Source organism: Eulemur rufifrons, chromosome 3 (assembly GCF_041146395.1).
Source record: "Eulemur rufifrons isolate Redbay chromosome 3, OSU_ERuf_1, whole genome shotgun sequence".
Taxonomy (NCBI): domain Eukaryota; kingdom Metazoa; phylum Chordata; class Mammalia; order Primates; family Lemuridae; genus Eulemur; species Eulemur rufifrons.
The window spans coordinates 63,972,861-64,044,949 of NC_090985.1; the positions used below are offsets into that span (position 1 = coordinate 63,972,861).

At 40.0% G+C, this 72,089-nt stretch overlaps 1 protein-coding gene and 1 non-coding gene across 2 annotated transcripts; both read right to left on the bottom strand.

Moving 5' to 3' along the window:
- Window positions 1-13,942: 13,942 nt before the first annotated feature.
- PLEKHF2 (pleckstrin homology and FYVE domain containing 2) lies at window positions 13,943-36,677 on the bottom strand. The gene is made up of 2 exons (XM_069466201.1): window positions 36,453-36,677; window positions 13,943-16,554 (listed from the first exon to the last, which is right to left on the bottom strand). Exon 2 carries the CDS (start codon window positions 16,538-16,540, stop codon window positions 15,788-15,790), a length of 753 nt encoding a protein of 250 aa, XP_069322302.1. The 5' UTR covers window positions 16,541-16,554; window positions 36,453-36,677; the 3' UTR covers window positions 13,943-15,787.
- Window positions 36,678-69,755: 33,078 nt separating this feature from the next.
- On the bottom strand, window positions 69,756-69,861 carry LOC138382301 (small nucleolar RNA U13). Its single transcript, XR_011233388.1, has one exon. It is a non-coding gene; the product is annotated as a small nucleolar RNA U13 (small nucleolar RNA).
- Window positions 69,862-72,089: the final 2,228 nt, after the last annotated feature.

Consider the following 72,089-nt stretch of genomic DNA (forward strand, 5'->3'; position numbering starts at 1 on the left):
GTAACAGGAGAAAGACAACATATGGTGGGTTCCTTGGTCATTTGTGTTTCTTGCCTTCTTCCTGTGTTCAAAGCAAGTTCCGATTCAAACAAAAAGCATGGCCTCAAAAGCTTTCAGAGGCCTTGCTTACTCAGGCGTAGACATATCACACTTATTTTTTTTTTAGAAGAAAAACTTTAGACAAATTAATTTAGCAGGGTTTATTTGAGCAAAGAATGATTCATGAATTGGGCAGCACTCTTGTAGCTGAACTGAACTGGGCTCATTCGCCATTGCACAGCAGAGAGCCAGATGCGGAAGCACCAGGCTTTTGCAGTTAGAAGGGTTTATTGTCAGGCGGCCAAAACAAGGAGACAGGAGTCTGGCTCAACTCTGTCCCCCAGAGCTGGGGATTGGGGCAGATTGTATAGTCAGAGGGTATGAGGCCTTGTTCCTTGTGGTGGGGTGATGCCAGGAGACATGCTCTGAGTGGAGACTGCCATGGGGGATGCCAGGGCTTGAAGTGATTGGATCCCGGATCCTGACACATGGATCCGCTTCTTAATTCAGTCCCCACTCCTCGGTCCAAGCATTTAGGTTCCACCCATGGTTGCATACTTGGTTCATCTGGGCATGCCCCTACATGACCTTCAACTTGGGGGTCCACGGCAACTGAAAAACAACTCACAACTCTGTTACATGAAAGGTGAACCAGATTAGTCTGATGTGGTTACCCTCCCAAGTAGGAGAGGTTCAGAGAGCTCCACCCAGCAGTGTGGGCAGGCAGTATTTATAGACAGAAACAGGAAGTGGCCACTTGATTGGCTACAGCTCAGCATTGGCCTTATATGGACACGAGCTGATCGGCTGAAGTTCAGCAGCCATGATTGCCTGTGACTCTCAGCTATTTGTTACTAAAATGTACTCCTTAAATCAGGTTGCAATTTGTTTACATATTAAGTCATGTAGCAGTTTGCTATGTACAAAGGCAGCTTTAGGCCAAATTTAACACCTGTGCCTGCTTCAAGTCTCACTGAGCTCTCACAGATCAAGGGGCCACTGGATTTCTGTGTCCTCGGGGCATCATGAATGTTATATGCAAATGGGGTGGCAAGAAACAGGGTCAGACACGTACATTGCATGCCTCTCTCTCTCATGTACATGCTCGGCTGTCCCATTAGACTTCACTTACAAAGCAGAAGTTCAAAGAAAAAATTATTCAGAATTTTGAGACAGTGACAGCAGAGCATTAAGCCAAGCACAGGACCCTTCTGAGGCCCTTTGCAACTGCACGGTACACCCCTATGATGACAACCGTATCCCCTCGTCATTAACCCTGCCACAAAATCAACTAGACCCATACTCAGCAACTCTGAGTAACACTGTACTAAGAGATAGGAAGTGTGCTTGAGCTGGAGGCCTGCCATTATTCATTCATTCCAAGAGTGTTTACTGAGCACCTACTATGTGCCAGGCAGTGATTTAGGTGTTGGAGATAAAACAAACAAAAAGCCCCGGCCTCATAAAGCTTACTTTCTAGCAGGGGAGAGAGAGAGAGAGAATGTGTAAATAAAATAAATAGTATATTAGATGGTGATAAGTGCTAAGGAAGAAAAAATAAACCAGGAAAGGGGAAGGATTGGATTGAGGGGTGCAACTTTTGGAGTTAACGTATTAATGTTTTTACAGCCATTCACGACAACAGTTAGAAGTAGAGAAAATATCATAGGAGAAAGTTGATGAGGAAAATGGAAGATGCTGGTAGTTGGAGAATAGGAAGCTTTTCAGGAGAGGGCGACACAGTTTGCGATCATGCTGACACTCTTCCAGCCAAGCTGGTCTAGTTTGTGTAATGTAAAACGAGGTTTATTAAAAGAGTTTCAGTGAATGTAAGGGCTGAACAAATTATTAGTTCTTGTAGTCCCTAGAGTGTTCAGTAGCCCACATTTAAATCAGCTTTTCAGTTAAACCTTTCATATTCATGGTTAAATGAGCCAGTTGATTAAGCATCATAACTCAAGCCAAAAGTGGTGTGGGGTGGTTTTTTTTTTTTTTTTTTCCCAGTCCTGTAAATTAGAGGTCCAGTGTGCCCAGGTGAAAGAGACAGGGTAAGCTGTCTTCTGCCAGGCCTGTTTTATTCTGCCCAAACATAGACCAACACCAGACCTTCAAGAACATGATGCAGTTCAGTCTGCATTTTTAATCAATGGTAGAAACCATTCAAGTTACTCCCCAAGGGAATTACTTACTAATTTCTGTTCATTTTTAAAATGAGGTTATAATGCATTTCTTGACAAATATAATACTTGACAATAGACATGAAAATGGAAAAGTCAAGGAAAAAAATAAGATTTCCTCTTTACGTCTTGTTTTTATGATGATTTTCTCCCTCTTTTAGTAAATCAATAGACAAAGATTACCAGGAAGCTCTTAAAGTCCTTGTTCTTGAGTCCTTTTTACATCTTGGGTTCAAATTCCACTTCTATTAATTTTTAAAACATCTGGTTGTGTGGGTAACCTTGAAAACTAGAAATCGGCGTGGAATATGCTAACTATCCAGACGCAGGTCCACACACTGTATCCACCTTGTCGCTCTCTTTAATTTGGGCCAAGCTGAATTTGAAAGTTAACTGCTTAGCCAAGGTTTCCTGCCTGGTTCTCCAAGCTTGTGCTTGGAGCTGGCCAGAGGAGGGGGTGCTGGGGCAGCCGGGGGGTGGGAAATAATAACTAGGGGTCGGCTGCTGCACCCCACCCCCACCCCCACCCCACCAGACACGTTCACCCTGTGCTCTCATGCAGAAGGAAGAGGGCCGCTGGGGACGCCAGTTACTCATTTACCACTCCCACCCGGACCTCAGGCTGAATGGGCTCTGGCATGATTATTTGCTGGTGGATTCTGCCCACGTCCCGTCAGCGTAAACCCTGGCATCTCAGAAGCTGGGCCTGTCTCCCACCCCACTGTTGGGTTCTGGATGCATCTCTGCATTTCGAGAACTTCATGAAGTAGAAGAGACAAGAAAGGGATGGTCAGACAGGACACACTGGGTCTCACCAGCCCATCCAATGCCAAGGAGCGCCCACATCTTGAGGAGACAATGAAAGGTTAAGGCGCAGCTATGCCCCATTGACCCTTACGCTAACATGAGAGTATTGTGATTAAAAAAATAAAAAGCCAGTTGTCGGTTCATTGATTGTAACAAGCGTACCACTCTGGTGCGGGATGTTGATGGCAGGGGAGCTGTGTGTGTGTGCAGGTCAGCGGTGTAGGGGAACTTTCTGTACTTTCCACTCGATCTTGCTGGGAACCGTAAACTGCTCTAAAAAAGAAAATCTATTAAAGACTAAAAGAAATAAAAAGCTGCGAGGAAATCCCCCTATTCAAAATGTCTTCATAGCCCAACCCCAATTGTTCTGTGGGGATGAAATGGAATGAGATTAAAACAATAAAAATATTCTTTATCCTTAGCAATTTGCATGCAATTCAAAATGCAAATATCATATTTAAAAAACTGAATGTTTTAGTAGTTCCTATTAAACATTTGCTGTACCCTGAACCAAGCACTTTAATTATTTTATTGACTTGTTAAAAACAATTATGACGAAGGTACTATTATTATCATCCCTATTTTACAGAAGAGAAAACAGGTTTAAATAATTAAGAAAATTGTGCCAAATCACATAGCCAATAAATGACCGAGCTCGGAAATTAGCATAATTGAATACAGGAAAAATTGACCGAGACAAGTCACTAAATATTTTTTGCCCTAAAAAACCCTCCAAAATAAACATGTAAAAAGATTTTAATTAAAAAAAAAACAAACCTTACCCGGACCTTTAAAGGATAAACAAGCTATAGTTGACAAGCTTAGAGAAGGGAATATATAAACAATAAATAGAGGGACATAGAAAGTGAGCACCGTTTTCTAAGCAATACACAGTGGGAGTGGGAGGTTTAAGAGAATTCTGCAAAAAAAAAAATTGAAGCTAAATTTTGAGAAAGAAAGTAAGTGGCGGGAAAGAAGTACATAAGAGAAGAAAGAAGTCTGTTGATGAGGTGGGACACTCGCATTTGTATGACTTTCCTAATGGAATTAATTGGTTTCAACAAAACGATAGTCTATGGTGGCATTAGCCATGCAAATATGCTTTTAAATTACTTAAATTCAATTACTTGATTCAAATATAAAACCTCTAAGGAGTTTTTAGTTTTTATTTAGTATAGGTGCTGCTGCCTGCCCTGTGTAAGCCCAGAATGAGCTGGGATGAAGCATGACCCGACTGTCCCCTCCATTAACTGTGGTTCCCGGGCCTCTGGTGGGGACAGTGTCTCACGGCTCAGTGCCTAAAGTGATGTGTTTGGGGCACACCATGGCCCCTAAATGCAAGCCATGGACTTCCCTTGGTGCTTACCTGAACAAACAGTCACCTGTCTGATGCTGAAAGAAATCCTAGTCAAGTTTGTCTTCCTGAGACATTATGCTGGTCTTTTCCTAAAAGATTTTCAAGAGGATCCTTAACTTTGCTGCATTTTTGCCCTGTGTGCTATAGCACAATGTAGCTCCATGTGCAGATGGCATGGGAGGGGACTGTCCTTCCACTCCCCACCCAACTGCACCCGAACACCAGAAACATCCAGAACTGTGAGATGAGCCCTTAGCAGAAACCACCCCCATTGTCAACAATGAGTCCTCCTGCTTTCTATTCTCTTCCTTACAACACTCATCTTAAAGGACAAATCTTCATTTCTGCATTCCTTGTCAAATTACACCAGTGCCTTGACCATCCTGTTTGGCAAAGGCCTGCAAGTAACTCGGAAATCAGGAAATTTGGGTTCTGGTCCTGCCTCTGTCTCACTGCCTCCTCTTGACAGTGTGGATCAGACGACCTGAGGCCCCTCCAGCTACAGATTTTTATGACTGCGTTTGCATAATGCCCCACAGCAGGTGAACGCTGGAGTGAAAAAGAACTCAAATTCTGACCTTGGATCTTTTACCCAAGACGGACCAGTCCACACTCACATACAAGAACACACTTGCACACACACACACACACACACACACGCACAAACAGCCTCTATCCCACATGCCATAATACAGGCTAAGGAACTCTCATCACACAAATACAAAAGTATTATAAAAAACCAGTCTCTATTACTGTCCTGCACTCCCAAATACGAACCAGTGGCTCCTGCTAAAATAGAGTGACTAGATTTTTAAAATGGTAACAATGAAAGAGCAAATGTTCAGCCAGCAGGAGAATGACTGGATTGGCAGCCATTGGTGAAAAAATCTTATAAAACAATGTAATTCTGCTCCAACTTGGAGATAACAGTCATGAGAATATCTTAGGACAAACTAATGACAAAGAGGTCAGCAAATGATATGCCCTTTACCTGTGATTGGACTGAACTTCCCTGTCTATAGGGGTCTATTCCTGTTGTTATTATCACAAAATAACAAACAGAATAAAAAATAGGAATGGGTTAATATTATTATAAATTGTTGATTCAGTTTGGGTTGTGGAGAAACCCAGAATAAATTCAGAATGTTTAAACAACCAAAGGGTCAACAACTCTGAGAATGTCACATCTAACATCCACTGTGTGAATTCATTCATCCCTGGAGCTCTTCAGAGCCCCCAAGCCTAGCTTGGGTGTCTACTTAGACTTTTATTTCTGTTACCTTTTATTTCTCTAGTCTGTCCTCATGTTTATGAATTATTTATCCCTGGAATCTTTAATTAAAGAAGTCAAGGCATGAATAAACTTATAAATCTAGAGTAACAATGCCTCATTTAAGGATTGTCAGGTGGTGTGGTCACTGCAGCATCGTGACATGCATACGTTTGGTTTCTAAGCAATGTAGAATCTGAAACTACACTGCAGGAGACTTATTTACAGTTGACAATCATCATTTATAAGAAGGAAGTTACCAACTGATCACAGTCTTGGCCCCTTTGATCCAAAAACCAGCCATCATCCTCAGTAAAGAGTCAACTTTCGGTTCCTCAGTTCATAGGAAACATTGGAATAAACAGATTCAAATTACTCCCAAAGAAAATTAGTAGAAAGGCCTTTCCTCCTGAGAGGCAGTGGAAATCAATTATAGTCAGCTTAACGCTTAGTATTTATTCTCAGGCTTGCTTGGGAAAAACTGTGAATAACCCAAGTCAGAGAGTAGGAGAGAGGACAGGAGGAACGGAAGAGACATTCCGCACCTTTGCCAGACCACAGTCAGCCTGTCATTCCCAAAGCTCACAAGGAAAAACCTGCGGAGGCTTCTTGGGCAGATACGTAAAGATCAAGAAATGGCCCTTGCAAACGAGTCATTTGGGCAGCTCGGCGAAGGCGGAGCGCAGAGCAGTGAAGTGGTGCAGATGTCTTTTCAAAGGGAAATCCCTTGTCCTTCTGGCACTTGGAACACAAGGACGGGCAGGCCACCCCTCCTGTCACACCCGCAGAGCCGGCCTGTTAGGCAGGAACAGGTGGCCTGGCGTTCCTTGGCACTCACACTCGGTGAATTGAATATCAACAAGCACCAGTGCTTCACTGCAGCTTCCAGTGCCTGCTTTGAGAAGATAATGTGCATCTGCAGACTCAGAAGACATTAATCTTTCTCCTAAGGGAGCGTGCTCAAGTGGGTGCTTTGATCAAACTCAATTCAACAAGCAATTATTGAGCACCTACCATATGTCGGGCACTGTGTGAGGTGCTGAGGATAAATGGATGGACAAGGCAGCCCCCAGTCCTTACCGGGTCCCGAGCTAGCCCAGGAAGCAGGTAGGGATAAACCAGCTCCCCGCCCCCAGCGCACAAATGCAGCGCTGCTGGGAGGAGAGAGTGAGGCAGCGAAGGGAAGGCTCTCAGAAGTGGTCACATCAGAGCTAGGTATTCTCCAAACTTCCAGCTCCAGGAAGCAAACTCCAATCTTTCCTTTCAAAGTTCATTGTTCTAAGAACTGGCAAAGGCTTGTAAAGAGCTACATTCTTTCGATACACAACATCCTAATTAGTGGTTGTCCTCCAAAGTCAAACAAAGCAGCCGAGTAGCAGGCTTCAAAGCAACTCTTCTGGTGACAGACTGGGACACAAAATGACTTTAAATGAGAATAAGCCCTGGCTAAGCTACATTTTGGCTAGCATCTCAATTATCACCATTGTTGGCATGCCTAATATATTCACTCAAAAAACTCTTTTTCTCTTTGTCATCCCAGACCAAGCTAAATCTATCTTCAGTAGTCACCAAAGGGAAATATTAACAAATTCATTAATTAAAAGATTTATGTAAACTTGACCCTGAAAACCACCATTCCGTTTGAATTCAGTAAGTGAGCAAGTTCTTGAATCCAAGTCAAATATTTCCTAGCAGGGCTGAGCTTCACCTACGACTGGAGGCTGACTTTATTTTTAAGCCTGGTTTACTTAAACAAGTGTTCATCCTTCAGAATGGAATTGTAACAGTATAGTTGATTCTAGTTTAGGACAATGGACTTGATTTCTATCTCCAGCTTTAACTTTCATTCATTCTAGCATTTATGAGGCACCCACTATGTATATAGTACGGACTCAAAACTGAGCTCCCTCCACCACTTTCAGCCCCTGGTCCCCTCCTTCATTTTTTGTCACAGCACTTAGACTTCCTGCCGTTGTGTTAGATGATACACTTAACTAGAACATATGCTTCACGACAGCAGGGACTTCAGACTGTTTTGATCACTGCTATAATCCTGGAGCCTAGAACAGTGCCTGCCAAGAAGGTACTTGCTCGAGGACAGCACTTGCTCCTTCACGCAGGTGAATGAATGAGCCAGGCGCTGGGAGAGGCAGTCGACAGAAAGTTGTAGAATAGAGTGCCAGCGACGTCATTTCCATATGAAAGGAGTTGATGGGTCCCGTCTAGGCTGGGAAGGAGACTTGCCTTACAGCTGGTTCACGTGGCAAGCACAGTGTTTCTACTCAGATCACGATTTGGTGAGAATGGAGACTACGGGAGGGCTGTTTAATTCCTGTCCCCCACAAGATGGAACCCTCTCCCTCGGGAAAGTGAGATTGACTAGGGTAGACAGACATGTTAAACAGGCACATTGCGATAAACATGGTGGGTGCAAAACATACATAAAGTGTGTGCTAGGGAAGCCCCAGGAAATCAACAACTAAATGGGGAAGATGCACGAGGACCTTTGAGCTGGAGCTTACTGTAAGAGTAGAAACCTGCCAGTGTTACTGGTTTGCTCAAAAATCTTTGGTAGTTCCCTCGAACACACATAGAGACTTTCTTGACTTTAAATAGCCTCTTTAGCTTAGGCACAGGCACATGAACTCTGGAGCCAGATTCCCTGGGTTCATGCCCTGGTCCTGCCACTTGTCAGATGTGTGACCTATCTCCCTATCCCTATAGGTTAAGGATAATAATGTTATACCTACCTCAGAGGGTTGACATAAGAATCCATTTGCCTTAATAAATGCACTTAGAATGCAGCCTGACATACAGAGTGACACTAAGTGTTAGCTATTATTATTATTGCCATTGTTATTTACGGAAGAGCATGCCTAAGGATAAAAAGAAATTACCAACTATCACTTAAAGGCAGTTCTACTTTCCAACATAGGCCGTGGGGTCTACCAGGCCTCCAAATGAAGCACCTACACCAAAGGGAAGGCCAGTTTTAACACTGCAGGTAAATCTTGCCCCTAAAACACCAGCACAGCTTGTCGTGTAAAGGGAATCAAATTGAATCATTCTTCCATCCACAACGTGGCTTCACAGAAGCAGTGAAGGAGGAGGAGAAGCGAATGGACTCTTGGTCCTGTGCAAGGCTCAGTAAAAAATAATACTAAGGAGATTTTATTTACTCATTTATTCATTTATTTGTTTATGAAGTGTTTCCTGCAGATCCGACATGGCCTACCACCAACTCATAAACTGGAAGGGTTCCTGTTTTTCTTTCAAGAGTATTACTGTAGTATTGATTTTATACTCATTTAATTGAGAATATCCTATTTATGATATACTAAATCACACAAATAATTTAACTTTTAGAGTCCTACTCCACGTTGTCACAAATGACAAGATTTCCTCGTTTTTTAAGGTTGAATAGTATTGCACTATGTATACTATACCACATTTTATTTACCCATTTATTTGTTGATACACACTTAGGTTGATTCCATATCTTGGCTATTATGGATAATGCTACAATAAACATGGGAGTGTAGATATCTCTTTGATGTACCAATTTCATTTCCTTTAGCTATATATTAACACTCAGTAGTGGAATTGCTAGATGATTTGGTAGTTCTATTTTTAATTTTTTGAGGAACCCCTATACTATTTTCCATAATGGCTGTACTAATTTCCATTCCTATCAATAGTGTGCAAGGGTCCTATTTTCTCCACACCCTCACCAACACTTATGTTTCATCTTTTTGATAGGAGTCATTCTACCAGGTGTGAGGTGATATTTCATTGTGGTTTTATTAATAATGTGTATTTTCCTGATGATGAGTGATGTTGAGCATTTTTTCATATGTGAGGGCACTTCAAAAAGTTCATAGAAAAATGGAATTAAAAGATAAAAATAAAAAATATAAACTTTATTTCTCAGTGTAAGCTCCATCAAGTTCAAGACACTTTTGTAAGTGATGATACCAGCCATTCAGTCCATCCCTAAAGAACTGAGGGTCCTAAGAATTTAACCATGTCAATACACAATCTTTTTTACATTATTAACTGAAGAAAATGGGTGTGCTTTACAATTTTTTTTTTATCTTATTTCCTGTGGTCTTATCTGATATACAGTTTTTTAAGATTAGGATACAAAAAGAAGTCCGAAAGAGCCACATCAGGACAGTAAGGTGGATGCCTAATGATTTCCCATTGAAACTCTCACAAAATTGCCCTTGTTTGATGAGAGGAATGAGCAACATTGTCATGGTGGAGAAGGACACTCTGGTGAATCTTTCCCAGGCCTATTTCTGCTAAAGCTTTGGCTAACTTTCTCCAGACACTCTCATAATGAGCAGATGTTATTGGTCTTTGGCCCTCTAGAAAGTCAACGAGCAAAATGCCTTGAGCATCCCCCCCCAAAAACTGTTGCTATGACCTTTGCCCTTGACTGGTCTACTTCTGCTTTGACCAGACCACTTCCTTGCCTTGCCTTTGCGTTGATTGTGCTTTATCTTCAGGATTGTACTTGTAAAGTCATGTTTTATCTCCTACTATAATTCTTCAAAGAAATGCTTCAAATCTTCATCCCACTTGTTTAAAATTTCCATTGAAACCTCTGCTCTTATCTGCAACTGATCTGGGCACAACAATTTTGGCATCCATTGAGTGGAAAGTTCATTCGACTTTAATTTTTCAGTCATAATTGTGCAAGCTGAACCAGTTGAGATGTCTATGGTGTTGGCTATTGTTTCTGCTGATAATCATCACTCCTCTTCAATTAGGGCATAAACAAGGCTAATTTTTCCCTCTCAAATTGATATGGATAGTCTACTGCTGTGGGCTTCATCTTCCACATCATTTCATCCCTTCCTAAAACGAGCTGCCAATTTGTAAACTGCTGATATCTTTGGGTCATTGTCCCCATAAACTTTTCATGAAGGATCAATGATTAACCATTCTTTTACTCAAGCTGCACCATAAATATGATGTCTGTTCTTGTTTCAGTTGTAGGAGAATTCATGTCTTATCCTTAGTGCCTCATACTAGAGCCTGTTCACACATGTTATAACAAGTTAGTATGAGTTTATTTTGATGCAAAAAAAAAATTTCAAATCCACACATACTTTTTTCATCATAAGCATTTTCCATGAACTTTTTATTTTATTTATTTTTTTTTTTTTTGAGACAGAGTCTCACTCTGTTGCCCAGGCTAGAGTGAGTGCCGTGGCGTCAGCCTAGCTCACAGCAACCTCAAACTCCTGAGCTCAAGCGATCCTCCTGTCTCAGCCTCCCGAGTAGCTGGGACTACAGGCATGCGCCACCATGCCCGGCTAATTTTTTTTTTTTTTCTATATATATTTTTAGCTGTCCATATAATTTCTTTCTATTTTTAGTAGAGATGGGGTCTCGCTCTTGCTCAGGCTGGTCTCGAACTCCTGAGCTCAAACGATCCGCCCACCTCGGCCTCCCAGAGTGCTAGGATTACAGGCGTGAGCCACCGCGTCCGGCCTCCTTCTATTTTTAGTAGAGACGGGGTCTCACTCTTGCTCAGGCTGGTCTGGAACTCCTGACCTCGAGCGATCCACACGCCTCGGCCTCCCAGAGTGCTAGGATTACAGGCGTGAGCCACCACGCCCGGCCTCCATGAACTTTTTAAAGATCCTTTGTACCTGTTGGCCATTTTTATGTCTCCTTTTGAGAAATGTCAATTCAAGTTGAGTCATTCTTTCTGACAGCATTTGGACAGCAAAGCCAAATTATATTAAGGCAGCTCCCAGTAACCATAAGCCATGTCTTCAGCATTTGGAATAATGTTTCCGTTTTCTAAGTGTACATGCAGTACATCCAAAAATACAGTTTTACACTACTAAAAGAAAAGGCCAATGCAAACACATAGCTGTTTTACTTGATTAGAAATTTGCTAATGAATTATCTAATTCATTAGAAGTAGTTCTCAACTCTTAATTATGGAGGCAATATTAAGGATAAGTCCTGTGTGTCAACAGCCAAGAGTCCTCACCAGACTCAGAGTTAGAAGAAAACACAGAAGTAGTAAATCTACATGATCTTAGGTTAGGCAATGGTTTCTGAGATATGACACCAAAAGCACAAGCAACAAAATTAGAAATAAACTGGACTTCATCAAAATTAAACTTTTGTGCTTCAAACAATTCCATCCAGAAAGTGAAAAGACAACCCACAGAAAGGGACAAAGTATTTACAAATCATGTGTCTGATAAGGGTCTTATAACCAGAATATATAAAGAACTCTTACAACTCAATAAAAAGACAACCTAATTTTAAAATGGGCAAAGGATCTGAACAGAGTGACATTTCTCCAAAGAAGGTATACAATGACCAATAAGCACATGAAAAGATCCTCAACACATCATTAGTCACTATGAAAACACATATCAAAGCCACAAGATACTTCAAACACACTAGGCTGGCTATAATAAAAAAAAGACTGTAAGTGTTGGGGAAGATGTGGAGACACTGGAATGCCCCTTCAATGCTGGCAGGAAAGTAAATGGTACAGTCACTTTGGAAAACAGTTTGGCAGTTCCTCAGATGAAACATAGAGTTAACTTTTAACTCAGCAATTCCACTTCTAGGTATACACCCAAGAGAAATTCAAACCTATGTGCACACAAAAATTTGTGCCCATATGTCCATAGCAGCATTATTTGTAAGTCAAAAAGTGGAAACCACCCAGATGTCAACTGATGAATAAATAAAAATGTGGGACATCCATACGATAGAATGTTATTTGGCAATAAAAAAGACTATGTACTCATGCGTGCTATAAGATGGATGAACCTTGAAAACATACTAAGCGAAAGCAGTCACCAAAGACCACGTAACATATGACTTCTAAATATAGTAGTTGGTAAACTCAGGAATTGGCAACAGTAGAATTGCTTGGCTTAATAACTGTCTTAGTTTGTTTTCTGCTGCTATAAAAGAATACCAGAGACTGGGTAATTTATAAAGAAAGAGAAATATTGTTAAGTTATATGGTTTAACTTAACTTTGCTCTCAGGCCAGGTGCAGTGGCTCACACTTGTGATCCTAGCACTCTGGGAGGCCAAGGCAGGGGGATCGCTTGAGGTCAGGAGTTCGAGACCAGCCTGAGCAAGAGCGACACCCCATCTATACAAAAACCAGAAAGCTTAGCCAGGTGTGGTGGTGCACACCTGTAGTCCCAGCTACTCAAGAGACTGAGGCAGGAGGATGGCTTGAGCCCAAGAGTTTGAGGCTGCAGTGAGCTATGATCACGCCATGGCACTCTAGCCAGAGCAACAGAGCAAGACTCTGTCTCAAAAAAAAAAAAAAAAAAACCCTTTGCTTTCTCGTGCTGAAATCATACATGAAGTAAATGATTGTAAAAAAAATTCAATTACTGTAGATGTCAAGTACAAAGTAATTTTTAAGATATTACCTTGAAAAAGTCTGAAGCACCCAAAACCGATACTATAGAGCCTGACGTAACAGACGCCTAATAAATGTTAAAATAATTTAGCCTTTAAGGAAAGACTTTTAAAAAACTACCAATAAACACAATTTCATGTCTTTTCATCCTAGACTTCACTATTAAATTTTATTTACCTTGTAAAATGTATAGCAATCTAGTATATGTGGATATGTAGATAAATAATTGTTACTACACTGCTTTAAGTTACATGTATATGAGAACAAAATTAGCACATGTGAAAGGAGGTTTCAGATCAAGTACTGGGACCGCCCAAGAATAATAAGGTATACAATTTGATACGACCTATTTATAAGAATTTTGAAATCAAGGTGTTAAGGATAGAAAAGGTAACTTTATATTAACTATGGCCATTTTATGCACTTGACCCAAAAGCATGAATTTCCATATTAAGGCATATTCAATTGAATATTTTTCCTTTACATCTACAGAATTTTTCTTGCTTTACACCAATGGTTACCAATTTGGTTAATGTACTGGGTAGTCCAAGTAAATTTCATTCAAGAGAAATGATATGAAAAATGAGCACGAAATCACTTCAGGTTTATATAACCAAGATTTATATGAACTTTAAAAATTACAGAAAAAAATTCTGGAAGAACACACTTCTTGGGTTCTACTTGCATAGAAACATTGTGAAAAGGAGAGAATTTATGTTCACAGCTCTACCCTAGTGCCTAGAACAATGCCTGGCACATAGTAGGCACTCACAGCTGTGGAATGAGGCAAAATATGCATAATATCTTTATTATCTCAGCAAAGGCAAGAAAATCTTCAAATCACAATATACAGAGAACAGAAGGCAGGTTGTAAAATATTTTTATTGTAAAAACAGTCAATAGAAGTTGACATAGAGGTTGACAATGCAAACTTTATCTCAGAACATTTCCCCTTGGTTCCTAAATTTGCTAGCTTCCTATGTACCAGCAAGTCTCCATTAGCATTTCTCAGGTTTCATGGTCTTTTTCAGATATGTTGACTGATTATATGTATATATTGCTTAGAAACAAAGCCCATCTGATATTGAAAAAACAAACAACAAAACAATAAAACCCTAGTTCTGGTGTGCTTTTCTTTCACATTTCCTACAGGGAGATCTGTGTGTCTCAGATGCTTTCCAAAACTTAACAGTAAAATAAAATTAGAGCCTTAACCAAACAGTAAGATAACAAAGAATCCTCCATCACAAGTTATTGAATCAAACCTCTCATGACATTTGCAGTATATTCAAATTTAAATTTTTTTTTAATTTAGAATTTAAAACAAACTTTAGACTGCTGATTTTCCATATTTCAAAGACTGTAATTATTTGCAGCATAGAAATGGAGAGAGTAGTGCAAAATGCATCAAGTTTTATATGATACATATACTTTCAACCTAATGGCTGCCTCAAAAGCAAAGAATGAAAAATTACCAAGTCTCAAAACAAATCTAGACTGGCTTAAATTTCACAATTTAGAAATATCAATTGCTACCCTATTTCCACAGATTGCAAAATTATTTCAGAAACATTACACATACAACTGTTTTACAAAAATAGAAATATTGTTTGGGACTTTACAAAACTTTATAAAATATAACACTATATTTGTAAATCCAAGATAGTTTCACACTGAAATAGATAATCAGATATGAAGTCTAGTCAAACTTTGACTTACATATTATTTCTTCCAAATCTTCAAACCTAAGTAAATCTGTGCTCTACCATGTGATTTTTTTTAGAGATTGTTTATTTTCAAGGGTTTTATAAGATTTTCATTCTAGAAATGTTAAAGCAGATGAACTATATCTAAAAATAAGTCATACTAAAAGTAGAAGCTAATGCAATATGACAATTCTGTATTATTGATAAATTTCAAACCCAAATTCCTAAGAATGACAACCTATTATTAATTTAAAATATATATTTGACAATTATAATTTGAGACCTATAAAACATAAAAATATAATCACAACTATTTTATGGAAAAATACGTATTCATACAGAATGAAAATACCTCTAAATTTAGTTATTTGTAGCTATCAGATGAGAATTATTTCCTAATTATATCCATTCATAAACACTCATCACTTCAAAGAGCACCAGTGTATTTTTTAAACAAACCAAAAAGTGAGAAGGTAGGGGCTTATTTCATGTAACAGTGCTATTATGATAAGGCACCACTAGGTATATGAAAAAGCCAAACAAAGAATTTCCAAATCATGTATTTTTGTTACTGGTGTCTTAACCATTAGATAGGCTGGTTAGAAAAATGCTAATAACAGTACTAATTAACCACCTTATACACCATTTCTCATCATTCTGTGCTTTTAGTTTTTCCATATAACAGAAACGAAAACAACAATGTAGTACATGATTTGTTAAATAAACATCTTTCCCAACCTTCCAAGAAAACAATCTAGAAATAAGAAACAAAAAATTTATGTGATATATTTGTAAAAGTCTATCCCTGTAGAAGAGTGTGAGGAAGGGGAAAAGGCAGGGGAAACTACTTTCTATAGAACATATTGAGGCACATGTAGGTTACAAGTTTCTCAGGCAAATTCATGGCTACAGCAAAATTAAGAGAGAGCTCAGAACTTTACAATTCCCCCAAAGTTGATTTCTCAGATAGTTACACCCAATTAATTAAATATTTCAAAATGTGTTCTTAGTCACTGCTATCATCATCGTCATCATCATCATCAGATACATCATTTAAAGGAGACTTTAATGACTGACTGTAAGAGTCTGATCTAGTAGGCTGGCATGTGGCCATGTCCCCAGTAGAAAGCAGGTCATAGCAGAAGTCACAAATCCGCACAGGCTTAGAGGACTGGCTGGGAAGAAGAAATCTCTTTTCAGAGCAGGGCCCACAGACAACAAAACCACACTTGCGGCAATGATGACGACGATTAACAGGTGTGAATTTTGCTTTCTGACAACGCATACATACAGTTGCCTCAGAGTCAGGAACCCAGACAGCCGCATGTTCATTACTGGGTGTCTTCCCACTTTTGGAGAGTAAATCAGTAACACATTTATTTATGTGATTCATCCATTCTGATTTCTCAGTAGCAGTGGCAGCATAAACTGCAAATGATTTAGTTGGTGTCTTGATAAGCCATCCATTCCTTAAGTCTCCCTCATCTTTAATGGAATCAATAGTGACATTTTCCAGGGGAATAATATGTTGTTTGTTGTATTTTTTCTTCTGGATGACAATATTACCATATACAAGAATATCATTAAATAAGAAAAACTGCCTTGCTTTGGGCTTTTTTCTGCACAGCTTAGTCAATACTCCTTCTCCAATAAGAACCCGTCCCGGTATAGTTAAGGGTTGACCAGCTGCTCCAAAACAGTTTTCCACTATACTTATACGTCTAGTATTTGCTTCACTGTTTGCCAAGCGATCCACCATCTTTTCCTAATGGCCTTAAAAAAGAAAGAAAGAAAGAAATTAGCACATATAAATTACAAATTCCCAGAAATTAATAAATTATATTACCTAAATTTAATCTAAAATCATTGCTTTTACACAAAGGCAAAATGTTCGAAATTCTTTCCCTGTAAGATAATCACTAAGCACACCAAAAGGACTAACATTTCTTAATTTTTATAATCAAAAACAATTACTAACCATCTCCTATAGAGCATCACACTAGTTATACTGGTATTTATAAAAGTATCAACTTCCTACAGACATAAATAATGAAAAACAATTGAGCAAATATCCATCATCTCTGCAATATGATAAACCCAGTTCCATGAAATTTAATCTCAATGGGATTCTGAACAACCAAGGACGAAATATTATATAAACTAAAAAAAAAATGACTACCATTTTCCCAGCAAGCTATTACCACTGAGCCAATGCCTTAATTTTCTCACCTGGATTACTGGAACTGTTTCCCAACATGTTTCCTTGCCTTCAGTCTTGCCCCCTAAATCAATCTTTAGGCAGTGACCTCCAAAATGCTAATCTGACCCTGCCATTGCTCAAAATGATCCCCCTTAACCTATAAAATACAGGGTATCTTTAGCACGGTACTCAAGGCCCTTCATTACCTGGTTCTTTCTTATCTTCCCAGCCTCATCATAAGTCACTTTTCACCTCAAATGTATTCTAAGAATACCTTACTACTTGTAGTCCATTTCATTGTTGTTTCCTTTACTACTTACTACTCCAACTAACTCTTACTTATCCTTCAAGACTCAGTTTAGGTTATCATATCTCCTTTGGGAAGCCTTCCTTTAAATCCCTACACTAGATAAAACCTTCCTCTGTGCTCTCCATATTACATGTATATTCTAGCTTCACTTTTATGAAAGTACTGAAATATGTCTCTCCCACAGATAGCTGCGTAGCCTGAAAAGCAGAGAATACCTGATATTTTTGAAAGTGACAGTCTGACATAGCAAAGGTATTAAAAAATGTTAACAAGAACATTTTAACTATGTGCAAAAACCCCATATTAATCAAATCTAAACAATCATAGATTTAATCTCTGGATCTAATATTGACTTCATTCAAGTCCCAGAGTTGTGTCTTATTTCAAACCTACTGAACTAAAACTACTACACTACAACCAAGTCATGTACGTTAAAGAAGAACAAGGTTTGAGAAGAATATTTAAAATTTAAAGACTAACAGCATAATCTAAGTTCCAGCATTCAGCTCACAAACTAATGATACTATAACCCTTCTTGGTCTCCATTATAAAAGAGATATCATACAGTTCTGGTTATTCCTGAATTCTGTCTCTCTCCCAATCTTGTGGCCTTACAATATAAAGCACTCTTGTCCTCCACAAGGGTAGGCTCTGGCAGGCCAGAATGTTATATTGAAGAATTAATATGATAATGCATGGTTCCAAACTGTGAAGGTTTCTCTTTGTAATTACGACTAATCTGCCAGCCAATTAAAAGTCCACTATCCTATGCACAAGTACATCACAGAAGAGGAAATAAAAACAGCTCATAAATATGAAAAGAGGTCCAACTTTTTTTAATAATTAAACAACATTAAAACACTAAGATATTTTTCACTTAGATTAAGAAAAATTTAAAAATTTACTAAGATGCAGTACTCACAAAGATGTAGGGAAATAGGTGCCTTGTACACTACAGGAAGTATGTGAACCCACCAATCTAGGTATCTAAGCACAGAAATTTCATTCACATGCATAAAGGTATATACAAGGATAATCAACACACCACAGGAAAAAAAATTGGGAAAGCCCCAAATGTCCATCAAGATGAATTGGTCGACCAAGTTATGACACATTCTTAATCATAATTCTTGAGAATAAGATAGATCTAGAAAAAGCAATATGGGGAAAATGCTCAGGTGGGGAAAAGAGCTGAACATCAGGATCCCAGTTTTATTTCAAATACATACCATATTTCATCAAATCTAAGATGCTATAGATTTTAAGACATCTTTATTTTATGTTCAATTGAGAAAGAAAAAAGTGCTGCTCATTAAACCACAACATACCCTTGATTATAAGACATTCCAATTTCAGAGACTTTATATACTAAAAAACATTTATCTTTAGACTCAATGAAATATATTAGGTTGGTGCAAAAGTAATTGCAGTTTTAGCATTGTTGAAATTTGCCATTAGATATTGGAATACATTCTTAAATAAATGTGGTTATATTATACATCATTTTAATGCACATTTCTTGCTTTATTTATTTATTTTTTTTGCTAATGACATGTTACTTGCTGTTTATTTTATATTTATTTTAGACTATGGAAATGATGTTAGACAAAAAGCAAATTCAAGTGATTTTCTTATTCGAGTTGAAAATGAGTGGTAAAGCAGCAGCGACAACTCAACAACTCGCAACATCAACAATGTATTTGGCCCAAGAACTGCAAACGAACGTACACCGCGGTGGTGGTTCAAGAAGTTTTGCAAAGGAGACGGATGACAGCCTCGAAGATGAGGAGCGCAGTGGCCAGCCATCAGAAGATGACAACGACCAATACAGAGATGATCCCCTTACAACTACAGGAGAAGCTGCCAAAGAAGCCACCTTCCCAGCGTTGTTGTCCTTGACCATTCTACAGTCGTTTGGCATTTAAAGCAAATTGGAAAGGTGAAAAAGCTCAGTAAGTGGGTGCCTCAGGAGTTGACCAAAAACAAACAAAAAAAATGGTCATTTTGAAGTGTCGTCTTCTCTTCTTGTACGCAACAACAACAAACCATTTCTCCACTGGATTGCGACATGCAACGAAAAGTGGATTGTATATAACAACCAGCTATGTACGACCAGCTCAGTGGCTGGACCAAGAAGCAGCTCCAAATCACTTCCCAAAGCCAAACTTGCACCAAAAAAACGTCATGGTCACTGTTTGATGGTCTGCTGCCAGTCTGATCCACTATAGTTTTCTGAATCCTGGTGAAACCATTACATCCGAGAAGTCTGCTCAGCAAATCGAGGAGATGCACCGAAAACTGCAGCCAGCACTGGTCAACAGAAAGGGCCCAATTCTCCAAGACAACGCCTGACCACACATCGCACAATCAACGCTTTCAAAGTTGAACAAATTTGGCTATTAAGTTTTGCCTCATCTGCCATATTCACCTGACCTCTAGCCAACCGACTACCACTTCTTCAAGCATCTCAACAACTGTTTGCAGGGAAAATGCTTCCACAACCAGCAGGATGCAGAAAATGCTTTCCAAGAGTTTGTCGAATCCTAAAGCATGGATTTTTATGCTACAGGAATAAACAAATTCATTTCTCATTGGCAAAAATGTGTTGACTGTAATGGTTCCTATTTTGATTAATAAAGATGTGTTTTAGCCTAGTTATAATGATTTAAAATTCACAGTCTGAAACCACAATTACTTGTGTACCAACCTAATACTGTAAAAGCATTATTATAGACATTTGTAAATATGTAAGCACACATAGAAAATAAAATTAGAAAACTATATGACATACTATCCACAATAGTAATTTATCTCAGGAAAGTATGATTACAGATAATTTTTTCATACTTTAAATTACATTCAAACATTCAACAAGTACTTGTCAGGCACTTAGGATCTAGTGCAAGAAAAATAAGAAACAATACAAGCACGGTCCCTGCTCTTCAAGGTTTATGTTCTAATAGAGAAGGAGAAACAGAAAACAAAATCAAGAAGTAGTAATTAATGCTATGATTTTTTAAAAGTGATTTTAAAAAGATCAGCTAACTAGATGGTCAGGGAAGGCCTTTCTGAAGTAGTGTCATTTCAGCTGTTAAAAATTTATTAGCTAGGCAGACATATGGGGCGGGGACAGGGGAGAATATTCTAGGCAAAAAAAAAAAATAACTGCAGAGACCCTAAGGCAGGAAAATAGATTGGCACTTTTAAGGAACTAAAAGTATCTATCCCCATCTGAATGAACAACTGATTCTACTCGTTTGGACATAGTTATTAATCAGCTCATACACAATGCAAACAGGTTTCCTATTGTTGCTACCACTGGAATTATTAATAATACCACCATAAATTTGTACAGTGCTTTTTGCATTTATTATATCTTCTGATTTTAACTGTCTTAAACTCCTACAAAGTAACTAGAGAAGTTTTTATTATCTCCCAAAGAATCGTCTAATAATATTAGCTGAAATGTGAGCTGAAGAAGAAACTAAAGCAGAAAGTGAGAGATTCAACAATGATAGAAGCAAAACTTAACCTGGAATTAACTCTACTTACAGGGAGTCCAAGCGATGTGCTGAGCATTTGCATTTATTACTGTATTTCCTACTCCTAGCAACCTTATGCAATACGCACTATTAGCTCCATTTTATGGATGAGTAAACAGACAAAAAGGGGTTAAATAACTTGGCCAAGGCTGTCACAGCAGAACAGGACTCAAATTTGATTTCTCTCTGATGTTATCAGTATATTATGGTATACTAATTGTTCTTTAAACTCCAATGACTCTACAAGAACTCTATGAAAGCTATTATTAGCCTGTGGACCTTCACTGCAAACCCTAAAAACACTGAAGATAGATAAGGGAATACTACCTTCAGTAAATCACCTAAAATAATATGTCATGATTTACCCAGCTGGTCTGATAATGTTTCAATTCTTCAAATTTTGCAATATATTAAATTTAAATCTTTGTTCATAAACCTTTCCCCCTGTTTAAGAATGACGCAACTTAAGAGAGGCTTGGGGCATTATTAATTAGTATTTGGCTAGAGTAAAGCAAATAGCTTTCACAAGTTTGACAATGACCCACATAAATTCATACTGCAAGGTTACAAACATACACTCACATAACTCTTTCACCAAATGATGCATTCTATTATATTCATTTATTCTAATGACAGTGGCAGCTCATTTGATTGATTTCACTAACAGGTTGTGACCTAAATCTGAAAAACAACGGGCACACAGAACCTAAGTCCTTTGACCTTAAGCAGCTCCTTCCATTACCCTTGTTTGTCCTGAAATATTTTCTGTATGTGTCTGACATGAAAAAGAGGGGAAGCACTGAACTAAAACACTCAGGAATACACAAATTCTACCCTACACACAAACACATACACAAGAAAAGAAAGAGAGAGATGGTGGAAGGGAAATAGCAGGTATCGAGAGGAGAGAGAAGAGGAGAGGGGAGGAGAGGGGAGGGGAGGGGAGGGGAGGAGAGGGGAGGGGTGGGGAGAGGGGAGAGGAGAGAGGAGAGAGGAGAGAGGAGAGAGGAGAGGAGAGGAGAGGGGAGAGGAGAGTGAGGAGAAGTTATCAAAAGGGAAATCAAAGTATTAATACCACTTTTACCTGGGTTACAGCTAGATACTCCAAAGTAATGTTTTTTTGTAAACTGGATTAGGGCACTACCCTTTGGTTCAAGGCCTAAGCAGGGCCTCTCCCCTCTCCCAAAGCCCAAATCCAAATTTACTGCCAGCACACTGAGGAGTCCCAAGCAGTAAGAACTCTCAAAAAGACTTCTGCAAGAGGACTAGCAAACAAGATTACAGGGCCTAGCCAAGGATTGAGTCCTTTGCATATTTTACTCATTGAGGGGTACCAAAACAGGAAGCAGAAGAGAGCTATAAAAGTGGCCCAATTTGATTACTGTCTACTTTCTCAAGAAGGAATACTAGTGAACACAGGAAGAGCTAGGAAAAAAGCTTTCCCATCCTCTCACAGAAATGACTTTAAGACAAATCTCAGGAAGAAAAATTACTAGGTCAAAAGGTATGATTGTTGAAAAATTCTCGCTACTTTTTGCAAAATTTCCATTCTGGAAGGTAACACCAATTAACCTTACAGCACAGTGACAGTACCCATCCCATCTTGTCCTACATATGATATTTTTCTTTAAAGATTTCAGCAAATATAACAGATTAAAAAACAGTATCTCGTTTTATTCATTCATTCATTTTCATTTATTGTTTAATCATTCAACAATTACTTTTTTTTTTTTTTTTTTGAGACAGAGTCTTGCTCTGTTGCTCAGGCTGGAGTGCAGTGGCACCATCATAGCTCACTGCAGCCTCGAACTCCTAGGCTCTTGCCTCAACCTCCGGAATAGCTACAGGAGCACACCACTGTGCCAGCTAATTTTTCTTATTTTTTGTAGAGATAGGGTGTATCACTATGTTGCCTAGGCTGGTCTCAAACTCTTGGCCTCAAGTGATCTTCCCATCCTGGCATCCTAAAGTGCTGGGATTACAGACATGAGCCACCACTCCAGGCCCATTAATTCTTGAGTTTGAAAAAACTTATCTAGGCAATCATGATCTGAAGGCTCATAGTCTGAGATTTAAACAATCAAATTCACTATCATTATTAGTTTAAGTGTTGTTTCTTTGCATTTATCTTCTGACTCATCTAACACTTCTGAAATGTCTTCCTTTGCCATTTTTTCTCTTTGCTATTAAAGACAAAACAATGAAAAAAATCTGAATTCTCAAATATGTTAAATGAAAGTTTAAGACAAATAAAAAGACTAAAAACGATATCTCCAAATTGCTTTCATATCTTAAAAGATGATGCAACAGTGATGATATACTTCACCACTGCATCATCCTTCTTGGCAATTTCTTCACTCTTCCATTTTCTCCTTTTTGGCATAATTGGGGAAAATAAATGAGTAATGATTAAATATGTCCTAGGAAAATGAAACAGCAAAATGCTTCCAGATATAGGAAAAGTAAGATCACTAAGATCCCAAAATATATCTTAGATTTACATGTGCCTAATGAAACCATATGGTAATTGCAAGCTAGAATAAGATTTATTCTAGTTTTTTTGATAATTTTCTTTTTGTTCTTTGGAAGATCTCTAAGAAATTAATATAAATTACAAAATAAATCACTACAATAATTAGAACTACTCCTCACAAAAGAAACTCAAAAACCAAAATTGAGACCAATGAACTCTGATGATAAATATCAAATGTTAAGAAATACCAATACCCGAATCCCCCAGATATTCTGATTGTATTGTTCTAGCACATGTAGGGTATGGCTTGTACAATGGAATATTTTTAAAGCACCCACAGGTAATCCTAATGTGCAGCTAAGGTTTAGTAACATTTTTTCATTACAATGAACAAAAGAATAAACAAAAAACCTATTAAACTGTTGCTGGAACTCACATATCCATAAATTATTTTAGAATAAATTAACATCTTTATAGCTTTGAGCATTCCTAGCCAGGCTGATAGTACCTCTTCCCAAAGTTTGAAATCTTTTACGGCTTAGTAATTTTATATGTTTCTTCTTATAAGGCAGTTACATTTCTTAAGTAGGCTCCCAGGTATTGTATATTTTTTGTTGTCACTTTGAATCTCATCTCTTTTCCACATTATGTTTTCTAATTAATTAATACTGTTGATAGGAAAACTTGATATTTCTGTTCCTTTTCACATTCAGCTATTTCACAGAATTCTATTAATTCCAATAGTTTTCCAATTGATTTTCTTTGATTTTGCTTTCTTTTCTAGAAAATAGTGTCTGGCAGCCCTAATACAAAGTTAAAATGTAAGAACTACAGTAGAAACACATCTTTTATTAAAGCCAGATTTTATACACCCATTTTAAAAAATAAACAAAGGTTTCAAGTTATCTCCTTCACAACTGCAGACAAGAACTGCATTTAAATTGTCTAAGCTCCAACCTAGCCTTTTGGTAACATCTTGTTTGTAAAGTAATACGTTCTTCAGTGGTGTCTACCACCTGTCAAAAATGTAATACTAGGAGAGACAAAAACTTTAAAAAAGACAGAGAATCCTATTTACAATTGAGAAGACAGCCCAACTGTCATAGACTACTATGTCCCAGTTCTTCCTACTGAAAATCAATACTTCTTATCTTATCCTTACAGGTAAATTTAAAATGAAAACTCACCTAATTTATTTCTTACACATACCCACAATATCTGACATCAGTGAGCTTCAGCATTCAACCATGCATTACAGTGAAAAACCGATTAACCAAAAGACCAGGATTGTAATCTTGGCTCAAATGCTAAGTAAGTGATTTCAAACAAATTACTTAACTGCTTTCAAAAGAGGAAGAAGAAAGAAGGAAGAAGGAGAAAGAAGAAAGAGGAGGAGGAAGAAGAAGAGGAAGAAGAAAATTTGAATAATTTATAAAGCCTTTTCTGTACCTTAAAATATTGAGTCTTTGATAGTAAATGGGCCATATTTTCTGGTTTACTGTAAACCTTATTTGCCTACAAATTAATTTTTAATCAAACTATGACTGTCTTAATATCAATCAAGATTTTAAAATGTGTGTTACTAATGAATTGGGACTTTACAGAAAACGTAAAAGGAAAGGCAGAGACCAATAAGAGAGTGGAGAAAGAAGAGGTAAAAACAAACAGCAACAAACTACCAGAGGTACATCCCCCTGGACAACTGTATAATATCAGAGCAAACTGCTCCCTCTCTTAATGAGTGCATCTAAGTCAAATGAACAAATATTCTGAGTGTCTACCATTTGCAAGAAACAAGACAGTTCTTACTTTCAAGTTCTACAGTTTAGTAACCAGAATAATAACCAGGGAATTCTAAGTAAGAGTCTCAATAAAATATGAGGATGATAAAGCAAAAAAGAAATACTTGAAAATTCAGCAAATTAAATTTGGAATTTTAGTAAATTCTACTTATTCCATCAACAAAAACAGTCAATGTTTTTTCTGTCCCTTTCCACTAAGATTTCTGCCAATCTGGCAAACCAATTGCACAATATGTATTATAGAACTTATTACTGATAAAGGGAATAAGTTCATTTCTTAGGTTAAAAAAAAAAGAACAAACTTTTGTATTTTACTTTTAAACTTATTAAAACTGGATTGAGAATTGAAACTTCAAAATTTTGAATCACATTTAGAGAGAAGCCATAGTTATTTTTTAAAAATCTCTCCTAGGTACCAAATATGGCTATTTCTAAGAAGTAGACTTATTCTACAGTCTCAACCAGAAATGAAAAAAGAAAAAACTAACATTTGCTCAGCACCTACACATGTTGCTAGGCACATCCACATTTTACTCTTTTACTTAATAATATCAATTTTATTAAGTATTAATAATAATTTCATCTATTTTTTAAAAAGTAAATTGAGGCCGGGCGCGGTGGCTCACGCCTGTAATCCTAGCACTCTGGGAGGCCAAGGTGGGCGGATCGTTTGAGCTCAGGAGTTCGAGACCAGCCTGAGCAAGAGCGAGACCCCATCTCTACTAAAAATAGAAAGAAATTATATGGACAGCTAAAAATATATATAGAAAAAATTAGCCGGGCATGGTGGCGCATGCCTGTAGTCCCAGCTACTCGGGAGGCTGAGACAGGAGGATCGCTTGAGCTCAGGAGTTTGAGGTTGCTGTGAGCTAGGCTGACGCCACGGCACTCACTCTAGCCTGGGCAACAGAGTGAGACTCTGTCTCAAAAAAAAAAAAAAAAAAAAGTAAATTGAGTTATGAACTCACTAGTTAAGCAATTTTCCTATGGTCTCACAAGATTTTGTTTGTTTAAATGCATGTTCTTTTTATTACATCTTGCTACCTTCAGAAATAAATATTACAGAAATATCTCACTCATGGATCTTTATTATGTATTTGGAAAAAGCCACTGACAAAATAAAAGGTAAAAATTTAAACACATTATAATAAGCATAAAATATACTCAAAATGATTCTACAAATACTAAAAGGAAGTAAAAAATAAAGCTATGACTAATTTAGGGTATCAGTAAAGGCAGTTTCAAATAAGTTAGATTTGATACAGAAACTCATCATAGTATATAAAAACAACTAACTCACAGTTCAGGAATTTAGAAAATAAATTTGGAAAACCAGAACCACCACAGTGGAGGTTAAAAAAGGTCTTTAGAGAGGTAGCAGAGAAGGTAAGAATATGGACCTCAAGTTCTAAATAAGTCGGCATTTAAATCATCCTATACAAGGCAAGATCCATGTTCCTTAACTACAGCTATAATCCGTAACTCTCTATTCAAAGACTAGATTTCCTGGCCAACAGAATTAAATCTAAAATCCTTAACCTGGTATTCAAAGCCCTTCACAGTCAAGTCTTAGCCTGTTACAGTCTATCTTTCCAGTTTTACCTCTTTCTCTATGATCTCTTTGTTACAGTCAAACCAGACTACTAGCTAGTACCAGAATGTGCTCTGGGCTTTCTTCCTACCTCTAAGGCTCAACATGTCTTCCCTCTTTCGCCCTTCTCTTCTGAAATCTCACCAGTCCTTCAAGATGCACTCAGTTCAATAGCTTCACAGCCAGACGTGGTTTCATCTTTAAATACTCATACCATTTTATTTGTAGCACTTTACAGCACTTATATTCTGTTTCATAAAAATTTACGTACCTGCTTAATCCCAACAGACTTGGAGATTCCTAAAAGCAAGAATAGGCCTCCAGCCTGAGCAAGAGTGAGACCCCATCTCTACTAAAAATAGAAAGAAATTATATAGACAGCTAAAAATATATATAGAAAAAATTAGCCGGGCATGGTGGCACATGCCTGTAGTCCCAGCTACTCGGGAGGCTGAGACAGGAGGATCCTTTGAGCTCAGGAGTTTGAGGTTGCTGTGAGCTAGGCTGACGCCACGACACTCACTCTAGCCTGGGCAACAGACTGAGACTCTGTCTCAAAAAGAAAAAAAAAAAAAAAGAAGAATAGGCCTAGAGTGGTGCCTCACACCTGTAATCTGGGAGGCCAAGGCTCAAGGATTGCTAGAGCTCAGGAGACTAGAAAACTAGTCTGAGCAAGAGAGACCAAAGAGAGAGAAAAAAACAAAAACAGCCAAGTGTTGCAGCATGCACCTGTAGTCCCAGCTATCCAGGAGGCTGAGGCAGAAGGATGGCTTAGAGTCCAGGAGTGGGAGGTTGCAGCGGCCATGGTGCCACTGCACTCTACCAAGGGCTGCACTCTGCCCAGGGTGGTGAGTGAGGCTCTATCTCAGCAAAAACAAAACAAGGTAACTGAGCACCCCTCCAAAAAATAATAATAATGATAATAATTTAAAAAATAAAAGCAAGAACATTATTTTTTACAACTTTGTATTCCCAATAGCACCTACAGAAATGCTTGCATATACATGCCGTCAATGTGCACTGAGCTGAATATTACCAGTAGTCATAAGTGGCAGCATTCTTTCCACTGGTCTCTACTGAAAAAAAACAAAAAAGAGGCAGCAGCTTCTAATTCCGGAGTTTGATGAAAATCAAAGACTTTATTTTTAACGCCTAAATTAATTTTCACAGAAAACAGGAACCACACCTTATACATCAACTGTTTCACTAGACCCACAGATTTTAAATTTATAAGCAAATGTTGTAGTCCATTTAACTATAGTACCTAATTATGAATTCTAAGTACTGAGCATGATAGATCCTGCTTTTTAAAAAAATCTCAATCCCATGATAAAATATATAAATGATTTCTTCTCTCTCCAAAAAGCACAGCTGTTTAGTTAGCAAATAAAAAACGATGATGTATGCATATTTTAATCATCACAAAATTCAGATAAAAATACTGCTTCATTTCAAAAAGTATTTGTACAGGGCAGCTGTATAATGCTTAAAGCTGTAAAGAAAGCATTGCATAATATTTGAAAACTAAAACTAGTAAAGCTTAACTAAAACATTACTGTGGAACTGGTTATCCCGTCACATCCCTGAATTAGTACCATTCAAAACAGTGACAATCTGCTCACTACATTCAAAGCTTCATGCTTGGTGGGAAAAAAAACAAACCAGACACTGGGAAATAAGATACATACCACAAGGTTTAATACAAAGCACAAGGAGAAAAGTACTATGGCAACAAAGTAGTTAAGGAAGGAAAAAAGGAAAGAGGGTATAGCACAGAGAATATAGCATGTGAACACTTGAAATAGGCTGTGAATAAGTGGAATTTCAAAAGGCAAAAAATGATAAGGCTCTACGAGTAAAAATGTATTTTAAAAAGTCACATGATACAGCTGCAGCAGAAACTGTAGGGAGTTATTTAGAGGGCATAAAAAAAGTAAGACGAAATCTTGTTGATTCCTGAGACTTTCTGAAACTTTTGGAAGGAGTGGCCTGATTTGATCTGGATCTTTCTAAAATAACGGTGGAAACAATGAAAGAAACCGAAAGACTGAAAGCAGGATCCAGTTGAAAAGTTGTTGCAAAAGCAGAGAGGAAAGTTGATAAAGAACATGAAGCTTGCAAGAGGAACAGAAAGGATATGTCAGATTCAAGATTGCAAAGTCTAATGGATATGGGAGAGTAAAGCAAAAATTAATTCCTACGTTTTCAGTCTAAATAATACGAACGCAAATAAAACCACTAATAACTTTTGATGAGTTCTAAGTAGTCAAACATATATTGACCACTTGTTCTGTGCAAAGCAATATTAAAAGACAGAAAACACGCAAAACTAAAAATCTCTGTGGAGAAGACAGCTATATTCTCAAGTTTATATAGACAAGTATATATAATTCAGGTGTGTTTGTATAGGAAAGAGAATGATGGGAATAACTGACAAAGAAAGAAAAAGCAAAACAAAACAAGAAAGGAGTTTAGTATTAGTACCCCCATAATATGCTATGAACTGATGAATATAATTAACTCAAATCTGTGCACTCAAAGCGTAAAACAGCAGAGGAGAAACAAACCAAAAACATTTTTAAAAAGGGAGGGAAAAGAGTGATGAAGGTCCGAGGGCCAAAGAGTTGAGTTAGGATGTATAATTATTTTAACCAGGTGGAACATCTAGGACTAAGTCTAAAAGAACTAGAAATTCAAGCTGGGCCTTAAAGCAAACGTAGTAGCTCAAACTACTTGGGTGTGGGGAGTAGATGAAGGTATACAAATCTGTTCCCCAAAGAGAAAATAATTAAGCCCAGGCTGGACGAAGTATGCCAGGAAAAAGGTACAGTGATAGAAGTCTGGCAAGATAGGGAGGAGACAAACTGCAAAAGAAAGTAAGCATCAGAGTGAAGATTTTAACTTTATTATACAGGCAATGGGAGGACAAAGGTTTTTAAACAGGAAAATATTAATCAGTACACAGAAGCAGTATACAGGATGAACTGGAGAGAATATGAAGCAGAAAGGCTGAAGGCAAAGAAACCAGTCAGAAGAGTATTACAATAATCTCCAAATGAAATGTTAACAAAAGCCTAAACCATAATAATTCACAGAAAAAATTAAAAGTGAGGATGAAAGAAAAACAAAATTACTGAGGTACAGTAGATAAGATTTAGGAAATAACTGAATATGTGGATCAAAAGTGAATGTAAGATGACTTCAAAGGCTTAAGCATAAACCACTGGGCAGATATTAGCTTTGTTTCAAGAGGGAGAAGAAATCAGTGTGGGGCATATTTATCTTGAAGTCCTTCTGGGTATCCACAAGACACACATCTGACAGATGCCAGGATGAGCAGGGAGCTCCAGGATGGAGAGAGATTTGGCAGTAATCCACCTAAAATGCTGGTTTGATGTGTGGAAGAGAAAAGAAGACAGAGGACTAAACTTTGGGGAACACCTAGTTGAGAAAGCATGAGGAAAATCAAAGGAAGAATGGGAGACAAAAGAGCACAAAGCACCTTTTCAACATGCTCTCACAAGTTTCACAACTCTCAGAGACTACATGCACAGCCTGCCAAAAGGTCACAATGAGCAGTATGCCACATGGAAAAAAAAAGTGAGGACTAATGGTAATGTATAATAAAAAATTTTAGAGAGCATTGACCTTTAACCCTGGAATTTTTACCCAGAGAAATAAATTGGGAGAGGAGGAGGAGGAGGGGGTATTGCATATAAAGTTTTCCCTCGGGCATTAACTCTAATAGTGAAAAATAAAACCTAAATTTCTACCCATAGAGGAAAAGTTAAATGTATCACCAAAAAAGCCAAGTATCATAAAAGAAAACATTTTAATACCTAAAATGTTTAAACCTCATCATTAAGGGGTAATGTATTAAAGAAAAATATTTATAAAATGTGGCAAAGGGTCAAGATTCTTAATATATAAATGGCTCCTGCAAATCCATAAGAAGGAAAATATCCCAAACAAAAAACGGTAAGATACAATGAAAATTTCTAAACAACAAATGAAAATGACCAGTAAATTAAAATGTTGGCCAGGCTCTGCGGCTCACACCTGTAATCCCAGAACTGTGGGAGGCTGAGGCAGGATGGCTTGAGCCCAGGAGTTCCAGAACAGCCAGGGCAACATAGCAAGATCTCGTTTCTACAAAAAATTTAAAAATTAGCTAGGCATGGTGGTAAGTGCCTGCAGCCCCAGCTACTTGGGAGGCTGAGGCAAGAGTATCGCTTGAGCCCAGGAGTTCGAGGTTGCAGTGACCTGTGATCACACCACTGCACTCCAGCCTCGGTGACAGAGCAAGACCTTGTCACTAAAAAAAAATTTTTTTTAATTAAAATTAAAATTTAAAAAAATTTACTCTTAGTCCTAATCAAAGAAATAAAAATTTAATATATTAGTCACCCCTTTAAGATGTGGAGAAAATGGGCACTCATATCCTTGACAGTATACACTGGAACAACATTTCTAAATGCTATTTTGGCAATATAAGCACTTTAGAAAGTTTACACAACAATTCTATTTCCAGGTATATAAAAAATAATTAGAACAGTGTACAAAGTTGTTCCCATGAAGTTCACGGTAGCTCTGTCTATAATATTGAAAAGCTGGAAACAACATAAATGTTCAATAATAAAAGGCTGATTAAATAAATTATGGTACATCCATGAATTTTTAGGCAGCTTTTTTAGAGAACATAAATTAATATTTAATGTGGAAAACTGTCAAATAAGGCATTTTACTTAATAAAAGTTTCTAAACAGCACATACAGTATAAACCTATTTGTTTTTTAAAAGTGGAAAGACACACCAAAAAGTTAGTACTGGTTATCTCTAAGTACTAGAATGATAATATTTTGATACTGCCTAATTATTTATTTATTTATTTATTTTTTGAGACACAGTCTTGCTCTGTTGCCCGGGCTAGAGTGAGTGCCGTGGCGTCAGCCTAGCTCACAGCAACCTCAGACCCCTGGGCTCAAGCAATCCTCCTGCCTCAGCCTCCCAAGTAGCTGGGCCTACAGGCATGTGCCACCATGCCCGGCTAATTTTATACATATATTTTTTTTAGTTGTCCAGCTAATTTCTTTCTATTTTTTAGTAGAGACGGGGTCTCGCTCTTGCTCAGGCTGGTCTCCAACTCCTGAGCTCAAACGATCTGCCCGCCTCGGCCTCCCAGAGAGCTAGGATTACAGGCATGAGCCACCACACCCGGCCTGCCTAATTATTTTATAATGAACACATAAAAAAGTTTTTAATTTAGGAACAAAATGCAAAGAGGAATGTGTAGAAAAATGTAAGTGTAAAAAGCAAACCAGTTATATATACAGTTAATAAAAATATGAACAAAGAACACAAAAATCTTTTTGATTTTTCCCCGTTATTTAAATGAAACAAATATAAAGAATTAAAGATAGTTCCACTTGTGAAAATGGGAAGAAAAAAAAGATGAAGTTGATGCAAAGAATAAAATAGAAATTTCACATCAAAAAATCTTAATCATTTCAGAAGGAAGCAAGGTCATCTGCCAAGAGTCAGTGTTTCAAGATTGGGATTAGCAACCTGAATAGCGTGAAAAAGCAATAAGCAAAATGAATCAAGCCCAGCATGGTGACCAGCCTGAGCAAGAGCAAGACTCTGTCTCTACTAAAAATAGAAAAATTAGCAGGGCGTGGTGGTGCACACCTGTAGTCCCAGCTACTCAGGAGGCTGAGGCAGTATAGCTTGAGCAGTGAGCTATGAGGACACCACTGCACTCTACCCAGGGCGACAGAGCAAGTCTGTGGGGGGGGGGGGGGATGGGGATGAATCAATTCATTTGATGAGAAAAGGATTAGAAAGTCACTAATAAATAGGCAGGTGGAAAACAAATATATAACAATCACCACAGAATGACTTTTTTAGGGGGATGTGGGAGACGGACAAAAGTACACATAGTAAACCATATTATTTACAAGTTGAGAATTGACCAGCTATACTCAGCAAAGGTGAAGAAGAGGGATTATGTAGCACTAGTGAGTTCATGGTTAGAATATGAACTACAGAGTTCAAAGTTGGAAAGGAAGAAGAGTAATGGCCTGAGAGGGATTGGAGGTGACAATAAGGACAAAAAGCTGCTTCACCATGTATGACAGAAAAGAGAAATAGAAAACAGGCCCTTGCAATCACCGTCGGGCCTAAGTGTTTAAGACTTGAGGTAGAGTGGTTCTGAATGATGGCAAGGTTAAATAACACAGTCATACATATAGGCTGTTAATGCCGAGTAGAGGTGAAGGTCACTGGAGTTAGTGAACTGTAGTTCCAAATTTGGCCTTTCTGGCCAGAAATGAATGCAACTGTTACTTAACCTCTATGCACTTCACTTTCCTCAGCTTTAAATAAATCCTTTCTAGCCTGTCTGATGGGAATTCGGCTAGCACTTAACCTCTCTGCATTTTATTCAACCACAAAACGAAGAGAATAAAACAGAGATGGGAGATTGAATTAAATCAAAGGCTCTCCACCTGACTACACATTTAAATCATGTGTACTTAAAAAAAAAAAAAAAAAAAAAAAGGCAAAACTACCTATGCCCTGTCCCCAAACCCAGTAATTCTGATTTATGTGTTCTGGGGTGGATTCCAGGAACCAATATTTTTAAGAAACTCCTCAGGAGATTCTAATGTGCAGCTAAAGTTGAGAACTGAACTAGGTATTTCTAAAGGCTGCTTCTCTTAACATTTTTAAATTCTATGATTCTATATAATTCGCTGCCACTCTGTTCATTTATTAAAATAATACTATCATGTGCCAGGCATTTCCACAAACATCTTAGTGAATCTTCCTAACAATACTGTGAGGCAAATATTTCTGTATCCATCTTCACAAATGAGTCCAGTGAAGCTTGGAGAAGTGAAGGGACTTGTTAAAGAGTCACAGGCTAGCAAGGAGCAGAGCCAGAACTCATGGCTTGTTTAATTTGTTCCAGTCCACTCTACATGCAACTTGCTTTCTTTCCAGTACACTCACAGTAACTATTTGAATACCTTCTATTCTCTTCCCAGGATCTCCCAAAATTGACCACACTAGTTTGTGGTTTATAGATTGACTAGGGAGAAAGTTATCTTGAGTGAGGGCAGGAAATTAACCCCAAATTCTACAGTCATTACAGACTTACAGAACACTTTAATCAAGAGAGGTTTTGCAACTTAGACTAGCACTGTGAAAGCATATCTATGAAGTATTTTTTATTCAGTTAAACCAACACACACATTGCTATTAAGCAGACAACTCACGTACAAAGCTGGTTCGTCAAAGATAGACTTATCAATAGAAAAGCGATTTTATATACTTTCTATTAAGCAGGGCATTCTAAAAATTCTAAGACAATACAATTCTGACAAAACAGTAATTGATAGAGCAATGAGATTTGCTCTACCAAAGAGTTTAAATGTATAAACATAACCTTCAAAATTTTCAGGCATTAATTTATTTCTATCAAGTGCAAATAAATCAATCACACTTAAAATTATGATAAAATCCTTTTGTTGATCCACAGTTTCTCTCCCATTCATCAGTAATTATTAATCCACCATCTACTTGGAAATTTCATAAATATTCAAGTTCTGTACCCCCAGGCCAAAATTCATTTAGTTACCAAGATAAATTCTCAAAAAAAAAAAAAAAAAAATACAATGAAACAATCTGTGGATTTAATAGAGTTCGTGGCATGTACTGGGAAAAAAGACTACAGAAACTTCACTACTACATCCATGGAAATTACAATTTAATAAGAAATTCATGATGCATATTTACAAGAAACAAACATATGTGCATTCATCCACTCAAACCTTTCCTGAGCATTTGCTATGTTCTTGGATGCTAGAGATGGAGAGGCAAATCAGATCCAATGTGTTGCCTGCTGTCAAGGAGGTGCCTTGACAGATCTATACAGTATTTATGGGAATATCACGGGAGAAATGAATTGATTCCCGGGGAGAGAAAGGGAGTGGGGTAAGAGAACAGGGCAGAAAAGGCTTCAAAAAGTATAGACTTCAGAGTATTTCTAAAAGGAAAAATTTCATTACAAGAACACTTGCAAAAAAGTATTTATACTGAAGAACTAAATTCAAATCAGAAAGAGCAGCAATAAGAGCAAACAAGATGGACAGAGATTGCTCCACAGGACTGACTTAATGTATCCTAAAAAGTTATGCTATAGGAAAATGAGAAGGCTTCAGAATCACAAGACCTCAGTTAAATACTAGCTTGGCTGCTAGATTTGTGAAGTAAGTCACCTCATTTCTAAATAACTCTAAATAATAACTCTAAATAAAAATAAATATGTATAATGACATTTACTTGACAATGAAGCAAAACTAAAAGAATTTTTAAGAACTGAGGAAACTGGTAATCAAATCTGAACAGAAGCTATACTTTTACCTCTGAAGAGTAAAAAGAGAAAGTCTCCAAGATGTTTTAGGGGTAATTGTATTTGTGGTTAAGAGCCTTTTCAGTTTATTTAACAGAATTTTAAAACTAAGATGTCTCTATTAAAAAATAATTTATATTAATTTACTGGGGTAATTCAAGCTGAATCTTTTCTTCTATGCGGTAGTCAGTGCATCACTTTTGTTTTTTTGAAGCGATTACATGTGCTTTCCAAATAAACAGTTAATACTATTCGCCTCCCTTGCTGTGAGGACCCAAAGAGATTAAAAATTAGAAGCCCTCATTAATACTTAATTAATCTGAGGACTCCATGAGCTACCGGAGTACAAAAAAAAGGTAAATGCTCGAAACATTGGTAGGCATGCAACTTTAAGAAGCCAAAAGGAGGAAAAAAACTTGGAAATGTCAAGATCACTTCACCTTATTCTTAAAAGAACAACACATGCCTTTAAGTCTCTCCGTCCACGTTTGTGTTTCAATCTTTCCTTAATGAGCCTCTCCAGCAGTGTACTAAAACACGACAAAGAAGGCATTTATCAACGTACTTTGTGAGTCTATGAATTATGGAGAAGGGCTTAGGTATCAGTAACCTTCATACCACTCATTTTCATTGCACATTCACACAAGTTATTGCTGTAATGTGCTAAGAGCACAGAGACTATTCAAGTAACATGAGCAGCGAGCTCTCAGCCTTTAATAACATTGTTTAAAAGAAAAATAAATTAGGCAAAGGACCATAAAACTAAAATACTCCAAATAAATAAACCATCGCTTCTATCATAGCAAATTCTGCGGTGCCATTTCACTCCCCGCTCCCCCCCCCCCCCCCGCCAAGTCACATAAAAATATGCTGTTCAAGTTACAACGTCCCTGATGCGCACACCCTGCAAACTTTTCCGACAGAAACATGCTGGGGCCCGGAGACGCCACTGGCGTCGTGGCCAGTCCTCTAGCCCCGCGACTTCTCGCCCGACCTCCGGGCTCCCTCCCGCAGACGCGCGCGCCGGACCCTCCCAGGCGGTCCCTACACTCCCGCGGCGGCGCGGTCCTGGGGCGGGCGCGGCTCGCTCCGGGGCCGGCGGGCCCGGGGGGACCGCGGCGGCCACCCGCCCGCGGGCCGGCCCAGAGCTAGGGGACCGACCCGGGAGCGCCCCGTTTCTCGCAGACCCCAACATGGCGTCGGCCGCCGCCGCCCGCGACGACGACACCTCCCGGCGCCGCGACGGCCCCGGGACCGCGAGAGGAAGCGCCCGGAAAGTTTCGCTTCTCTCCTCCCGGCACGCCAGGAGCCGGCCGGCCACCAACCCGGGCTTCACATACCCAGACGGGCGCGGACGCCAGCGGCGAAGGTCCGATTCCTCCTAGTCGCGGACGCCGGGCACTGACTCTGCCTTCTCCCCCGCCCGGGCCTCCCAGGGTGTGTGCGGTCCGCGGTCCCGCGCAGCCAGCACGATCCGGACGCGGCGGGCTGCCAGAGCAGCCGCTCGCAGGTGACTCCTCTGCCCCTCCAGTCGAACCCGACAACGGCCGCTTGTGCCGGCCTCTCCCCTGCGCGTGCACGGGCGCGCCCCCGCCCACACGCCCGGCGCGAGCGCGCGGGCACGAGCACACCCACCCCGCTCGCTCCCCGCCCTTTCTCGCCAGTTCCCTCGCCCCGCCCCTCCCACCCCGCGCGACGCACTCGAGGGGCGGGGCCTTGAGAGGAGGCCACACCCAACCAGACAGTCTGCGGGTGGGGCTGGTTCCTCCACTGCGGTGCAGGGACGCGCGCTCGGGACGCGTTTGGGTGCGTGTGGGGCGCCTTGCCTGACTCTCCTGACTCGCACGAGCCTTGGGAAGGGACTGCTCAGCTGTCTACAAAGTTCTTAGGGAGCCTGGAAGAATGGAAGGAAAACCTACCCCTCCCCGCTTCCCCCTTCCCCTGACAGGCCTCCCCAGGGAATTGAAGAAAGAAAGAAAGGCTTTGGATTTAAATGCCAAAAGCGTCAGTGTAGATATTTGTTTGCTACTCTCATTTAGCTCGGCGATCCTACCCTGCACACCCTCTGTTTGCTTTCTTTAAAACTCCTACCTCTTGAAACACGTACCCGACATGCTCCACGCAGCCATTTCTTTTAAGTGCATGCCTTAGAACTCTGGTCTTTCCAAAACTTTTCTCTGATGCCACAAAACTTCATCTACTTACTTTACATACCTAGAAACTGTAGTGACATGATCGCACATAAGGTTAAATGTGCCCTTACTCATTTATACCACAGCACCTGTTTACTAGGGTTGTTCTATTAACAACTAGTACAGCCGTATATGGCGGCTTCGTTGGGGAGCCATGGAAGAGTCTCTGCAGGTGAGTGACACAATCCTGGATGGTCCCCCTGTGGAGGGGACACGAGGAGAGAAAATGAGATGAAGTGTTTTTAAGGTAGATCTTACAACATTGTGCAGGCAGAGAGATTTCATGAAGGAGATGGAAACGAGGATGAGAGGATGAGGACTCATGAGGTTTGTGGATGGCAGTGCCATTTTACTGAGCTGGGCAAGACTGGAGAAGGCCAGGGTTTAAGCGTAGAGAAGACAAATAAATCAATAAGTAATTAAAATCCAGGTATTTGCCATCTCCCCTTGAATGCTATTTTCAACTAAAAGTAAACCAAAGTCTTCCCTTTTATAAAATAGGTATCCTTGAAAACTTACCCATTAGATTTAAGAAAAATAACAAGATCTTTGCCTTTCAGGCATATAGAATTGGATTAATTTAAACTCAAATTTTACTAATATTTTCAAGTTACTCTATATTTTAGGCACTCTGCCAGACACTTTACACACGTTATCTTATTTCCTCTGTTCAGCAGTCCATGAGGTAGTTCCTATTTTTATCTTCATTTTGCCGATGAGATAAATGTGAGGCTCCGAGAAAGATCTTATCACTTGACTTGAACAGGGTAGCACAGTTACAGGTTCGAGTCAGGAGTTGATCCTACTGCCTTTCAGTGACGTTGAGTTCCTTGTTTTTTTCAGCTTGGTCAGTGCTATCCAACAGAGCTTTCTGCTATGATGTAAATATTTTATATTTGTACTGTCCGATAGTCATGTGGCTATCAAGCACATGTGGTCACTGTGACTGAGGAATTGAATTTTTAATTTAACTAAATTTAAATTTAATTAAGACATGTGGTTAGTGGCTACCATATCTGTCAGCACAGCTCTAAATCTGGTCTCCAAACTGGGGTGCACATTGCCCAGGGAGAGCACAGAATATGCAGGGTGCAGAAAGAAAACATACCTGTATATATTTAAAAATCATTATTTTTAATTTTGTGTGTGTATGTTTTACAATGTACCTATATAAATGTACACTATATGAATTATATATAATAATTTTTATTTCACATATATAGCACTTACCGTGTGCCAGGTATATGCTTTGCAAATATTAATTAATTTAATCTTCATAATGACTCTGTGATATACTTTTATTATCCTCATTTTACAAGTGAAAAAATCAAGATAATATTTGGATGTGCCCAAGGACACAGGTAGTTGGTGGCAAAGCCAAGATCATTGTGGCTTCTATCTACGTCTTTACATACTTTACATTTTTACTAATGGAGGTGAGTGACCAAAAATGTTTGGTGACTAATGCTCTAGACTCAACCTTAAACAACCAATCCGACATAGCAATTCCTAATTTCAAAATGTAAAGGGATTTTAGAGATTATTTAGTTTTGTCTTTTTCCCACCAGTAGGTATCGCTGTGCATGTGGAGAAGGATAAGGCTGAGCAAAGGTGGAGTAGAGTGATGGCTGAGACAAGAATCCTGGTGACATTTGTACTTGTCTACAGAGACAGCTATAGCTAATACATGAAAAGTGTGTGTGTGTGTGTGTGTGTGTGGATGTGTGTATGATCCTATAACTTTCCCCATTAAAAAACATTCACCTTTGCCAATTTTGTTCTAGTTATTAATTTAAAAAAAGATTTGTTTGTTTTGGAGACATTGAAGTAGGGGAGGCTGAGTGGCGGAAAACCTGGAGGAAGAGAATCTCAGATGGAAGAGCAGGTGGAAATAAAGCAGGGCAGAATTCAAACCTTCTCATTTTCCCTAGGTGCTCATCTATTGCAGCTTAGTTGGTGATGGCACTAATTCAACAGCAGTCAGACAAAGGTTTAAAAAAATCCTTGAAACAATAGATCAATGGGAAACATAAAATTTACCAAAACCTAATTTCTACCTACACGCACACTTTTTGTTTAAAATGAATATGCCTTTCTCATCCCCCCATTCCTTGTCTATCGTAGACATCTTTGTTACCTCTCCACATACCCACCAGAGCACTTAGCAAACATTGGAAGCATCGTAAATTTTATATTTATTACAGATATTTTCTGGCAGATATCAGTGAAGTGACTTGTTCTAACAAAAGTATATTACAACAGTTTTCCAACAAGATGGAGATGTCTTGAGCAGTGGATGTGTTGTCTGATTTGCCCAAATATGCCATATAATGTAAGAGCATTCCTCTCTCTCTTAGAACAAGACGCCAACTCATCACAAAGTCCTAAAAGGCACAGCACAATCCAGCCCCAGCCATCTTCTCCATCTTAAAATGATGCTACGCTCCACCAAATTCCATTCACAGTGACCATCTGTCATTTCCTAAAATACATCAAGCTCTTTTCTGCTATGGGTACCACTGCCTTGGCCACCCATCTATCTACCTAGACCATCATAAACCCACCTCCTCCCTGTACTTCACATAACTATGGCTTCTTATCATCTTTCAGGCCTCAGAGAGGTCCTTCCTAAACACTCTGCCCAAGAGAGTGCCCCTGTTATTCTTGGTCACAGCCTTTTGTTGGTTTCCCTTACAGCACTTATAAATCCCCCTAGAGACCGGAAGCTCCGTGAAAGCAGGGACCTCATTGTTTTGTTCTCCTTTTTATCCATAGGTCCTAACCGGAGTGTGTGCCAGCTTGTCAGTGGTCACCTCCGCATTATTGCCACCCCCTTCTATATTCTCCTCTGCACCTATGGGGGGAAAGCTTAGAATTCTATTTTTGGGCCAGGAATGGTGGCTCACACCTATAATCCTAGCACTCTGGGAGGCTAAGGCAGGAGGATCGCTTGAACTCAAGAGTTCAAGACCAGCCTCAGCAAGAGCAAGACCCCATCTCTACTAAAAATAGAAAGAAATTAGCTGGACAACTAAAAAATAGAAAGAATTAGCCGGGTGTGGTGGGGCACGCCTGTAGTCCCAGCTACTCAGGAGGCTGAGGCAGGAGGATCACTTGAGCCCAGGAGTTTGAGGTTGCTGTGAGCTAGGCTGACACCATGGCATTCTAGCCTAGGCAACAGAGCGAGCCTGTCTCAAAAAAAAAAAAACAAAAACAAAAAACAAAACAAAGAAACGAACAACAAAAAAACCCTCTATTTTCCAGAGAACTTATCCAGAATGATTCCAGGCTAAATCCTGTACAAGGGAGACACATATGTAAGGTTTGAAAGGCAGAAGAAAAGAAGAAACCAGTTGCTATGGTCTGAATGTTGGTGCCCCTCCAAAATTTGTGTGTTGAAATCTAATCCCCAACGTGTTGGTATTAAGAGGTGGGCTTTTGGGAGGTGATTAGGCCATGAGGTCAGATCCCTCATGAATGGGATTAGTGCCCTTATAAAAAGGCTTGAGGGGCCTGTTTGCCCTTCCACCATGTGAGGACACAGCAAGAAGGCACCATCTATGAGGAACAAGCCCTCACTAGATACCAAATCTGTTGGTGCCTTGATCTTGGACTTCCCAGCCTCCAGAACTGTGAGCAATAAATTTCTATTGTCTATAAATTGCTCAGTCTAAGACATTTTGTTATAGCAGCCCAAATGGACTAAGACTCCAGTGTAACTTGAAACAAGCAGCTTGGATCATACAGGGCTATTTTCTTAGACTTCTGGGAAAACATCGGACAAATGCAAAAAGACAAATATTCCTTTTTTTAAAGGGGTGGAGACTGTATTCTAAAAAAAAAAAAAAAAAAAAGGCAGTGGAAATGTTCCAGGTTAAAAAAGGCAAAAGAAACATGACAACTAAATATAATCCCTGACACCTAGACTCCATCCTGTACTAGAAAGGGAGAATATTAAGGACAGTATTGAGTCAATTGACAAAATTGGAATATGAATGGAAAATTAGATAAAAGTTTTGTGTCAAAATTAAATTTGCTGTCCTGGTTATATAAGAGAATATCCCTATTTTAAGGATATACACATGGAAGTATCTAGGGGTAAAGGGCCATGATGTATGTATTTTACCCCGAAATGATTTGGAAAAAAATGTTATACATAACATAATTTAAATATTTTTCTTTTAGAGACAGGGTCTCACTTTGTCACCCAGGCTGGAGTGCAGTGGCAATTATCATAGCACAATACAGCCCAGAACTCCTGGGCTCAAGTGATTCTCCTACCTCAGCCTCACAAGTAGCTGGGACTACAGGCACAAGCCATCACACCTGGCTAAAGATCATATATTTATATAATATTTAATATATATTTATATTATATTTATTATATAATATAATTATAATAATTATATATTATATAATTTTCATATATTATATAAAGGAAAGAAACTACATACATAAAGGCTAAAGCAAATGGAGTAAAATGTTAGTAGGGTGAATCTGGGTAAAGAGTGTTTGGATGTTCTTTGTACTAATTCTATTCTTGCAACCTGTTTGTAAGTTTGAAATTATTTCCCAAACAGTTAAAATATATATAAAGCACTAAACTACTCTGAATAATTCATGACAAACTAATATTGTTGTCTTAAATACTCAGTCCCAAAATGAGCCTAGACTAACTGCTACATGATTAAGAAGCAACACATTTTATGCTTTTTCCTAATTCCCCAGTTCACAGAAAGTAACTCTACTGTTATTGCAGAAGATAATATGTTCCCTGGCCATGGGAAAATAACCCATCATACACAGGGCATCTTTCTAAACATTTAACTATGGGACATTGTGGCTTTGCTGGCCACTGTGATCTACAAACCAATTTGGCACAATCACATTTGTGGCAAATCCTGGGCTGCATGGAGTGGGAACAGATATTATATTCATTATAAAAATATATTACATAAGGAGAATAATCCAAATTACAACCACATTCCCATATTGCCTCATTTCACACATTTTGCTCTGAAGCAAGAAGACCCTGGATATCGAAATACAGTTCGATGCCATCTTATCAAAGACTGTTATGTTAGCTCTTAGAAAACCATTTAGAAAAGCTTCCCAGTTAAATGACATAGAAGGCTCCCTTAAAAAGATTGCAAAACATTGAAAAGATCAGTGGTTGCCAAGTGTTAGTGGGGAGAGAAGGATGGATAGGTAGAGTACAGAGTATTGTTAGGGCAGTAAAACTACTCCATATGATACTATAATGGTGAATATACACCATCATGCATTTGCACAGACCCATAGAATGTACTATACCAAAAGTGAACCCTAATGTAAACTATGGACTTTGGGTAATATTGACTGTTCCATGTAGATTCATCAGTTGTAACACACATACCATGCTGGTGCCAGATGTTGATAGCAGGGAAGGCTGTGTGTGCTGGGAGTCAGGGAATGTATGGGAACTCTGTACTTTCTGCTCAGTGTTGCTGTGAACCTAAAACTGCTCTAAAAAATAAAACCTATTCAAAAAAAAAAAAAGGAAAAATATTGCAAATGTCTCTTGGAGAGGTTGGAATGTAAGCTTGGGGAGTTATTTGAGAAGCTTTTTGGCAGGCAATTAAATTCATCTCTTGAAAGATTTATTGTAAATCATATTTCTTAGACTACTGCTCTTTTAACCATCTGTCAAGCTATCTCATCTTAGAATCAAAAAATGATGTTTAATTTTGAACAGAGACACATTCATATTTTTGAAAATTAAACTTTCTTGGCAGAAATTTGATCTTGGTCTTGGGAGTTTTAACACATAAACCTAATATACGTCAAGAGTCTTGTGAATTTTCCCAAAAATAGATATAAATTGATTGAGAATTTGCCTTGCTGCCAACTAAGTTTATATATTTCTAACAGGGACATTGTTTATTTGTCATATTGGAAATTAAGGAATTAGGTTTATGCTCACCTCTGTCTATTAGAAACATAAGGCTTAACACCCTACACTAAAATTCCAGGTAGATTTGTAAATTACATGTAAAATATATAAACTTTAGTAGTAAAAAGACATCAAATACACCACTCTATTAATATTTTATTTTTGACTGGTAGGGTATGCATGATTCTTTTTCTTTTTTTTCTTCTGTGTATTTTAACAATTTTCTATAATATGTATGTATTGTTTTATTAAAAAAAACACAAGGCATAATCATGGGTAAGTTTTGCAATGAAGTATAAATCCTATTCAAATACTCATACACAGAAAGACACAATGGCTGCTTTCTTCTGTAGAAAATTCCTAAATTATTTGCACATTACCTCTCCTGCCAATAAAGGGAAATTATCCAGCAAATGCCTTATTCCTCAACATTAAATCTTATGACAAATAAAACATTAACCTCAACAAGTAATTATTGAATAACCTTACTCACTATGAAACTACCTCAAAATAAGTATACAACCTGCAAAGTTAGAATACTGTATTAAGTTTTTAAAACTTGGTGCCAGATTAAATAAAATTCAACAGAAACTTTAAATCCAAATATTGCCAAGAGAATCTATTTAAAAAGCAATATATTTTTCCAGAACACTGGCATAAACATGTCATTCATACTCCTATGTAAAGAAAAGAAATTTAAGCATGATTTCATTTTAAAAATTCATTTTCAAATAAAAATAAAAACTTTCATAGTTTGGAGTAGATAGACCTGGATTCAAAATCTGATTCTGTAACTTCTTAGCTGTATAACCTTGTGTAAGTGGCTTAACTATTCTACACCTCAATTTCTTTATTTATAAAATTTGTAAAATAAGGAAAATAACTACTATCCCTTAGAATTATAAAGATTAATGATAATGTAAATAAACACATAGGACAGCACCAGGCAAATAGTAGGTACTCAATAAACAGTGGATGTGGTGCTAATAGTTATAGTAGTAAATGCTGTTGCTGCTGAAATTATTAATAAAAATATAACTTTTTACCACTTATGTGAAAAGTTGGGAAATAGCATATTAAACCTTGACAGATCTGATTCACAGGTCCCTGGCCAATTCTTACAAAGGTCTTTCCTCCATATCTGCGTCTCGACAGTGACTCTTTATATATATATATATGTATATATATATATATATATTTTTTTTTTTTTTTTTTTTTTTTGAGACAGAGTCTCGCTTTGTTGCCCTGGCTAGCTTGAGTGCCGTGGCATCAGCCTAGCTCACAGCAACCTCAAACTCCTGGGCTTAAGCGATCCTACCGCCTGAGCCTCCCGAGTAGCTGGGACCACAATGCCCGGCTAATTTTTTCTATATATATTTTAGTTGGCCAGATAATTTCTTTCTATTTTTAGTAGAGACGGGGTCTCGCTCTTGCTCAGGCTGGTCTCGAACTCCTGACCTTGAGCGATCCACCCACCTCGGCCTCCCAGAGTGCTAGGATTACAGGCGTGAGCCACCGCGCCTGACCTACTCTTTATATTTTTTAAGTTGAGAATATACAAGAGCTGGGCACAGGCAAGACAAATGCTGTGTAAACAAGCCATTGTTCAGTTGCAACCACCCAATCCTATGCCTCACCTGGTCTCCTGACTGTCTGGAGCTGCCCCCGACACCTGTCTCCAGCCCTGACTTCTACCCCAATCCACCCACATGTTTCTTCACTTCCTAGCTCAAGCTCGGCCACCAGGCCTGGAAGGCGTCAGGACAGGCAGGCATGGCCAGATAGAAGAGGTCACCTGGTTCCAGAGGAGGAGCAAGGTGGCTGGACCAAGAGTGCCCCAGAGACGGGTCCATGCCCTTGCAGAGCAGTTGCCCTGCTCCCCCTCAGCTGGGCCTCAGCACACACAATCACTATTTATGGCCTTATGACTCACACATAAGGCAGTCATCTTTTAGGAAAGGAAACCAAAATTTGGAAATGAAACCAAGTGGCAAGGCAGCCAAGGCAGCCCGGAAACAGGGAAGAGAGGCAAGAGACGTAGGCTCACAGCCAGAGACCAGAAGACGTGGTGCAGAGGGCTGTGTCTACAACGGGGATCAAAATTCCTAAGTGTTGGAAAGGAAATTTTGACATGGAAAACACTAAGTAACTTTCTGATGGTGATGCGAATTTATGAATGGTCTCTCTTGGCTTTGCTACCTCTTCTTTCCGCTTTCTCCATTTACTGAACTTTTCTCCTGTCGTTTCTTTTCCATATCATGTCCATCATATCTTCACCTTATTTTCTCCTGGTCTCTGCTTTCCTGCAAGAAGAATCCTGATGCACATTCAACTTTCCAGAAATGGACTATCATATATATATAGAGAGAGAGAAAAATATAAGTATGTTTATAGTGGATTTGAAGACCAAAATAATCCATGGACATCTTCTACTTTGGGTTAAGGTTGGGATGGAAAGAAAAAAATAGAGTTAATTCATCTTATTTATTTATATATCAACTCATTTACTTATTCAAAAATATCTTTTGACTGCTATGAATTAAGTATTGTTCTTAGAGTTGCAGATGGCATGGAGTTGGGTAGGCAGGAGAGACAAACAAGGTCCCTGTCCTTGTGGAGCCTACGTTCTAGCAGGGGGAGAAAAGACAGACAATAAACAAGATGATTGCAGACAACGGTGAGTGCAATAAAACAAATAAACATGGTAGGTACCATGATGTCACCTAGGACTGTTTAGGGTGAGAGGTACTTTAGCCCCATAATATTCATCACCACTTCCACCACCGTTACTCTTTTTGGAGAAGGACATCTGACAGTCTTGCAGTACCATGTAAGTTGTTATGCAAATGCATCTTGAAGATAAGTTTCCTAGCCAAAAGTTCCTAGCACCTCCCACCATCACACACTCTCAACCAGATTATTGTCTCTCAACCACTCTTCTATAAAAGATCTGGAGCCAGTGCAGAGTATTTAATGGAAAATGATTTGCTATTCTAGTTAGGATTGTTCATACAGCCTCTCTTAGGAGATGACAACAGAGGAGCATGTACAAAGGCCCTGAAGCATAAAGAACGTGTAGTGAACTCAGACTAGAAAGAAGATCAGTGTCGCTGATGGAGGAGCAGATGTAAAGAGCCAAGTGAGATAGTCAGAAGCCAGACAGATTCTGGCCATGAGCCAGAAGGGTCTGAACTGAAGGGTTAAAAGCAGGAGACTGACACTATTTGATTTCTGATTTAATGTAGAATGGAAGGCAAAAATGGAAGCAGGAAGATCTCTCAGCAAGCCATTGCAGTAGCTCAGGAAGAGATGATAGCTTGGACCAGGGTGGCAGCTTTGGAAAGAAAGATAAATGGACAAGTGAGGTATATTTTGGAGGCAGAACAGGCAGGACTTGCTAACTAGCTGCAAGAAGGCAAGAGAATGGAAGGAATAAAGAATGACTCCTACATTTAGGCATAAACAATTGGATAGATTGTGGCCCCATTCACTGAGATAAAGATGCCTGGGAAAAGAGCTAGATTGAGAAAATTGGAGGACAATCAAGAATCATTTTACATACTTAGTTTGGAATATCTATTAGTGATTTCAAGTCTAGAGTAAGGGAGGAGATCAGGACTGAAAAATATAGATTTGGGCATTATCCACAAAGAGATGGGGAATGAAAGTAGGGTTAGGGGTGTTTGCAAGAAATTTTTAAGAATAAAACTTTTCAAAACCCAAGATGCAAAGATGAATGAGTGTAATCTATCTGTTATGAATGGAATGTTTATGTCACCCCAAAATTCATATGTTGGAATCCTAACCCCTAATGTTATGGAATTAGAAGATGGAGCCTTCATAAAGGGGATTAGTACCCTTATAAAAAGGACCCCGGAGAGCTCTCTCCCTCTTTTCAGCATGTGAGGATACAAGAAGAAGTAGGCAGTCTGCAACCCAGAAGACGGTCCTCACCAGAATGCAACCATGCTGGTACCTTGATCTCAGACTTCTGGCCTCCAAAAGTGTAAGAAATAAATTTCTGTTGTTGATAAGTCACCAAGTGTACGGTATTTTGTCATAGCAGCCCAAACTGACTAAGACATCATCATAAAGAAATAGTACTTTATGCACAAAGATGTTTATTGCAGTATTATAACATCAAATAAGTGAGAAAACACTAAATGTCTATTGGGAACGGTTGAATACTTTGTCACAATGAAATATTATTCAATAACTAAAAGTCTAAAAGACAAATATTTAATTAAGATGATGGATATCCCAAGTGCACTGATTTGATCTTTACAAATTATATGAATGTATTAAATTATCACATGTACCCCAAAACTATGTACTAGATTTATGCATCAATTAAAAAAAGTTTTTACTAAGACTTCTTGATAGGAAAGGGATATGTTTATATTACAATGTAATTTTAAGTGATAAAAACACTCTATTAAAAACCACTATAAACTTGTCTATATAGCATGATAACAGCCATATAAAAATATGCACAAGAAAAGACAGAAGGACAGGTTAATTGTAGTCATTTCTTTTTTTTTTTCAGTCTTCTTTATATTTTCTACAATTCCCATTCTATTAATCAGCTTAGGCTAGGCTGATGCTGAGGTAACAAACAACCCTAAACATCTCAATTGCTTAACACATAAAATTTATTTCTAACTCACATAAAGTTCACTGTAAGTCAGGTGCGGTAGATAATATAAAAGATAGCCAGTATCAATACTTTCCCTCCCTCTATCATATGCTACTCACTGCATCAAGAGCAGGAGTCTAGTTTCCCCTCCGCCTTTGAACCCATACTGGCCTTAGTGACTTGCCTTGATCTATAGAACATGGCAGCAGTGATGCTCCAAGATATCCAAGGATAGGTCGTAAGAAACCTTTCAAATTTCTCCTTGGCCTCTTTGACCCAAGAGTAAGTACACTCTTGGGATGCTTCCAGTGGGAACTCGGGACCCATGCAGTGCTCAAGTTGATAGCTCCAGAACACCCAGTCAATGGCTAGCATCAATTCCAGCCAGGTGAGTGAGCCATATTGGACATCCAGCTCAGATGAGTTGTTAGATGACTGCAGCCCCTGTAAAAAACCAACTGCAACCAATGAGAGATCCTAGCAAGAACTGCCCAACTGAACTCAATCAGCCAACACAGAACCAGAAGAGATAATACTAAATTGCTGCTTTAAGCCAGTAAGTTTTAGGGTGGTTTGATGCCCAGAGATCGATACCCAGAACATCTCATGACTCTCCAAGGCATCTGACATCCATGCAGTGACTCAGTGTTTCAGGCTGCTTTGTTCTTATGGCTCCACCATCTTAATATCTGGCCTCTACCATCACTCTAAAGCAGAAGGGAGAACTGAAAGTTCGCATGGGATTTTATGCTGCCTCAGCCCAAAAGAGACATACGTCATTTTTGCTCACAGCCTATTATATGGCTCACCTAACTTCCAGGCAAGCTAGGAAGGGTAATCTTCCTGTGCACGTGCACCCAAAAAGGAGAAAAAATGATAGACTGGCAAGCACTGGTAATGTCTACCATGCCCGTGCATTACTTTCACTTTCTAATTGTGAAATATTTCAAACACAACAAAAAATACAATGACTAAAATAATAGGCACTTATCTACTCACTATCTAAATGTCTAACTTTCATAACAACACACAAAAAAGCTCTATTTGCAAAAAGATTATTGGATATTAAATGCCCCTGGAGAGCTTTCTGTGGATGTTGGGTGATAATTGCTGATTAAAATCTTTCAAAGGATGTCAAATTCAGACTCCTTAAAGTCCTCCACTGTCACTCACTCCTTAGCCCACCTTCCTGGAGAGCTATAGTTTTCCTACCAATACACTTAGTAGAGGGTGCTGGCAAATTTTGCCTCCTTGCATCCATTTACTCTTCGTTTGGTAAAACAACCTCCCAGTTTTCCTTTGTATAACAATTTCTACCCCACTCGCAGCCAACCAGTTTGGGTGGGATTAACTATCCCTCAGGTCAACAATGATGAGCTTGTCTATGCCCACCAAGGTACGTCATGCTCCTGGATACGGTCCTTGGTCCAAACAGAATGAAGCCCAGGAATTTATCTGACAACTGAAGGAAGAGAGTTTCTCTCTCCTGCTGACATGAACAAGGAACCATATAAGTCCAGGACCATTGGCATCTATTTCGGGACCATGAAGGAAGTCTGCCCTAGGATGCCGTGCATACGGTGGAAGCCAGAACAGAGAGAGGAAAAGAAACAAGACACTTGATGCCATCAAGACTTATCTAGAGCCTGAACCATCCCTGGACTTTTTTAAGGGAGAAAATGAATTCTCTCTACTGTTTAAGTCAGTGTAAGTTGGGTTTTCTATTGATTTCAACCAAAAGACTCTTAATTAATAGTACCAACACAATGATCTAGCCACACTGAGTCACTTCCAGTTCTCTTAACTACGTGTACTTTTACCCTAAAATATGGCTTAGCTGAGCCTAAAATGTAGTGAGCATAGTCACCACAAAAAGTATGCTATGGACTCTATCATCATGGCTGAAGTACAAAACCATCATCTGCAGCACCTAGGATAAACCTTAAAAGCTGAGAATATTCCAGCTGTTGAGGAGTGCCATTCTTTAATCATTGACTTGTAGACATTTGTCACTTTAGGGCATCTGCCTGGACAAATGGGAAGCTCTCACACCCCGAGATCCAAGCTTCCCTCAAAACTACGCAGCAGTCAGGTTGGGAGCAGCGGGGGATAAACCTTGAGCAGTGCAAAGACCCTCATCTGGGGCCGGGCAGCTCATGCATGCAAAGTGTGTGGATAGAAAGCCCCTGTTGAGTCAAAGTTATGCCTCTAACTTCCTGATGTGGTTGTTTGAATGGAGAAGTGTGTGTTCCTCTGAGTAGGTGCAACACAGCTCTCAACAGTGTGACTGAGTCAACTGGAGAGAGTTTCAAAGATAACAAAAAGGGAGGAAATGAAGAAGTAGTTTTTAATTAAAGGAGCAAGACCCTTCCCTTCTTCTTACAATTCTCTCATCTTCTCAACACATTTGAATAGCTAGAGAAGCTTCCAAGAAATGATAATATAACAACATTTAAAAGTCGCCAAGACATACCTTCCAGAAATAGTGCAGTAAATGAAACATGTTGTTTGTATTAATAGTTATCTCAGCCATAGAAACCCATCTTTTCTTTGGTCACTATAATTGTTTCCCTTTGTCCTTCCTAAAGGCAGTCTTTCATCCCTCTTGGTGCTGACACATAGAGAGGTGTTCAAGACAAACTTTGTAGACTTTCAGTAGCAATGCCATCATTTAAACATAAAAAGAATTTTTGAAGAGTTGACAATTTGGTAAGTTGGGCGTACAATTTGATAGGCCCTTCAAATGTAAGTCTACCTTTACGTACACTTTTGCATATTGCCAATCTCCGGAGAGTGCTTACACTAGATTAGTTGTCATTTCAGATCTAAATTGAAGCAATAGTATCAAAGTCAGTTCTATAAATCTCTGCAAAATATTAAGAAAACCATATCTGCCTTTTTTGTTGTTGTTGCTATTTTGATCTCACAGGGAAAAAAAGTAGGAAAAGGAAAGAACGCAATGATCACCTGTATACGCTGAATGAAAGAACAAGATTATAGAACAGTGGTAGAAAATATATACAGAAAGTCAGCAAGATGATTCATAAGTACAGTCACTGAAATAGCTCAGCTTTTGTATATGGTGTGACAGATCTGCCAACAACTAACTAATGGAATGGAGTAACGAATCATTTGAGACTAGAGCTATTTAAAAGTTCCTGTAACGTACACCTACATGTGCAGTTCCAGAAAATGCCTCTGACTTTCGGCAAAGATGGCTAGTGGCATGTGGGGGCAAAACACAAGGAAGTCACCTTCTGGTAAATTCCATGGCACCAGCTGCTCTTGCTTTCCTGACGCCTCCCTCACTTTCTCCTCCACCTGTATTCAGTGGTTAAACCCCAGGGGCCGCGCCTCTGGCTGAGGCTGAGGCAGGCCCGCTGGCTCACCTGTCTTGTGCAAGCCTCAGGCTGCTTAGGGCCCTTCCGTCTTTAAAGCAGCACCACCCATTTTCTCTCTGGCTTCACTTCTCGCCTCCAAGGCTGAAGATGAAAGTTTGCTTGTTTATTTATTTTTTTCTGGCATCAGTATATTCTGTTTTTTTAATTATATATATATATATATTTATATTTATTTCAGAATATTAATGGGGGTACAAATGTTTAGGTTACATATACTGCCTTTGCCCCAGCCGAGTCAGAGCCACAAGCCTGTCCATCCGCCAGACCGTGCGCACCGCACCCATTAGGTGTGCATATACCCATCCCCTCCTCCCCTCTCCCACCTGCAGGTTTGCTTGTTTAATCCAGGCTTTGCTCGGCCCTGACAAAAGCACTTCGTCCTTTCCAGGCTAAGGCTTCATTGCAGATCAGGGAAGCAGGCAGGGGAAGAACAGCCAATGCCAGGAGGCCTCAGAGCTTAAGAAATCCTACCGAGTTCTCCCCTTCCGGGACCTGCCTACCCGTCCTGACTCCCTGCTCGTCCCTGACCCTCAGACTCTGTATACTCTACACGGGGGCTCCCCTCTCTCCAAGCGGGGATGCGGCCCCCAAGCCACACTCCTGCCCGCTCCCCGTCAGGGCTGACGGATTCCTACCCGGGGTCCCCTCCAGCCACTTAAGCCTGCCGTTCCAGTGGGGACTGAATGACAGTCAACTAGTACCCACGCTGGCACTGTTTTTGTGACACAAATAATTTAATTTCTGAGGGCCCCAGACTGGATGACACTTTTTTCTAAGAACTCCACAGAGAAATGGTTCTCTCCAGGCATTTCCTCACAGGCCCCACCACAGAGCATTCCAGCCCTCTCTTCCACGTGCCTGCTACCTGCGCATCCCCGAGCACATCCCTGAACCCCTAAGCCTCGGTTTCCTCACCCATAGGGCTGGGGTGATGTCTCAAAGAGACAGTCCGCTTAGCACAGATCCCAGTACACAGTAGTTAACATCAGGAGTCTTACCGATACCTGCTTGCCAGGATCCAGCAGCCAAGGGACAACACCTGGCACGACAGGGGGCAGTCTGGACTTTGCTCCGTCGCTGGCTGGCGTCCATTCGGATTGGCCAGCACCCGGGCCATCCTGGTTGTTAAACATTTTTTAATCTTAACGCTGTTTGTACTATGTGTGCTAAAAGCAAAGCCACACAGAGAAATGTATGCTAATGGTTATCAAAGTGCAGGAGAGGAGAGACAGGAACCGCAGCAGGAGCAAGGTGGGATGGGAGGAAGCAGGATGGTCGGGCGCTTTTTGTCTGCACGCTGGTGGGCAGACAGGAACTTCATGGCTCACCGCAGGATAGAGAAGTGGATAGAAGATTGTTATGTTAGTTTCCTGTGGATGCCAAGAAGGGATCACCACAAACTGAGGGGGTTAAAAACAACAGAAATTTAGAGGCCAGAAGGTCCCAGTTCCCTCCGAAGGCTCTAAGAGAGAATCCTTCCTTCCCTTTTCCGGCTTCTGGTGGCCGTGGGAGTTCGCTGGCTTGTGTGGGCATAACTCTAGTCTCTGCCTCCCTCTTCAAGTGGCCACCCCCACCCCCCACCCCCGTGTGTCTCTGTGCCTCAAATCCCCTTCCACCTATCTCTTATAAGGACACTTGTCACTGGATTTGGGCCCACCCCTAAGTCCATGATGACTTTCTCTTGAGATCCTTAATGTCATTACATCTGGAAAGATACATTTTTCCAAATAAGGTCACATTCTCGGGTTCTGGAGATTCAGACTTGGACATATATTTCTGGAGGCCACTATTCAACCCACTACGATTACATACAAAAACAGATGCCTTTGCTCACAGAGAGCACTCTAACACTGTGGCTGATGCATGACTATCTCACACTTGATGGTTTTCAGAAGACTATAATCCTATAATGTTGAAGAGTGCAACATGGTGGCCTTGGCATTACCCAGAAATATTCCTCGACACCATTCTGATGCTCTGGCTCTAGGGTAGAATCAATTTTCATGTGTTTTACAGCTTGTAATCACTGGAATTTCTTGGTTCGTGGCCCCATATCACTCCAAACTCTTCTTCCATCATCACACCTACCATTCTGATCTTGGCCCTCCTACCCCCATCTCCTAAGGACCTTTGTGATGACATCAGGCCCACCCAAGTAATCAGGATAATCTCCCCACTGCAAGATCCTTAACTTACTCACATCAGCAAAACCCCTTTGGCCATGTAAAATAACATAATCAGGTCCCAGAGACTGGAATGTGGATTTCTTTGGAGGGGCCATTATTCTGTCTACCATAGTTGGGAACTTGGGTTTCATCCTAAGAGCAGTAGGGATTAATGGAGTGTTTTAAGCAGGGCGGGGCAGCAGGGGGCAAGGGGGAGGAACCTACAGAATCAAGATGCAAAAGCAGAAGAAGAATTCTACAGGACAGCAGGTACAGAAGGCTTAGCCATGGCTCAAGGACTTAAGAGTGAACACAGAAGCACCCTATACAGTATTTTATATATGGTCATGTGTAGGATAACTGGTAAATTATATGTTTTTATTCTTTCATAGTCTAGGCTTGGTGTTTCTCAATTAATCCTTTGAGGTTTTTATGAAGCTCTGAGTTCCAGGACCCTTTTGGTTGTTATTAGAGGTGGACAGCTGGACACGGCAGATCCCAGATGACGATTTTGGTCAAGAGTCTTGTGCCCACAATGAGCAGGCAGGGGTATGTGTGCCTGGTGGGATGCTGCTCTAGCAGGCATATTTCCCTAACACCTTACCAAAGCACTGCCTACAACGGCAAGATACTGGAGCCAACTCACGTGTAAGCAAATGGCTAAACATCAATAGGAAGGAATGTCCTAAAACTATTATAGATCCAAGAATGTGCGCTATGTGGATTCCTGGAAATGCTTTATTAACACCAAGTGAAAAGAGTGCACAGAATTTCTCCTACTGATTACGAATGTATTTAAAGGATACATAAGTTAGTAAAGATTTGAATAGAGTTTCAAGTTTTCTCTGATGTCTGTAAAGTTTATTGTAACATGTGTCTGTGCTTCTGGCAACAGCTCCCTGCCTCTGATCTTGCACAGAGTTGCTCGGAATTTGCCTGGAATGCCCTGCAGCGATTCCTTTTGGCTTGCCTCTAAGATCCTGCTCTTGTCTTCACTGGTCTTCTGATACCATTCCTCCTTCCTTCAGTTCTCTGTACCTACCTCAGTGCTACCTTGTTTAGATGACCTGTTAGGATAAAAGTCTTGAGTTCATGGGCTACCCCCAGCCAGCCAGGGAGTCTCAGCTCCCCTCATAACTGTGGGTAAGAACCTCAGGCTTCCCTTCCCGCCCAGGACTCTCTGAGTTAGCCACGCCAGCCCATCAGGCCTCACCTCCAAGTAGGGGATCAAAGAGATGAGATAATAATTCTTTCCAGAAATGCATTGCCTGAAGAAGTCACAAGTTATTTACTTATCAATCAGCATAGGAAAAAGTGCATTCAACCAGAAATTTTCCATAGTAACAGAAATCTTAGCAACTGAAACTGAATTTTGGGATCCAAAAAGGACATTATCCAATGACACCTTGATAGACCGGAAAAAAAAAAAAATACAAATAAAACTCAAAACGTCCTTCAGGAGACTGGAAGACAACAACATGATTCTGATCCATTATAGCAAACTACACGGTTACAAGGAAGGCAGAATAACAGTAACTTAAAGGCTTAAAACGGCAGCCTCTGGACCAGATCCTCTGGGCTCAAACCCCAGCTCTGCCACTTACTGGCTGCTGTTCTTGGATCAGTAGCTTACCTGCTCTTTATCTTAGTTTCTACACCTGCACAATCAAGATAATAATAATACCTACCTTACTGGGTTCATTTGAAGATCACAGAAAGCACTCACAACAGTGCCTGGAACATAGAAGCCCTCAATGTGTGTTAGGTACTATTATTTTTACTGAAATGTGTCCAACACTGTATATCACTGATATCTGAGACTGCTTTGCTAGCCCATCTGGCTTCTTAAGTAAGTGGCACCCTTGAGCCATACCTTACAGAGGAATGAAATTGTTCCTGTTCTGTCTGATGCACAGTTTGTTGGTTAGCCAAGATGCTAATGAGATCACAACTATAGAATTAAATACATTTTTTCTGTTCTATGATCCCAAACTGAAGTCTTTGCTTCTCCAACCATCTCTTAGGCATATGCCACTGGTCCTAAGGACACCTGGTCACCATTATTGGCCATTATTAGACTAAGAGCACCACAATGGAGAAACTGCCACAGCTCCATGGATAACATGATGGGTCATTATAATCCCCTTCCTAAATTGATAAGAATGCATTTTACCACAGTCCAGGAGATTGGATTAAGGCAATTCAAAGATGATATAAGGAGAATATATATAAGAACATACAGATACTTCCCTGGTAGTCTAATGGTTAAGGAAAAAAAAAAGAACATATTGATATACAACTCCAAATTGTTTAGAAGTATAGCAAAATATTCCATAAAAGAGGCAGACACAGACTCACCTGCATAATCTTAGATAAGTCACCTTCATCAATCTGTAAGTTTCCATATCAGTAAAAGAGTGAGTGAGGTGATTAAGTATAAGTGGGTCTAGAGGGGACTGCAGCAAACAGGACAGACCATGCTCTATTTGAAACCGGCAGTCATTACTCAGCTCTAACTGATTATTTCCATGTGAGAATGAAATAAATATATTTCCACTTTACGAATGAGAAAACAGACTCATCGGTTGATCAAGACCTGTCTGGCCCTACACTCTCTGTTCCTAACCACCAGTACAGATTTTTCCCTGCCAATCAGCCATTCCTCCTTTGTCAGGTATTGGCAGCTTGATTCCCCTTGGGATTTTCTCTGTACACTTGATAGGGGCAAGATTGACTCACTTCTACCTCCAGGGGTAAGAAACATCAGGGCTGGCCAATCAGAGCAACAAAGCTACCTGAACACTATGATTGGCTCAGGAATAAACAAGTGACACAAGCTTGGCAAACCATAGTTAATTAAACTTAATCTCGTCCAATCTGGTGCAATATTGGGGGAGAGAAGTGCTCTCTTCCCAGTGGGATCCCAGAAATGAAAGGCTAAAAGCCTGGAGCTGCTGGCCACTGTCTTGTTACCATAAGGAGCATGTCTGTAGAGCCTACAGAGAGGAAAAGAATGCAAACGTGGTGTGCCAGCTATCAATTTATTGCCTCTCAGCTTGAAATGCACCCTTCATTGCTTGCTCAACAAAAATCTAGCAGGGCCCATACATATTTCTTGTTTACTAGCTGTCATGATGTTAAACTTTGTCAGTAGAAGGCACTGGAGAGACACTGCAGAAGATAAGGGTTTTACTTCCTGGTTCCACTGGGAGAAGGTTCCACTGTTCACTGGGAGAAGGTGCTGCTTCTCCAGCATCTAGCGCTTGCAAGCTGATAACTTCTCTAGCACCTGGCTCCCTCAGTGCCAGCAGTTTACCCAGGGACCTCCCTCAGACACCTTCAGTGAGGCACCTCCCCATGAGTGGCTTTCTCAGCATCCTAGGAAACAAATTTACAGCAAGTTCCAGGGAGTAGAATTTCAGCAAGTTCCACTCATACTACATAACAGCAATTTCTCTGTCAATCAGTGAAACACCGCTGTACCCTTTTCAACAAGTTCTGGATCTCAACTTGGGATAGGGAGGCTAGAGGTGGCAGGCTGTTCTTTAGGTGCTCTATCTCAGCCCTAGGGTGAGTAGTGCTCCTTGAATCCGCTATTCCTGCATTTACATTTCTCCTTACTCCTTACTAGCCAATCCATTGGTACACCGATCCCCGACATAGTTAATAATTCTTAAAATTAAACTTTTCCTGTTCAAATGATCATGTGGCTTCTCTCTCCTAATGGAACTCTGAATGACACAGATGGCAAGTGAGACCAGGCCCTGATGGCACTGGATGAGCCTGGATCTAGCTGGGTCAGAAGCCACCTCTTCCTCTGGACTTTTCAGTTACATGAACCAATACTTTTTTTTTTTCTTTACTTGAGCCATTTTGGAGTTGGGTTTTCTGCCTCTGTCAAATGAAAGAATCCTGATTACAGAAGCCACGAAAGGAGAATAAACAAGGGAACAAAAAATGTTTATCCAGAAGAGTCATCTTCTTAGGAGACAGAACTATGTGAAAGAAGAATTTCAATGTTACAGTGAACTTGAATTATATGACTGTGATATAATTCATCATATGATGATCAAATTAGGACCAACGGGTGGAAGTTACCCAGAGACAGTGCATTGTGACAGCATGAGGAAGAGACTTCCAGCAAATCAGTGTTCAAAAATGGGATGAACTGCCTTGCCCAGTTGTGAGTGCTCTCACCTTGGAAGTGTTGTGAGACAAGGGATGACGGCCCCTGTCAGGTATGAAGTATGCTATGGAGTTGGGTGGGAATTGCAACTAAGTGACCTATAAAGTCCCTCCCAAATCTAAGATTCTACTATTAAATCTAATAGTAAATTCCTTAGCCCAAATGCTAGCAGATGGTCCCAGTTAAGAGAAAACCAGACAAGAGCAACATTGTGCATTATGTGAACCACTTGGGAACTTTAGGTACTGACGTATATAATCATCAGATGCAAAGAAAATGGACTAAGTCACCAGACAGGAGTATTTTAATAAACACTACTTTGCCCTGTTAAGAACACAATGTATTGCATGAAAAGCAGGAAAGCAATTACTATAAATAAAATCATTCCAAAAATAAGCATATTAAACACTTGGTTTTAATTTGACTCAAGCATATTTACCTGACTCAGAACTAGATTGTTTAAATAAGTAGGTAAATGAGAAGTGTTCCAAGATCGGCTTAACCCAAGATATAGAACATTAAGCTGGGAGGCAGCCAACACTGATTCTATTCCTGCTTTTTATAGTGACCCTGGGGCAAGGGAAGCGGGGAGGAAAGAAAGCAAAAGATCTTGATTTTGCTGAGCTTTGGTTTGTTCAACTAAAAGAATAAACAAAGCGATAGTCACACCTACAACAAAAGTATGTGAAAGTTAAACAGGAAATACCTACGAAAATAAAAAACAATGTATTAGTCTATAGACACAATAGATACTTTGAGTCAATCTTTTTATGGAAAGGTTTCTGGATGTAAATTATACTGAAAGCTGCATCATTTAGCCAATATTTCCCAGCATTTTCTAAATTAATATAACTTCTAAAGATGTCCAGTCCAAAACTACCTAGTTCTGATAGTACAAGATAAATTGGGTTTAACATAAGCAAACATAGAAAGTGAAACTAAAACCTATAGAAAATCAGTAGAGCAGTGTATTCAAAGGCACAATACATTCAGGAAGTCAGAGGCAACTTTGCGTCTGACATTATATGGAGCGGTCCTCTAGACCAAACATTTCAGCAAATCAGATCATTTCCTTTTCACTATCAATAATATTTTTTCTTTTCTTTAAAAGGAAAAAAATCCACCCACTGCTCCATCACAGTTTTTGTGGAGCAGAACTTGCTTTCAAGTTAAATTATTTGCTTTGTCTTCTATTTACTATTGTTCTCCTGAGGAGGAAATCATTTTTAAAACATAATTCTTACGGATATCCTCATTTCAGGAACATTTTGTGATTGTCCATTTATTCCTTACACAAAATGAACTAAGGCAGGAATGGATTAGGAGACAAAAAGGTAGGAAGAGCCCTGAATTGAAACTACAATTTGGCTTCCCTAATCATTTTAAATCCATTTCTAGGTGAGATAGACATCATGTTCAACTCACCCCAATCCTCAGTATGATTTAGGGGTCATTATCTGCAGCCCAGACCAATGCAAAACGGCCTAGACACGTCTGCAGATGTTTTCGTAAAGCCTGGGGCAATGAACAGGGCACCAGAGAAAGCATTTAGAGGCTAAACTTGTGCTAATGGAAGATTAATTATTTTATAGGCACTTACAGATGCTCTATTACAGGAAGCGCTTTCAAGATGAGACAATGGAAGTGGCGTAGTTAGGAATGAGGAGAACTGATGGCTGCGTGCTTCAGCAAGCCCCAGTGAAATGAATGCCTGGGCTCGGTAACTGGGAGTGAAGAGAGAGAAAAGGTGGAACATTTGAAAGTCTGGACTCCAGAGGCTGCCGCTAGCGAGCTCTCTTCTGTTTAGGGCAGAAAGAGCACTAGGAAGGCACTCCTTGTACCAAGTCTTTGCATGAACTATCAGCAGTTCTGGACAGACAGCAGAAATGGGGGCAGGTGGAGAAGGTGGAGAAGGTGGAGGAAGGCACAGAAGAGAGTAGCCGTTTTTGCTGGCCAGGTGGAAGCCCAGGAGAACTGGTGGTCACCAGTGGTGGCCCAGAAGAATACATCTTGAGAAGCCAGCTTTTAAGATAAATTAATCTCTCCAGATTGGTATGTCCAGTGCTCTAGGCATCTGTCCGCCAATTCTGAATGCTCAAGATGTAGCAGTAGACATTAATTTGCTTATTCTGTTAAGAAAATTCACTTTTGGGAAGCAGAAGAGACTCCAGATCAAAACATCATCACTAAGACATGAGTTGCTCTCACCTGAAACCCTTTATAAACAAGGAGCTATAGGAAATAAGGAACCTCCTCTCACCTTTTTAATATAGAACAGAAACTCCAGACAAAAGCAACCAAAACCAACCAGAAATCTCCCTCAAACACCTGCACACCACCCTCTGCTGCAGCCCAGCCCTTGACTTCAGAAAATGAAGTAGGCCCTGGTAATGGGTCATAGGCCTAGAGATCTCTCACTAGTGACAGATGAGCCACCACCAAGAGGAATTTGCAACGTACTTTCACAGTCAGTCATCAGATCCTAGGTTAACCAGTGCTTTGCACCATAGAGATTAGGTCTTTGGGGAGTACGCCAACTTCTAAATGCTTAATTTTCGACTGAAGGGCCAACAATATAGGCAGAAGATGGATTCTGTAAATTAATGACTGTACACTATTCTATATCTTCGATTGTTGAACATTTATGTTGTTTCCAATTTTTTGCTTTTACCAATTAGGCCATCACCAATAAGGGAAGTATGTTCAATATTTCAAATTGATATGTCTGCATTTAATCTTTTGTTACTCATTCCTAGCTTCATTTCATTTGTAGTCAAGAAATGTGGCCTATACAATTCTCCATTTGGAAATTTGAGGCCTAGTGCATCATATGCTTTGGTAATTTCCCATGGACACTTGAAAAGAAGGCTCATTCTCTCTAAGTTCATAATACACTTTTAAAATGCGCAATATATCTTTAGGCTAGGAGTTTGAGAAAAAAATAAAAAATAAAATGGGCAATATATCCAGCCAGAAATAACAATACAGAATGATTTTGTTCATGGCTCCAGGGGCTCCCTGTTAGCCTCCATAAGTGGGATTCCTTTAGCATCGCTACTCACCAGCTGCCTCAGTCCCAAGTGAGCCACAGAGGCCTCCTTCACGTGAAAGTATGCAATATCTCTGCTTCCACCTTGGCAATTTCAATAACAACAGCAATAGCAGAACCAACTCCTTCCTGCAGTTTTTCTTGTAAAAAAATTCACAAAATTGGACCTGCCTGTTTTTGCCCCATGGAGACTCAAGTCATGAACCTGGTATGGCAGTTTTGAAAAAAGTCAGTGTGGACTAAGGGCTGAGAGAAGAGGATAAAGGTGAAAATGTCACAATCTGACCTAATTTGAATAAGATAGTTCCAATGCTTTTGCAAGATGTTCATAGACTTTTTAACAAGACATACATCCTTGAGTATTTTCAGAATGAATCTAGTCTCCCCTACTTACTGGCTATGAAACTTCGAAGCACAGTTTCCATTCCCATAAAATGAGAAGAATAAAATGCTAGCCTCATAGGATCATAGGGAGGCCTAAGTGGGCCGTCTTGGTGGGCTGACCTTCCTGGTCTCTGACTGCCCCTGCACTCTGCCCAATTAACTCAAGGGTTAATTGCCTTTAGATTGCCACTTTGATAAGAGAAGGAGGCCACTGGGCACAAGGAGTGGCAGAAGATTACTGACTCAGATCCCTTTTCCCATTAGAATAACTCCATCTCACCCCACTCTTATGTCCTTCCTTCTCCAGCAGTACAAAGGTGACCATCTTCCCGGCAGGCTCCACCCTAAGTCTCTGGGTGTGTCACACCACCTGTTCTCCTCATTCACCCCTGAAGCATATTGTGCAAAGTAAACACAGAAGCCTGCATGGAAAAGGGAAAGAATCCTCTGTAAACATGGATCAGATTCAAACTTATGGAGTCCATGTCTTTTTCTTTTTTGTCTCCTCAGGTGCCGACAGCACACTTAGGAGAGAATCAATAGAAACATGTGGAAAAGTTGGGTAGGGTGGCCAGAAAGGTGTAATTCAGTGAAGGAAGAAAAACATGCACCCTTTGAAGGGAAGATGTGTAGCAATCTTATCACTAGCTAACATTCCCTGAACACTCACCATGTGTTAAGAATTGTTTTAAGAACATTGCATATATTACCTAAGCCTCACAACCATTGACCTAAGGAAAGAAACTGAGGCAAAACTAATACAGAGAGTTTATCTGGACCAAGGTTGAGGATGCTCCCAGGACACACTTCCATGTGGCCTTGAGGAGTGGTCCGTCCTGCCTCTGTTACAAGCAGGGTTTTAAAGGCAAAAAGGGGACAAAGTGTGGGCTGCTACAAAGTTGTTTGACAGGAATTCTCATTGGTTTACAGAGACCACATTGATTAGTGATTCGCTGTACCTTGTTAACTAAAAGGTCTGAGTCATGGTGTCCAGCCTGTGGTGTTTTATGGCTACTTGGCATTGGTTAGTCTAGAGTCCACATAGCAAGTAGCTTTAAGAGGTAGCTAATCAAACTCCTAGCACGTTGGGAGGCTGAGACAGGGAGGATTGCTTGAGACCAGGAGTTTGAGACCAGCCTGGGTAAGAGTGGGACCCGTCTCTACTGAAAATAGAAAAAATAGCCGGGCATGGTGCCACGTGCCTGTAGTCTCAGCTACTCGGGAGGCTGAGGCAGGAGGATGGCTTGAGCCCAGGAGTTTGAGGTTGCAATGAGCTAGACTGTCACCACTGCACTTTAGCCCTGGCAACAGAGCGAGACTCTATCTCAACAACAAAAAAAAGGGAGAGTGAGATGTGGTTACTGTCACACCCTGTCACATTTCAGTGCCTCTCTGGGCCTGATAAAGGGGACTCGCATTCATCAGATAAAATATTTTTCTTTCTAAAGATAGGTATTATCACCCTGATTTTGCTGATAAGGAAGCTGAGGCATAAAGTAGATTGTTCAAGGTCCCTAAACTAGTGGTGGGGTCAGAATGCAAACCCACCAAGGCTGACTCTAGAACCCAAGCTACCTCTGCCCTCCACCCCCTGACACGGCCCCCAACTTCCTAGGAATTAGAAGAGCTACCCAGTGAGAAGTATAAGGTGAGTGCCATGGTTATGAATTTAGTTGGAACTAACTCAGTGAACTCAACATATGTTTCCTATAATTCAGATTCTTAGGGGCAAATGTGCTGATGAGATTGTAGATCAGCAGAGAGACTGGATTTATTTTGGATACTATTTCTGCAAATGTAAGGATGGATATAGGACTTTGTATTGACTTCAAAAGGCTTCGTGAGATATTAAATAGCTCCAGTGAAAATGCTGACCCATTTGGGGTCTGGCCTATTAAAAATCAGTGTGGAATCAAAATGTGTCAAAGTGGAACTTGAAGTTAACCACATGCCAGATAATTTCGCCTAGAGACAGAGGAAGACACACAGGTGTGATTCAAAACTGCGTGCAATGTGAAGTTGGGAGAAGTTGGGAACAGTCCCGAAGTAAATGAGCAAGGTGTAAATGTGAAAGGTGAGTGATGTCTACTGTTTACAGTTAACATGCAGTTAGGCAAATTGTCCCAGAGCATGATATAATAAAAAAGAGGTGGACAGAGTTGCACTTGCCTTAAAGGCATTAAGAAAAAGGAACAAGTGAGTTATTTTTTTCTGCCTCAATAAATGCAGGGAGGGGTTTTTAGGGGAAAAGAAAGAACATTATAAGAGATTGAGGTTTTCTGGAAGAGCTTCAGGGTGAAAACAAAGGAGATGGATTTCAGCTGTGGTGGGTTTTTGGCAAATAGAAAGATGACCCCCATTATATTAAACAATGAACAAAAGGGGTGGTAAGAAACAGTAGGGACAGGAAATGAGAGGACCATGAATCCACTTTGTCTCGAGCCTGTAGAGGAGGAAAACAGGGGAGAGGGGACCACCCGGAGGTGTTAACAAGGGACAGGTAAGGCAGGATAAGAGTAGGAGGTTCATTATATGACACTCAAGTCACCAGGAAAGAAATCTGGAACATAGAGCTGGAGACAAGAATAGAACATGAGATAAAAGCAGCACCTGAGAAGTTGAAAACAAGAGAAGGCGAATTTAGAGCATGAACTAAAGAATGAAGTAAACACAATCATACAGATATTAACATTATCATATTTAAGTAGCAGGTGGGCTAGGCTGCTCAAGTGGCCTAGGAATGCAAAATTCTAAAGATGGAGTTTGAGGGAGGAGAACCCTGGGGTGATGCCACTTCCTGTGCACAGAGACAGCTGTGGGGCTCTCCCCACAATGGGTTGTCTGGGAAAGGGGGCACACTGGGTAGAACCAGATGAGATCTGGAACATTTAATAAGGATTACCCACCCACCAATCAGAAGAGACACGTGCTGCGGCGCAGGGCCCCGGAAACCCCCCGACCCCATTCCAGGCCCCCAGAAGTGCGGGAAGGCATTTGGGGGAGGGGCTTGGAAGGGCCTGAGGTAGGAGACCCTCAGGGCTGTGGACATTTACCTAACCAGTAGAAAAGTACAGTAAAACCCCATAATAGTATGATAAGTGGAGTCTAATATTAAAACATAAAACACAGGTCCCATTATTATGAAAATGATATTTTTCAATTTGTTTGGGGTTTCCCAAAAAGCACTAAGGTAAAACTTAGTCTGTGCCCAGCTGACCCCACACTGAACTGACGCAAATGATCACCAGGCAGTGAGTTAGTGACCTGCCCATGCTCAAGATAGGAGTTTGGGCCCACTTGAGAGAGAGGTGCTCCTGGCCTATGGTAGCATTTCCAGTCTGCCTTAGGGATGGTGTCACTGGGTTTGAGGCAGTGAGTGCCTGGCACAACCGGACCAGTCACTTCTTGGAGAATTACTGTTTCCACCCGCTATGCAAAGCTCTAAGGTTTAAGAGGAGGTTGGAGATATAAGCCATAGAGGAGAAAATCCTATTTGTGAAATGTGAAAAGTGAAAATATCGACAACTCCCTTCCCTTTTTTTCTTTAATATACAGTTTATACTCTCTATATGTTTCTTCTATATAGAGTAATACTGGATGAGAATTTCAAAGAAATCTTCAGAAAAGTAATTTGGATGAAAATAACCTAAAACTGACTTTCGAGGCCAAAGCCTGAGATCTCTATGTGAGAATACAGTCCCTAAATCTCCAATATACATTTCAAAGAGGGGAAGAATGGGCTGCAAAATCCAGAGAAGGGACGGCCCCTGCACACCCATCCTGGGGGGTTACAAAGTGTGGGAAACAGCCTATGGGGAAGGTGTCTTTGGGGGTTGGGAAGGAGTGTAGTTGGGGTAGAAGGAAGCAGAATCTAGACAGGCTCTGGGAAATGGAAGAATGTTCAACTCTTGCACAACTTGGGAAAGGTAACGACCATGACCTTCTAGTTTCAGTTTCTAGAGGGAACCTGGAAAGAACCCAGAATGGACAAGAGGCAGCCTCGCGTTAGGACTCCATCCAATGAGCACGCCTGTCCCTCGCCAGCACTGCTGGGACTCTAGGGGTCCAGGATGGGTGTGGCTTAGCGCAGCCAGTGGGAGGCTGTCAGCCCGGGGGGGTGCCAGGATTCTCCAGTCCTTGCAGCCCTGAGGTCATCGGCAGACCCCCAAATGGTGGCATGGTGGCAGCCACAGTGCAGGCAGCTGTCTGTGGACAACCTCCTGGTGGTGGGGAGCGGCTGGCCCAAGGTGCCAGGCCCAGCGTGGCATCTGCAGGGTCTGCTACTCCTAGAGTATTTCTGAGCAGCTCCTCCTCTGCCACTGGGAGACAGCCCAATGGGGCAGGTGGAGGCTGAAGTTTCCCCAGTTAGCTGGAGAAAGAGGGACATCCCACTGTCTTGAGAAACAGGGGGTTTTGTGGTAACTGTGTTTGTGCCACTTCCTGGCCCTGAATCAAATGTGCAAGAAAGACTGGAGGTTGTGAAATGGACAAGGAAGACACTGGTTCTGTGCCAAGAGTGGAAATGAAGGTCTCCAAAGCCAGGTGATGGGTCAGCTGTACCCAGGACGTTAGCAACTGTGTGTTAGAACAGAAAGAAATGAAAAATAAAATGTTAAAATTAAATAGAAGGACAAGAGAAAAAAGTGTGGGCCTCTTTTCGTGGAGGCACAGAATGGTGAAAAATATTTTTAAATGTTTTAAAATAAAAGCCCCTAAGGAAAGGAGGAAGCCAGTGAAATGTTTTCCACTGCAAATAGATTTCTGGCTGCACAGAAGTTTAAATGGAAGGCACGAACTGAGGAAACGGGTAAAGAAATGAGCCAGCAGCCAGAAAAATGCCAAAAAACAATTGCCACGGTGAAATGATGGGATGAGGAAAAGGCCCGCCCGGGAAATGGGAGGGGGAAATTCAGTCATGAAGAATCAGGGTCTTACTCCAAGAAAGGAAAAAGTACAAAGAATTACAGATATGGCGATAGAAAATCTTTGGACAGTAGAAAAGTGTATACTTTTAAATGTATAAGAAGCAACCAGAAGAAGAAGAAAAAAATTATAGGAAGGAGAAAAGGGAAGATGGAAGTGTAGAAGTTGTATTTGACCCCAAGTGACTCCCACAAAATGCAAGTGGTGCACCCAGTGAGTGGATGGCTCGCCCCTCTCCCGGGAGATGGTGCCACCACCCCTACACCCCTGGACTCCCTTTAGGGACTCTAGGGTGTATTGATCTGATGGCCACGAGAAAGGGCACTCCAGAGGACAAGAGGAAGGAGGGAAGCATCTCTTGTTAGGTTTGGCTTCCCACCAAAGGATTAGGAGGAGGGTTTAAGGGAAGGGGCCTGTTCTGCCTGGGTTGCTCTTTCTGAGAACAGGATTAGGAGAAGCAGGGATTAACTGGGGATTGGGTGCTGTCATGAGAGCAGTGGGGCCAAGCAATGGGGCGTCCATGGTAACAAGTGAAAACAGCAAAGTGGGTCTGGGCTTGTCGTTGGTACGAATCGGTAATTATGATTGTGATGACTATTATGAGGGTTATTCTGTTAACTTTGTATCTGGCTTTACCTGTCTCTGTCCTCTTAGCCTGATTAAAAGTGGGGCTTCTTTCTTCTTTCTCAGTTTGGGCTGATTTTTATGTTTTTGGTCTCTGTCTGTTTTTTCTCTTTCAGACCCATGTTTTGGCCAAGGGTAGACAGGACATTATTCTGTGAAATCTAGATTTTCAGAACTATAGGCAGTTCAGAGATCAGAGCCTAGAGCTGGATGTAAGGAAGATCGTAGTTCCTGCTGTACAAACTGTGGCTTATGGGACAGGACAGTGGCCACACATTAGCATTTAGGGCTCTGGAGTTCACACATTTGAATACCACAAGGCAGACAAATACTAGGCGAATAGATTATGATCAGGGTTTGCAGTTCATTTCTGAACCATGACACAAGTTCACTCAAATTATACCAAGAGGACAAGTACCATCCCCAATCTGCAGAACCTGCAGATCCAGATATGGGCGTATTAGGCAAATTACCTAATCTGATTTCCATGTCTGTTTCTCAAATCTTTTTAATAATGTTGAAGAGTCTTGAGAGGCCTGTGGAAATGCAAGTGCAGCATTCTTTTAAGATAGCATATGTTCCACCTTGAGAGGCCTCTATGGTATCAAGAACGGTTCTATTCCCAGCCACCACCTGTCGGACTTTATGAACTGCCTAGATGAGGTTTTCTATGACCATGGTGACATTGGCAGGCTCTACTGCTAGTGAGACCCATGTTCTCATTCTTCAGGCCTTTTGTAAAATGTAGAATGAAGAGGCATGGGAGAAGAAAATTCCTCTTGAGTAAAAGTTTTTCAACTCAGATCAAAGTTCAATTTTTCTCATGCTTGAATCACATTATCTAAAGACATCTTTTTCCAAAAAGGGACGTTTATGGACCAAATGGACCCTGGATGATGTCAGGGCCTATCCTGGAGGCAGGCATTAGTTTACCAAGAAAAAAGACCCCTGTCCAATTGGCAAGTAATAGCCAATATACTTTTGTGCTGCAAATCCAATACCAGTTATTAGGGGTCATTAGACTTTGGCCAAAATACTCCTAAGGAGTTGTCAAGTGGTGTCATAATGTTGTGCACCTTTATCACATGTGACTCAGGACAATGATGTTTTTAGTGTAGAGATCATCAGGTATATCTAAACCAAAATTACATAGGCCTGAGCCTACATGCTATGCCTTTTTAAAATAAAGTCTGTAAAAGTAAGACCGCCTCTAACTATACTCTGTTTATTCCCCAGTTCTTTCCCAACTTCTATTTCTATGAAAGTTTGGTTACAAAACCTAAATCCCATGATAGGTACTTGAGTGGTGTTTTGATACAAACAGGAACCCCGCTGTGTAGGTCTGACCTGTGAGGAGTTTTATATTTCTAGTCGTCTCACCTACTGCAGTGTTTGCCATCTAAAGAACTCTCTGAGCATGAGAGTCCAATGACCTAGACAGCCAACTGAACTGGCACCAAGTCATAAAATTGGTACCAAAGGAAGCTGAATGACACCCATTGGACAGTGGTATCAGTATGTTTTAGGCTAACTATAGCCAGGTGTTGATCTGAAGAACAATATTAAGGGTAAGGTGCAGGCTTTTTTTATGTTTTGGGTGGGTTTTTTTTTTTTTTTTTTTTAAGAGACAGGGAAGTTCTTGCTCTGTTGCCCAGGCTAGAGTGCAGTGGTACCATCTTAGCTCACTGCAGACTCAAACTCCTGGGTTCAAGTGATCCTCCTGCCTCAGCCTCCCAAGTAGCTGGCACTATAGGCATATGCCACTAATGCTGGCCAATTTTTAAATTTTTGTAAAGATGAGGTCTCACCATGTTGTCCAGGCTGGTCTGGAACTCCTAGCCTCAGAAGATCCGCCCAACTCAGCCTTCCAAGTCACTGGATTACAAACATGAGCCACCATGGCTACCTGGGCTTTCTTAGAGTCCTAACTTAAATAAACCATTAATTTTTTTTTAATTATGGGATAATCAGGAGTGTTTAAACACAGACTGGATGTTTGCTGATATTAAGAAAAAAAATTTTAAAGATGTGGTAGTGGTATCTTTTTAAAGTCTTTACCTTTCAGAGATAAGTACCAAAATATTTACTTCAAATATTTGATTCAAACTAATTAGAGGACTTTAAAAATATACTTAATGGGAATTTTTTTTCATTCAGAATAGGGGAAAAACGATCCTAGGAATACCACAAAAAAAAAAAAAAAAAAAAAAGAGAGAGAGAGAAGAGAAACCTGCAAAACTGACATTCCTAGATAAATAAATAGTGAAAGATTATGATAAAGATGAATTTTTTACCAAATTGATTTATCAAATTTATGCAATTCCAATTAAATATCCTAGTGAGTTTTTCTAAAATTGGACAAAATTTTTCCAGATTTCATCTATAATACAGGAGGAGTTCTTAAACTAAGATCCATGGATAGAATTTGGGGGTCCTATGATCTTGAATGGACAAAAATTATACTTTTTCTTTTACTAGACTCTAACTGAAATTAGATTTTAACTAGCATTTCCTTCACTTATGAATGTAGGCAACAAAACGTGGTCACATTAGCAGTCCCTGTAACTTTGTCCGCATTAGAAATCACAGATATTTTCATATTAATTACAATTGTTGTATTAATAGTTACCTAGAAATATCAATTTTGATCATCACCACTTTGAAACCATGGTAGTAGGTATTAGACCTGCTGCTAGATCATGTAATTATTATTGTTATTATTATTTTGAGACACAGTCTCACTCTCTTGCCTGTGCTAGAGTGCCATGGCATCAGCCTAGCTCACAGCAACCTCAAACTCCTGGGTTCAAGCCATCCTCCTGCCTCAGCCTCCCGAGTAGCTGGGACTACAGGCATGCACCACACACCCAGCTAATTTTATTTTTAGTTGTCTGGTTAATTTCTTTCTATTTTTAGTAGAGATGGGGTCTCGCTCTTGCTCAGGCTGGTCTCAAACTCCTGACCTTAAGCAATCCTCTCACCTCAGCCTCCCAGAGTGCTAGGATTACAGACATGAGCCACCACGCCCAGCCCTAGATCATGTAACTAATGCATTAATAAAAAAGCACATATTTACTATATCATAAACTTTTTAATATTTTGATAACTATTTTTAAATAAAACTGGCTTCCTTTTTTTTCTTCTAAGTTCACACCAGATGTGGGTAATGTGCTGACATCATGACAAGGTTTGAGGGAGGCACATCTCACACATGAACGTGAAAACCCAATCGTCACACTTATGAACTACCAAAGGAGCAAACTGGCTTCCTTTATAATCCTGTTTAGTTTATGTGTTTAAGATCATTCCTCTGAGAAAGGGTCGAAAGGTTTTAACAAAGGGAGCCGTAGCACAAAAACACTTTAAGAACTGCTGTTCTAGAAGAATAAACATGGAGAAGAGCGAAAATTAAAATTCAAGAATAATATGAAAAAGTCCTATGAAGTATTAAGCACATTTAAAGGGCTCAAGAATTAAACTGATGTGGTCTTAGTACAAAAATAGCTATTAATAGATAACTTGTCATGATAGCTAGATTGATAAATGCTACAGAACAGAGTTCAAAGCAGACCAGGTACAAATAAGAATGTAACATATGATAAGGACAGAGCCCCGATTCAGTGGAGAGAGGAAGAATTATTTACCACACAAAGCTAGGACAACAGGCTGGTTGTGAGGGATCAAAAAAAAATTTTAGCATCGCCTCACACAATTTACCAAAATTAATTCCATTTAGATTGAAAAGTTAAATGTAGAAATGAAGACAGATAAAACCCTGAAAGAATGCTAAGGAAAGTTTTCCCTACAGGAGAGATACTAATTCATGAAACAAGAAATCCAAACCATTTCATAAATTCTAGATATCAGTCTGGAAATCACATGATAAATTAAGTACCTTCAAGTAGTCCTGAGCAGGAGGAAATGATTCGACGGCACGAGAATGAGGCTGGGCACGAGGACCTGGATATTAACTCCTCACCCCTCCGCATCCAACGGCAGCAGCACAGAATCCACCCATTTCCTACCATGGCTGCACTATTCATTCTTCTCTGGTTTCCACCCCATGCTTGCTATTCCTCTTACTTCGGTCATTTCCACAGGCTTCAGTCGTGTCTCTCTCTACAATCTCTCTTTCCTCTGTGCTGATTAATTTCACGGTCTTTGTGCTCTTGGGTATCATCAGAGCCCTTGGACCATTAAAAATTTTCCCACCACCGCCCTTCATCATCAAGGCCACTGACCAGGGTGTCAGGGAGGTCAAGTAAGCTGACCTAGATCTGTGCAATGAAGGATGCAGGACTCCACGTAAACTCCCGGAGGGGAGAAGCTGTGCCCCTTTTTGTTCACTACTGTATCCCCAGAACCTGGACAGTGTGGCCACCAACATGCTCTCTCAGTATTTGTGGAAGGGATGCACGAAGAAGCTGAAGATGAAAGGTCAGCACTCTGGCCTTGGGTGAAGGCCATGAGGGCTGATGTCGGGTGAGGGCACAGTGGATTAACTTAGACACCAAATCCTGGGCCAAGGCTCTGGTTGCTGTGCTGAGAAACAGTTCACCCCAAGAAAAGAAAATAAGTTATTTCTTCATAGAATAATAATTTTATCCCTTCAAAAGTCAGTTTTTATTTTCCTCCATTAAAAGCTTGACTAGTCCTGTAGTTTAATTATTGTGAAGAAATTTCCTCCTTGCCACCTGGTTTTCTCACTGAATCTTCTCTAATCAATGATTTTCAAACTTTAATCTTTAGAGACTTAGTGAGTACACAAACATTTGATTGGAATGTCACAGATACTGAAGCTGATGTAATGCTGAAATCATGGCACTCTCTCTTATTAAAACAACTTCACTCATCTCAGTGATTGACTTTGAAATAAAGAACTATTATTCTTTTGTGTTTACAAGCTATATTTAGTCTGAGATACCCTGAATCTTTTTTACGTATAGCAAATTCTACAAAAGATTTAACTTTAGAAGGGGGTGGTTCTCACCAAAACCTGGAAGCAATCAAGATGTCCGTCAGTAGGTGAGTGGATAAACAAACTGTGGTACAGCCATACAATTGATGCCCAGCTATAGTATTCATCAATAAAAAAGAATGAGTTATCTAGCCAGACAAAGACATAGAAGGATCTTAAATGCATATTGCTAAGTGAAAGAAGCCAGTCTGACAGGGCTGCAAACTGCATGATTCCATTTATATGGCATTGCAGAAGATGCAAAACTACACAAAGAGTAAACAGATCAGTGGTTGCCAGAGGTTCTGAGGGAGGGGAGAGGGCTTGAATAGGTTAAGCACAGGGGATTTTTTTTTAGGGCAGGGAACTATTCTGTATGATACTGTGGTGGTGGATACATGTCCCTAAACATTTGTCAAAACCACACAACTTTCTGCACAAAGAATGAACTTTGATGTATACAAGTGTATCAGCTGCAGAGCCACACTGCAAGAACTGACCCCACAGGAACCCTCAGCAGCTTTCTTT

Coding starts and splice junctions, on each gene's coding strand:
- PLEKHF2 (XM_069466201.1), bottom strand. CDS start 16,540: ATGGTGGATCGCTTGGCAAACAGTGAAGCAAATACTAGACGTATAAGT.